This window comes from Andrographis paniculata, unplaced genomic scaffold (genome assembly GCF_009805555.1).
Source record: "Andrographis paniculata isolate CXL003 unplaced genomic scaffold, ASM980555v1 Contig70END, whole genome shotgun sequence".
Classification (NCBI taxonomy): Eukaryota; Viridiplantae; Streptophyta; class Magnoliopsida; order Lamiales; family Acanthaceae; genus Andrographis; species Andrographis paniculata.
The window spans coordinates 2,151,474-2,223,562 of record NW_026137607.1 but is presented as its reverse complement, the minus strand read 5'-3'; the positions used below and the strand labels follow the sequence as shown (position 1 = coordinate 2,223,562).

The 72,089-nt window shown below is 32.0% G+C and overlaps 2 protein-coding genes and 1 long non-coding RNA gene across 13 annotated transcripts; 1 reads left to right on the top strand and 2 right to left on the bottom strand.

Moving 5' to 3' along the window:
• The first annotated feature begins 19,119 nt into the window (after nt 1-19,119).
• Nucleotides 19,120-24,300, top strand: LOC127264379 (uncharacterized WD repeat-containing protein C2A9.03-like). The gene is made up of 10 exons (XM_051293860.1): nt 19,120-19,221; nt 19,418-19,631; nt 19,825-20,004; nt 20,293-20,379; nt 20,756-20,902; nt 20,981-21,061; nt 21,644-21,747; nt 21,831-21,933; nt 23,147-23,233; nt 23,638-24,300. The coding sequence occupies exons 2-10, from the start codon at nt 19,521-19,523 to the stop codon at nt 24,049-24,051; spliced, it is 1,314 nt and encodes a 437-aa protein (XP_051149817.1). The 5' UTR covers nt 19,120-19,221; nt 19,418-19,520; the 3' UTR covers nt 24,052-24,300.
• LOC127264380 (uncharacterized) lies at nt 20,632-26,260 on the bottom strand. Of its 5 annotated transcripts, none has more exons than XR_007841676.1 (5): nt 25,804-26,251; nt 24,678-24,823; nt 23,388-24,438; nt 21,624-21,848; nt 20,632-21,054 (listed from the first exon to the last, which is right to left on the bottom strand). It is a non-coding gene; the product is annotated as an uncharacterized LOC127264380 (long non-coding RNA). The 5 variants fall into 5 exon arrangements; XR_007841675.1 differs by lacking the exon at nt 24,678-24,823 and having other exon boundaries at nt 23,388-23,512; nt 23,598-24,438; XR_007841677.1 differs by lacking the exon at nt 24,678-24,823 and having other exon boundaries at nt 23,388-24,292; nt 24,357-24,438.
• Nucleotides 26,261-46,332: 20,072 nt separating this feature from the next.
• Nucleotides 46,333-70,290, bottom strand: LOC127264414 (histone-lysine N-methyltransferase ATX2-like). 7 transcript variants are annotated; one of them, XR_007841698.1, is made up of 27 exons: nt 69,409-70,290; nt 69,254-69,305; nt 68,935-69,009; nt 68,620-68,839; nt 68,108-68,228; nt 67,911-68,015; nt 66,755-66,981; nt 66,329-66,421; nt 66,123-66,217; nt 64,203-64,358; nt 62,437-62,574; nt 62,050-62,097; nt 61,071-61,185; nt 60,404-60,469; nt 60,249-60,310; nt 59,985-60,041; nt 57,846-57,914; nt 57,420-57,618; nt 56,192-56,473; nt 54,717-54,778; nt 54,555-54,632; nt 54,115-54,210; nt 53,587-53,690; nt 53,369-53,515; nt 51,111-51,225; nt 49,775-49,857; nt 46,333-46,473 (listed from the first exon to the last, which is right to left on the bottom strand). XR_007841698.1 is itself a non-coding variant. In XM_051293943.1 (25 exons), the coding sequence occupies exons 1-24, from the start codon at nt 70,062-70,064 to the stop codon at nt 53,374-53,376; spliced, it is 3,318 nt and encodes a 1,105-aa protein (XP_051149900.1). In that variant the 5' UTR covers nt 70,065-70,290; the 3' UTR covers nt 49,472-49,857; nt 53,369-53,373. The 7 variants fall into 7 exon arrangements, 1 of the variants encoding a protein (XP_051149900.1); XR_007841697.1 differs by lacking the exon at nt 46,333-46,473 and adding an exon at nt 49,420-49,450 and having other exon boundaries at nt 51,065-51,225; XR_007841696.1 differs by lacking the exon at nt 51,111-51,225 and having other exon boundaries at nt 46,335-46,473.
• Nucleotides 70,291-72,089: the final 1,799 nt, after the last annotated feature.

Here is a 72,089-nt window from a genome sequence, read left to right as displayed (position 1 = left end):
GTTAAAAGTATTACGAGTAATTATATAGTTCTCAAAATGATTGATTTTCATAAATAAGGTTACACATACATAAGTATGCATATCTGGGATATTTAAAATGCATATATGAGTATGTAAAAATGAAACAGATAATAAGGATAATGTATGTAGTTACGTGAATAAAGTAATCAAGTATTAACACTTGGTTTATAAGTACATATATATACAATTCAAATGTATTATCTCTAAAGTAGCAGGTTTTATTAAATTTAGTTGAGTTCTTACAGCGATGGAGAATTCTCTAAATGAGCTCTTACAATTTGGATTATTATGTTACAGGTCAAAATATTTTAAAAGAGAAGTGTTTTTCCTATTACATGAAAACCACAATAGAAGTTCTAGTAGTAGATTACAACTCTTATTTTCAAGTAAATACTACATTTGTCTTGTGTTACTTCGTGAGAGCGAATTTAGGTTGCATCAACTGTTTAAAATTTCATAGTAGCGCAATGTAGCCTATTAATGAAAAATATTTTAACAAACTTTTTTATGACTTTGTTTACCATCCACAGTAGATATTGGATATTTATTGTATATATGTAATGGTGTTTTGCCGTTGAATTCTTGTAAACGTGAACTATTTGCATTTTAATACTCTCTAAAATAAGTGAGAATACTATCATGTTGAATTCATTCTTGATTACCATTAACAAATGGGTATATTGTACCCAAAATGATCAATTTCTTAAGTAGGGGTTTCCCGGGTATAAATATATGTATACAGAGCTTTTGATATTATATTATAGGTACATAACTACCGATTCACAACATAACTATCATGTATGTAGGTACGTAAATATGTGTACTGGGTATAAACACTGACAATAGAGAGAAATATATATTTATAACTAAGATATTAGTTGTAAAGTACTAAGTATCCGTGAATGTAGTTGATTTCTTACAACAACGGTCAATCCTCTAAAAAAATGGGGCATAAAGAACTCGGTGAGAGCATTTCCTATATTATTTTAGACTCATATGGAGAGAATTATAAATTTTCATTCTCCTAGAAAACTATCAAGGTGACATTAGTTTTAGGAGTATATATATACATTCAAAAAGACATTATCCGTAAAGAAGCAAATATCTTATAATTTAGTGAAGTTCTTATATGAAAGACTGCAATAGGTACATAGTTAATAGGATTTTGTACACCAAGCCAAACGGGGGGTACTTCGGACTACGCTTGTACATATATCATACAATTTAACTTAAAGTCATTTCTGACTTGTTTAGCCATCTATAGTAAATATGTGTTGTTTATCTTTTCATACAATTCAAGGTGTCGCGAGAATACTATCATGATAAATTCATCATTGGTTACTGATATCAAGTATATTTTGAACAAAAAATGATCGATTTTCCAAGCACATGTTACCAGGGCGTAAATACTTGTTACTGAAGCATACACTACAAAAAACATAGTATATTTGTAACGGAATTCCGTAACTAAAGATCACGTAGCTAACGTAATTCCATCATTAATTCCGTCTCTAATATCATTAGTAACGGAAAAAGTAAATTTAGAGACGAAAAAATCTTGTTACAAAAATGATATTTTCTTGTAGTGATATGACACCAATATTATAGATACATAAGAAATGCTCTACGGTATGTAGGTATTTGATGTAGGTATGTAAGTATGTGCTTTAGGTACAAACAACGACATTTAATGTATGAATGATGGTTGATTAGGTATTATCTGTGTAGTAATAAGTATTCTTGAATATGGTTGGTTTCAGATAATCTTCTGACGGAGGGGCCAATTCATGAACTCGATTAGAGTACTTCCTCTCCCCGCCTCCGATGAAAAAGTTTGGGCATGGCATGTTTACATTTGACGGTTTTTATTTATATTTGTTTATGTTTTACTACTTAATTTCATTTTAAAAAGTAACATATATGATTTTTAATTTATTTAAAATATTATACTTAATTACTATTTTATCTTTAAATTAATAAATAAAATTACAAAATAAATATATATATAAGTAAATATTGGATGTTTATTGTATATTTATGGTGGTATTTTTCGATTGCATTTTTGTAAACATATAGGTATTTGAAATGATAATGTATGTAGGTATCTAAATGTATGTACCGTCTATAAACACTGGCAATAGAAGTATATATATTTATATCTAAGTATGTCATTAGTAAGCTTCATGTCATAAGTATATTGACAGCACGCATTAGCGTATATATTCTAATTTTGGGTATTTTATTAGTACTATGTATGTATATAAACTGTTACTAAAAGTATATCGTGGGCATTCGATCATACTAACTCAAATTTATAAAATTTTCACACATAATTCTAATTATTTATAGAATCATTTAAAATTCAGTCCGAACAACCGAGACAATTCCGAATAAAATAATATCTTTCATCAATTCCACATATGAAGGTTTCACACAAACAAAGATTACATAGATGGAGGACCTTTTAAAAATCGAGCAATAATTTTACCGATATAGATTTTCACGCCATTATATTCGCTACCAAAGCCCCCGTAAGAATGGACCATCGGGTTTGGATGTAACACTCGACAAACATAAAGACCGAAGGACCGCAGAATGGTCGTCATCCCCCTTCACCTCCTTGTTATTGCCCTCTTTGACACTGCCATACTCGTTTTGTCTGGGTTGCTCGATGTAGATGGAGTTGCAGCCAACAACAACATAACCATTAGAGATATATGCATATATATATATATGAAATGGCTTTGATGGGGACTTTTCCTGTAAACTTTTGGCCATTCTCTTCTGCTGATTTGAATGTAAAGATGATAGCTTCTGCTATGTTGTATAAGAAAAAAAAAAAAAAAAAATCTTAGCTTTGACACAAACAGAGACATATAATATAGGAACCATAGGTTACACTGCTTTCAAACGAACAAAATAAGATATAAAACACGAATTTTTAAAAAATAAAAATAAAAAATTGAGAAAAAAACAATACACTTAGGTTTTTACGCTTCGCCTGGGTGACGGGATGGATTAAAGATTCTTTTTAGCTTTGTTTCATTCACTTCATCGGTATTTGCGAGAAATTGCAGCAATTGAGAGCACGAAAAAGGAGTATAAGTTTTTCTCCGCGGGTCTGAGAAGTGTGTGACAGTTTCTTGTCTCACCCCCACAATAAAATGTGACTGTAATTATTATTTTTATTTTTTATTTTTTTTATTTTAAAATATCCAAACAAATGTACATATAAAATAAATAGAGGTATATTAGTAGAACAACTTAGGTAGAGAGGTAGAGCAGAATGTGCTATAAATACATAAAATAATATTGAATATATTTTAGGGGTACATCAAATTTCCACTGTGCAAATTGATAGGAAATATAAAATGGTAACCAATACTAAACTAATAGGTAAAAGAGGAAATGCATATCAATTTTCTTATAATAGTGACTAAATGAAACTAAATATGGATGATAAGGAATTTTATCCAACTCCCTATTATTTTCTCTCATTTAGTCCATTTATTTTCTCTCATTTTCATTGTTGTTATAGGTGATATCAGAGCTAATCTCATCACTTTCTAGTGTATTGATGATAATTTGAATATTTAGCATATTTGTTCAATGCAAAGTATTAAGTATGTTGTCTTATGTGCAATTTCTAAGAAAAAATCTCCTTAATCACTTACTTTTACTCTTATGCATTCATATATTTTACATATAATAAGTATGTTTCTAAGAGTTTAAAGAGAATTTAGGTTAAGTTGGTCGATTTTAGGTGAAAATCTTCGACATTGAGATAATTGTTACTGGGTGTCCAATATATTTTCTATGAGTTAAGAAGTTTATCAATAAAGATATAACTTTCTTCTCCGACCGTCATCCCAAACTTATTAAGGCTATTTCTGACATTTTTTCTTATAGTCACCATGCTTTTTGTATAAGATATTTGGTGGATAACTTCAAAACAATAGGTACGTTCATTCTCTAACAATTTTATGTTCAATATTTGGTTTGTTAATTTGATTTTTGTTTGCACCAAATCATTCATAAATATCCACAATATAACAAGAAGGCATTAGAAAAGACTTTAAAAAAATGATGTATGCTTCTACATGGTTAAAGTATGAGTATAATATTAAAAAAAATAGTCAAGGCAATGCAAGAAAATTCGTTGTCCAATCACAACCACAATGTTAGGCTAATGTGTAGTTCCAATGAAATCGTAGTAAAATTAACAACATCATTAAGTCTTGGAATAATTGGATCAAGTTATTACGCTCAATACCTCTGGTTGGAATGGTTGACCACATTTGTCAACAAACAATGAAGATGATGCATGAGAGAAGGGAGAAGTCATTACATATGTTGAGGTCGAGGTTGTGCCCAAAGCCAGAGAAACTATCTAAGCACTAATTGGCCTCTCAAACCTTACGTGTGTCGAGATCTTCTAACTCGCATTTAAGGTCATAACTGATTAGGATAATTGTACCGTACACCTCCTACGTAGAATGTATTCATGCAATGAATCATAGTTGTATCGTATACCATGAAAACATGCTTATGCTTGTATTGAAAAAAACAAAGCATTGGTGTATAACTATTGTGATGAAGCTTATTGTGTGGAATTGTATAAATATGCGTATAAAGTTGCAATAATATTCATTCTAATCATTGATTTGAGTAGTTATGAGGTTGAAGACAATGATCTAATAAATGCTCCAACAATGCGGTTGCAACCTAGAAGAAGAAAAATGAAAAGGATTCTATCACAAGTGGAGGTTCAAGTCAGGAAACACAAAAGTATGGTAGAACCGGACACAACCGTTGAACTTGCAAAAAAGCTCCTTTGTAGTTTCCTATTGAAAAGTTTCTTTTTGTTCACAAACAGATGTATCTTGTTATTATATATAATATAGTATGAGTTTTAACATACAATAAGTTGAATCTTTGTTGATAATTTGTCATAAAGTTGCATACATCACTACGATAGTTTACAAAGAATGAATAAAAAAAACGAAAACTAATAATTTCAGCGAAAACCAGGGACCCACGAGCTCAAAAAAATATGTTATGTTTTCCCCAAAATAGGTATTTTCTTGGCTAAAATCTATTGTTTTCAACGGAAAGACAACTTATTTACATGAGCTAGCAGAAACAGACTGTGTTTCCGCTGAAAATAGTTAGTTTTAAGATTACATATTTGTAACTTTTTTAGTTGATAATATCACACTTTTTAAAAGGTAACATCATAAGTTTAGTGAATTCAGTGACAAATTTCTCGGTTATTTTGGATAATCTTTCAATGCACTGTTGAACCAAATTGAAAAATTAGAAGAAAAAAATAACAAAAAAAAACAAAAAACAAAATATTTAGGTTTAACATTTAATCAATGAGAATAAAGTATTTACAAGATATACAATAATGAACACTACACCATCAATGCACACAACTTGACCTACTAACAAGAATTGGCCGCACTCATAATACATTTCGCAATGATTGTCCGATAATCATCAACAACTATTTCTTTTACTTTTCTCCTTGTATATTTGATATCTTGTATATAACACTTAGTTCATAAGCACAAGACATATCCGCATTCCATTGATCCCATTGTTTGTTGGCACGAAAACACAAGAACCCGGTAGTCCAATGTACGCAACAAGTATTTGTACAAAAATTTGACCTACATAAACAAATATAATACTTTATAAATTGATATATTTTTACTCAAAAACATAATATGCAATATATAAAGTCACTTACAAGTGTATTTCCAGTCACTTTGACCATCACACTGCATAATTAATTCTGATGCTTCAAGGTCATTTCAATGATGTCCAAGACCATCAAATGCAAATGAAATAACTTTTGTAATAGAATTAAAATATATCTATATCCATTTTTAACCTTTCCGTCTATTGAGGAAAGAGTTATACGGACCAAACGTTGCAAATCAAAATACAGTTGGTCCAATGTCATTTGGCTCGGCCTTATTTTTTATTCATTTTTTTAAAAATGTCCATCATCGTGCTCTATATCATCAAAATGCACTCTACTAATACAATAGTTTACTACTTTATATTCAATAATAATGGATGTATAGAATTAATTTTTAAAGGTAGTGCAAATTATGTGGGTACATATCCGACTAAGTATATAATTTCATGTTTCAACTGGTACTCTTTGTTGCATAGGAACTCTATATAGAATTCAATCACATCGCTTCTAATAGGCTATCCAACTAATAGTCCGAGAAAAAAGCCCCCTAAGACGTGCAGTTTCTTGCTATGTTATACGATTAACCTTCAAAGTAGGTAGAGATTAGCAATGTCTTAAAAACAAAAAGGATAACTTGTCACTTACCCAAAATCTATATTATTCGTGAAAGAATCTATTATTTCATAGTTACTTTCTCCTAAACACTCTCACCCGCACTAATCCAATCGATTGCGATATGCCTCGAGCTTTGATTGCTCAACTATCTTGTTCACGTCAACTTTATCCTCCATTGAACCGTCAATATAAGATGGTATACATAAAAAAAAATTATTTATTTATCATTTTACAAAAGAAATTTGGATATATGCACAAAGAAACCTACTTTTATACAAGTTGGCATTTCCTTTAAAGTCTTTCACTTTTAAGGCACAATAGTGCTATTCAAATGAACGAATTTATCATTCAGCTTCATTTTTGTATCCACTAGAGATCGGACATTGAGGATAATTGATAACGATTCTGATCATTTTCTTGTATTTTTCTTTGCATTAACTGTAAGAGCATAGAGCATGATGCTTCAAGGAGTAATAAGTGGCTCTCTCTCGGCAAAGATTAACAATTCTTTCTCACCTACTTTAGACGAGGATAGATTGATCACTTTACCCGTTACTCTTTCCTCATTTCAAACTCCTTAAGATATTGAGTCGGTCTTTGGACCTCAGGCTGCAACCTCTCGACGGCAAGAGATTTCTAAATAGTACAATTGTAATTTCATTGTTGAAGCAGTAGTGACATGCGAAAAAATGATAATAATAATCTACTTATATTCTCTACTACTCAAGCTACCCTTAGGGTGCGTTCTAGGTAAACCCCTGGCCGAACCTAATAACTTGCAAACTAGGTCCGACAAGACAAGTCATACTAGGCGAACTATAAGTGGCAGACAATACCTGCAATCATGAGAATTTAAACTCATGATCTCACGGTCACGAGTTCATTCCCACACTATCAAGTCATCACTTATGGGACTAATATATTTTTTTAATAATACTTATAGAGAATTATGTCATTAAAAGATACAAAATGAACAAATCCAATATATATATAGTGCATCGTTAATATATAATAAACAATTACATTAGTAATATCATACCAACAATTATAAATACTTCATATATACGAAATTAATAATTTAGCTTTGTTAAATTTTGACTCTCCAAGTGTACACACGTCTTATTTAATTAGTAAGATGCTCATACCTTTAAACATCACCACAAAAACACAATTATCTTTAAAATTTCAATAATTTCAATTTTGTTTCCTTATAAAATCTAATTAAAAGTTTACAACATTCAAATTTGAATTGATAATTTTCATATATATATATATTGATATACCTTAAATTTAGTTTATCACTTCGTTGAGCTTTTACAGGGGTCTCGCTGACCGGTCGGGGGGTCAAGGGCGGCGAAATCCCCCTTGGCTGGGGTCCGGGGGCGCGGAGTTGTCTCGGCCCCATGGTATGCAATATTGGGCTTTGAAGTTGGATGAACTCATATGATGTATTGTCTTAGTTTATTTGAATAGAATTTGAGATATGAAATCTGTAATCTGTAACGCAATTGTTTCATTGGTGAACTATGTAAATTTGTGTCTTCTTTACATTTATGTTTGTTATTCGATCATTAATCCTAATTCGTCAGAACAATATATATATTATCAAAATTAAGATGCCAAAACATATAAACGTTATATTTCAAAATCTATTTTCTAAAATAGAAATAATATAATCAAAATTGAAATGCCAAAACATATAAACGTTATATTTCAAAATCTATTTTCTAAAATAGAAATAATAATAAGTTTACAAATAATAGAGGTAAGTGCAAAATGTGTTGAGAATGATTCAAAGAGTCAAGTAGGTAACCACTAAAATAGGAAATGGTTGAGGAGTCAATAACAAAGTCAGAACCTGTTAGCTTTATCCCTATTTCTCTGCATCAATTTGTTTAATTATGTTAATCTACCTGTTGAAATGCCTATATAAGGCTGTTCTGAATTATCAATAAAACATATAAGTTTGTTTAATATATTTTGAGTGTGTTCTTGTGATCAGTTACCACCAACATTTCTGGTATCAGAGCAAAGTTTTGCAAACTTAGGCTCCTCAATTAGCCTACTGAAAATGACGTCAAGCAGTATGAAATGCTTCCCAGCCACAAATCCCCATCTTCAAAGGTGATGCATATGAGTTTTGGAGTATCAAAATGAAGACCTTGTTCAGGTCACAAGATTTGTGGGAATTTGTTGAAAATGGAATCTCTGCAACAAATAAAGATGATAAGGAAGCAGTCAAGAGAGATGCAAAAGCCTTATTTCTTATTCAGCAAGCCGTCAATGAAACAATTTTCTCACGGATTGTAACTGCAACTTCAGAAAAGAACGCATGAGATATCCTCAAAACTGAATATCCAGAATCTGCAAAGGTAATTACAGTAAAATTGCAATACCTCAGAAGATATTTTGAAATAGCAATTATGAAACCTAATGATGCGATACAAGACTATTTTGCTAGGATTTCGGCTATTGTCAGTCAAATGAGAGCATATGGTGAGAATGTGGAAAATTTTACTGTTGTGTCCAAGATCTTAAGGAGCTTACCCCCTAAGTTTGATCATGTAGTTACAACAATAGAGGAGTCTAAAGATCTATCCACTTACACAGTGGATAAACTCATGGGCTCTTTACAAACACATGAAGTCGGAATTAACAGAACTGCACAAAAAGAAGAAGAACAGGCCTTCCAAATGCAGGGGGAGCAAGCATGTGTTGCATCAAACCGGGGCAGAGGTAGTGCTACGGCTTGAGGAAGGGGACATGGACGGATGAGTATAATTCAATGCACTCATTGCAAACGTTATGGGCATAAAGCGAATGACTGTTGGAGTAAAGAACCATGCACCTACTACAACAAGTACGGACACAAAGAAAAAGATTTTTGGAGTAAAGATACGCAAGTGCAATACACATGAGAATAAGACTACTTATTTATGGCGAAGATAGGCCCTCAAACCTTCTATAATGAAGTCTAGTTTCTTGACAGCGCATGCTCAAACCACTTGACAGGTGATAAAGGAAAATTCAAAGAACTCGACGAGATACACATATCACATGTCAAACTTGGGGATGATAAACAAGTTCAAATTGAAGGAAAATGAACTGTTGCTATTAACATTGGTGGGCAAACAAAGCTAATTAAGAATGTTGACTACGCTCCAAGTTTAGCTCATAATTTGATAAGCGTAGGACAGTTGGTTGACTCTAGATATTCTGTGACATTTGAACAAAATGCCTGCATGGTCAAGAAAAAAACTGGTGAAGTGCTGTTGGAAGCCAAAATGAGTGGAAATAAGATGTTTCCTATAAACTTTCTATATACATGAGCGTATGGAATGATGAGCAACAATTTCAGTGAATCTGAACTATGGCACCAAAGGTATGGTCATCTCAATCTCAAGGGACTACAGTTACTTGCAAACAAGGGAATGGTAAAAGGCTTACCAACTGTCAAGGAACTAACACATGTATGTCATGGTTGTGCCTTAGGGAAGCAAGCAAGGAGATCTTTCCCTGTAGGACAATAAAAAAGAGCTGGAGAAAAACTAGCATTAGTCCATGTTGATATTTGTGGTCCAATGAAGACAAAATCACATGCTGGTAGCAAGTATTTTCTATTTCTTATTGATGACATATCAAGAATGTGTTGGGTATACTTTCTCACTTGCAAGTCTAAAGCCTTTGAATGCTTTAAGAAGTTCAAAGTATTAACATAGAACCAAAGCAGTCAAAAGATTAAGGTTTTGAGGACTGACAGAGGAGGAGAATTATGTTCAACGAAATTCAACAAATTCTGTGAAGCATATGGAATTAAAAGGGACCTTACAGCTTCTTATACTCCAGAGCAAAGCAGAGCGCAAAAATAAAACCATAGTGAAAATGGCTCATTCTATGATTATTGCGAAAAACCTGGTAAATGACTTCTGGGCTGAAGCTGTCGCTACTGCTGTTTACTTCATCAACATATCTCCAACGCAAGAAGTATGGAACAAGAAACATTTCAAAGCCTGGTATGAGTTTAAACCATCAGTTAATCATCTTCGCATATTTGGCTTTTTATGTTATGCTATAGTGACCACTATTCGTCACAAACTTGAGCCGAAAACAAAAAAATATATCTTTGTTGGTTACAGCTCAAATTCAAAGGCATACAGATTGTTTGAACCAGAAAAAAAAAAAAAAAAAAAAAAAAACAGATAGTAATTAGTCGAGATGTTCAATTTGATGAGAACTTGTCATTTGAAGAAGATGGTGCAACACAAACTTCCATGCAGAAAATGATTCCCTCTGAAGAGCAGGAAGAAGATCATGACCTAAGCAACAACCATCCAGCAGAAGGTAGCAGCAGCACCTTACCAACATCCCGAAAAGAAGGTCAAATGGTTGAAAAGGCTCCTCAACAGCAGCTGCGTAGAAGTGCTCGTGGTTTAATTCCTAAACGCAGGTTTCAGATTGAAGGTGGTGATGATGATGAAAGCGGTGATGAGGCATCCGATCAATGTGATAAGATTGATAATGTTGAGACCTGTACATTCGCATTGATTACCGAAGAACCAAAATGCATTGAATCTGCAATGCCAAGTGATGTATGGAAGTAAGCAATGAATGAAGAATTGCTAGCCATAAAGAAAAATGGTACATGGGAATTATCGGATCTACCAGAAGGAAAGAAAGCCATCAGTCTAAAATGGATATTCAAGATTAAATACCATTCAGATGGAAGTATCCAGCGGCATAAAGCAAGGTTAGTGGCGCGTGGTTATGTTTAGGAATACAGAGTCGACTATTGTGAGACATTTTCTCCAGTGGCCCGCATTGAAACTGTAAGACTAATTCTTGTTGTTGCGGCTATATGTATGTGGACAATTTTTCAATTTGATGTCAAATCCGCATTCCTGAATGGGGACTTGCAAGAGGAAGTTTACGTGCAACAACCAGAAGGGTTCGTGATACTTGAACATGAAGACAAAGTGTACAAGTTGAGAAAAGCTTTATACGGGTTGAAACAAGCTCCACGAGCTTGGTATAGTAAAATTGACGGATTCTTTCAGAAGAATGGATTTCAAAGAAGCCCAAATGAACCAACCCTATATATCAAGCATGAAGGTATGTCTGATGTGGTACTGGTTAGCCTATATGTTGATGACATTATCTATACTAGTTCATTTATGCAGCTTATTAATGACTTCAAGAATGATATGATGCATATGTTTGAGATGACAGACTTGGGGAGGCTCATTTTTTTTCTTGGTTTAGAAATTACTCAAACCAATATTTCTTTCGCAACAAAAATATGCCAATGATCTTCTGCAGAAATTTGGTATGAAGATGTGTAATGCTGTAGAGACTCCAATGAATATAAATGAGAAACTGACACCCAACGATGGAACTGGATTGGCGGAAGCAAGAACATTCAGGAGCTTAGTGGGAAAACTCATCTATTTAACTCACAGCCGACTAGATCTTGCTTTTCTTGTGGGTTTAATATCAAGATTCATGCATAAACCCACAAAACAACATCTTGGTGCGGCGAAAAGAGTTCTCCAATATGTCGTTGGAACAAGAAATCTAGGAGTATGGTGTGTGGCGAAGGAAGAAAAATTGGAGCTAACAGGTTACATAGATAGTGATTGAGCGGGAGCTCAGGATGATAGAAAAAGTACGACAGGCAATTGTTTCACTCTTGGTTCAGGTCCAATTTCATGGACGTCAAAGAAACAACCCACGGTGACACTATCATCTACCGAAGCAGAGTACGTAGCGATCACAGCAGCGGGGTGTCAAGCAGTGTGGCTGAGAAAATTACTCAGCGATTTATATCATGAACAAAAAAAAAAACTACAATCATGTTTTGTGAAAGTGTATCTTCCCTACCCATAGCTAAGAATCCGGTCATGCATCGAAGGACAAAACACATAGAGATTAAGCATCACTACATTCGAGAGCTAATTGCAAATGAAAAAATAGTGGTAGCTTCCTGCAAATATGATGATCAGTTAGCTGATCTATTCACAAAAGCACTTCCAAAAGCAAAGCTTTAAGATCTTAAAGCGCTTTTGTACATTACCTCATTTGAATTGTTGAGAATGATTCAAAGAGTCAACTAGGTAACCACTAAAATAGGAAATAGTTGAGAAATCAATAACAAAGACAGAAGCTGTTAACATTATCCCTATTTCTCTACATCAATTTGTTTAATTATTTTAATCAAATGCCTATATAAAGGCTCTTCTAAATTATCAGTAAAATATAGACGTTTATTTAATATATTCTAATGTTTTTTTTTTCCAAAAAGATTTTAATATAATCTTTATAAAAGAGATGTAAAAGTGTGGGGTAAGTAGCCAAGTGCATGTGGACGCAATTCCATAACTAATACAAAGAATTGATATATATATATATATATATAATGAATCAGAACAAGAAATTAAGATGAATAACAACAGAAGTGGTTATACACGTTTATTTTATTATTCCTTTCTCGTCTAAATTTTTTTTTTTTATTGTCATCTAAATTTATTTGTACTTTTCTTTTTTTATTGTCATCTAAATTTATTTTCATTTCATTTTTTTTAGTAAAAATATCATTTTTTTTACTTTTCTTTATCCTTAAAAAAATATATCTATTTTTACGAACTTTTTTAAAATGCGTCAAATAAAAATATATTTTTATGACGGAGGGAATATATGATTTGGTTCGTACAATTCAAATAATTACTTCAATAAATTAACTACATCTATATAAAATGTCAAATATGAGATGACAAAAAAATCTTACCATATATATTTATATATATATATATATGTGGATTATTTTATGTCCTTTTGATATAGCTTTTATTTATTTATTATGTTTTTTTTTTTAGGTTGAATTGATGATTAAGATGAAAGTTTATGCTATAAAAGGTGGTCAATTTAATACTCATTCTTGATTAACACAATTTTTTTCTTTTCTTTTGATGAGGTAGGAACCCGACACATATTTATGGATAAGGGTTGTTGATGATGAGCTTTTTATTTTTTTTTTCCTGCTTTAATCTTTTCTTTAAATAGTATTGTCGATATATTATGAAATAAAATAATACACTGTCTCATTTAATATGATATTTTTTATTTGGGCACGAGAATTTAAGTATGATAGATTAGTTATTTAATTATTGTGTGTAATACAAATATATTATATATTGATTAAAAGAAGTTTAAAGTATATTTAAATATTTTTAACATTATATCTCAATAAAAATATATATAATATGATTATCATTTTGTAGAAAATAAAATAATATATAATAGAAATAAATAAAAAAATATATATATTATTTATTTATATTTACCATAAATTAGTTTTATAATAAAAAAAAGTTGAGAGTTACAAAGGTAGATAAAAATATCTTCTTTGTCCCCATTCAAAGTATCATCTTTACAATTTTCGTATGTTCCCTTTTAAAATATCTCTTTCCTATTTTAGAAAAAATAAGCATACACTTATATCAAAATATTCTTAACTTTTACTTATATTTTAGATATATCATTACACATACAATTATTTTATATATAAAGTTAAATGACAAAAATGTCAAAAACCACACACTTTCACTAACTAATAAAATATTATTATTTCTTAATACACTGCAAAATTCCAAAATATCCGAATGAATTGGGAGAGAGGGAGTATTTTTTAATTGAGGAAATATAAAAATAAAACAGTTTTAAACATACAAGAGGTTATATATTTAATTAAATTGATTCATATTTGTTAATTATATTTTTTTAAAAAAAATGAATTATATGTGGGGAACGGAAAAAATATGTTTCTTTTTTTTTTTTTCATAAAAGATCATATGATAATTTGTATTAAAAAACATAAATTGAAAAAAAATATCAAAAGACCGTAACCTCAAGTCTCCTTTCTTGGTGATTCATTTTTTTTTTAAATAAGTATGTACTTTTAATTTCTTTTCTATAAAATTCTTTCTTAAAGTTAAAATACATTATTTAAAAAAAAAAAAATACTAGGTCCAACTCAATATTTAAACAAATAATAATAATAATAATAAAACACGCAAACATCTTTACTGGTATATTTTCATAATTTTCAATATTTTACAACATAAATTTTATCTAAAACTATGAACACTAAATAAAGACACTTATAATTTTTTTCTCTTCCTCCGTCTTCTCCATCGGTGCTGGCGGCGGCAGAAGAGGCGGCTTCTTCTTTTTCGTCTTCCTCTTCTTTGGCCGCGGCAGCAGCAATCGTGGCAGTGGCGGCAATTGCTGGAAAAGATTTTAAATTTATTTTATTTTTTATAAAAAATTAATAATCTTTTCGGAAATTTTGAATCCAAAAAAATTGGTATCAAAAATTCCAAGACAACCATCAATATTCACAGGAGCTTTCAGCTTCCGATTTAGTTTTCGATTTTTAAATAGTCTCGAAATTTTCAAAACTATTTGAAATATCTTCGAAATATTTTTGACTCTTCAAAAGGGTGACGAGTTTTACATATCAGCACCAACCCAAGAAAAAATCCGAGGCTTTAGAAAAATAGTCTCAGCCGAAGTTATTTTCTTTTTTTGATAGTGTTATAAATTATTCATCTACATAATAATAGTAAAGATAACTAATATATATTTCTTTCATCTCACATATATTGTTTCAAATGATTTTTTAAATAAAACAAGAAAAATAATACTTCTTTCATCGTAAAAATAAATAAATAAAAATTGAGAAAATAATAAATAGACTCATTTATATTTGGCACAAATTTTAATATAATTTATACTTTTGTCCTTTATAATAAAAAATTTAAAAAATAAAAATAAAATAAAAAAGGGTGTGATTTTTTGCTAAAATGTTTATTATTTATGACAGATAAAATAGGTTTAAAGTGTATAGCGTGAGTTAATTATTTTGATAACTAGAGATAAAAATAAGAATAAATTGATAATTGAGGAATATCAAATAAACTATAAATGAAAAGATACTGTCTAAATTAGATAATCGTAAATGGTAAGTAAGATAATACAGGTGAGATCGAAGGATATTGTGGACAAAAAATTGTATTATTTTTAATAAACATAAAATTTGTACAAATTATATTTAATTTAGATTTAAAGCGGGTCCTATTCTCTAAATGGATCCTTTGATTTTCCTTCCGGGTCGATTTGTTTTCCAACTTGGTTTTCGATGGCTTCTCTAATTCGAAGAGATTTGGTCTTCGGTTTAACTTTGCCGGACTTTGGTCTCCGTGCGGGCAATTTGATCGTCGGCTTTGGATTTGATGTCCTCTTTGGACGATTCGAGGCTTTGATCTTTGATTTGGCTTTGCCGCCTTTTGAAAAGCTTTGGTCTCCGTATTGGCGATTTGATCATCAGCTTTGGATTTTATGTTTTCTTTGGATGATCCGCAGCTTTAATTTTTGGTTTGCCTTTTCCGCCTTTTGGAAAGCTTCGGTCTCCGTGTGGACGATTTGATCGTTGGCTTTGGATTCGATGTCTTCTTTGGACGATCTTCAGCTTTGATCTTTGGTTTGCCTTTTCCGCCTTTTGGAGAGCTTCGGTCTCCGTGTGAGCGATTTGATCATTGGCTTTAGATTTGATGTCTTCTTTGGACGATCTGCTGTTTTGATTTTTGGTTTGTCTTTTCCGCCTTTTGGAGAGCTTCAGTCTCCGTGTGGGCGATTTGATCGTCGGCTTTGAATTTGATGTCTTCTTTGGACGATCCGCAACTTTGATCTTTGGTTTGCTTTTTTCGTCTTTTGAAAAGCTTCGGTCTCCGTGTGGGCGATTCGATCATCGGCTTTGGATTTGATGTCTTCTTTGGACGATCCGCGGCTTTGATCTTTGGTTTGTCTTTTCCGCCTTTTGGAGAGCTTCGGTCCCCGTGTGGGCGATTCGATCGTCGGCTTTGGATGCGATGTCTTCTTTGGACGATCCGCAACTTTGACCTTTGAGCAGGTGGATTTGGTGCTCCATAACACTTTTAGCGGCGTGTCCCTTTGACTTTTGGATCGAAGAGGACCTGGTTGATGCTTTGGTGAAGAACGCGATGAACACCTTGAAGCTTTTGGATAAACTTTGGATGCTCTTCTTTGGCTTTGATGGATTCTTCAACGGCTTTTGAAACTTTGATTCTTGAAGAGGTGGATTTGGTGCTCTATAACACTTTTGGCGGCGTGTCCCTTTGACTTTTTTATCGAAGAGGGCCTGGTTGATGCTTTATTGAAGAACGCGATGAACACCTTGAAGTTTTGGGATAAACTTTGGATGTTCTTCCTTGGCTTTGATGGATTCTTCAACGGCTTTTGGAGCTTTGGTCCTTGAAGAGGTGGATTTGGTACTCCATAACACATTTGGCGGCGTTTCCCTTTGACTTTTGGATCGAAGAAGGCCTGGTTGATGTTTTGTTAAAAAATGCGATGAACATCTTGAAGCTTTGAGATGAACTTTAGAGATCTTCCTTTGGCTTTGACGAATTCCTCGACGGCTTTGGGAGCTTTGATCCTTCCTCTGGCTTTGGCATACGACGAAGAACGTTAACTTCATCGATTTGTCAACCAATATTTGATCATTTGTCCAAATCAGTGACTTTTGACGAAGAACGCTTCGAAGGACACGAAAAACATGAAGAACAATACAGAGAGAGTCTAGAAACTGCTTGAATCTTCGATGTAACTTCGGTGTCTCAAATGAACTGGTCATGGCTCCTATTTATAGGGGAGTTGTGACATCGGCTTCCTTTATGAATGATGCCACATGGCGCGTTCTGATTGGCCAACAGAAAAATTTTATAATCTTTCCTTTTCCATTAGATGTCATTTTTCATTCTTGACGGATTTGATTGTGCATCTTCCTTTCTCGCTAAGATCTTTATATCATTGTCTTTTTTTGAAAGATATTAATTTATATACTTACTTTATTGACAAGATTAATTTATTTTGTTGCCAAATTTATTATAGCTCTATTTATGCACGTAACATTTATACGATATCTTCCATTTTAAGTAAATTTTTGCATTAATAGTTGATATTTAATGTACAAAAATTAACATAAGTGCATAATTAAATAACATATATTTATTTTATTGAAATTTTATTTTCTTCCAAAATACATGATATTTAATTTAATTTAGACATATTTTTAGTGTCTACATATATAAATATATATATGTGTGATATTATATACAAATTTAATAATGTAAATAGTAAAAAATGTGTAAAATGCTTTATATATTTAAATTAAACGTAAATATTATGATAGGGGAAGAAAAATTGTAGGGAAGGGTTACTTGTAGAATGGAGAAGAAGCTTTAATGAATCCATCTGGTTCACTAATTTGTTAGAAGTCATTTTCTTTTAGCCACCATTTGACCTTTCCTTTTCATGCTTCTAGAAACTTTACTGGTAGGTTACTTGTCCTTAAAAAAAATTTAAATTAAAAATAATATTGATATTTTCAAAAATTATTATTATTATTATTATTATCATTATTATTATTATTGTTCCCTTTTGTTAGTTTATGAAAGAATTCGCATTGTGTATTCTATGTTTGATTTAGGTTTTGCAGTTTTGATTGATATTGATGTGTTATGTAATAAATAAATGTATTGATTTCATAGTTTCTAAAATGATTTATATCTAATGAAATTAATAATTGAGAATTATATTGAAGTAGGAATTATTTTTATTTCAGGAAAAATATTGTAAGAAATATTGACAGGTTTCTTCAACATGTTCATTACCATAAATTAAAAACACCGTTTGGCCAAACTTAATACCCTGCAAATTAAGCTCGTATCTCTTACGAGATTGACATTTTTTCTATTTTACCGGTGTAACATTGTGTCAGATTCCCGCGAAATAAATGTTGTATACCATAAAATTGTCTACATAATAGTGCATCCGTCCAGCTCTAAGGTCTTATTTACCTTTAGCGTGTTGATTTTTTAATATTGATTATTATATCAAAATGTAGTACAAATTAAGAAAAAATCGAAAAAATAATTTCATTAGTGTTTTATAATACAAATATAATAATTTTTTACTTTTAAACACAATGACATAAAAAAGTAAATGTGACCCTTAAAAACGGACGGATCGAATAGTATGATAATAACTTTTACATTAAGCAAAATTGGGAAACAAAAACCCAAAAACATGACCACCATGCATTAATTATATTGGAAAAAAAAAGAAATAAGTTGGTGTGGTTAAAGAATTCAAGATGATATGATCATTCATAAAAATTGACACCTTTCAAAAATATAAACGAACTTAAGTAGGATCCACTCAAAATCCTCTCTTTTTTTTTCTTTTTTTTAAAGAAACAAATATTTCTATTTACTTTTAAAACTCATATCTTTTATAAAATCAATTTATGTTAATTATAAATAAATAAACGTAGTTTTTATTTAATTGTATTATCTACAAAATGATATACATATTAAATATATTTTTTATTGCGATATAATTTTTAAAATATTTAAATATATATTCAAATTTTTTTAATCATATATAAATTAAATTTATTTTAAAACTACCAATATTATTAATTATATAAGAAATAATAAAATAATATCATAATTCACTATTATTAATTAATTAAACATCATCGTCTTAAATACAGTATTACTAATAAAATGTGTCAATTGAGGCGAGATGGAGAGAATATGTATTAAAATATTTTAGCTTATTATTATTATTATTTTATTATTATTACTATTTATCATTATTATTATTATTATTATTATTATTATTATTGGGTTGAGATTGATTTCTTGTTGTCTCTCTCTCAATATATATGTATATGATCAGTTCATTGATCCTTCCTCAATTCCTTCAACTAATTAGCCAAGGGAATTATCTCAAAGGTATGTATGTATGGATCCTTGCAGCTATAAGTATATATATATATATATATATATGTATGTATGCTTAATTTCTTAACTTCACCTTCTTCTATGTCTATGTCTATGTCTATGTCTATGTCTATGTCTCCTTCGATGTTCTTCTTCTTCGTCCTGTTGTTGTTAAAATAATTCATCATTCCTTTCATGGCTGCTGCAGGCTTGCCTGCTTTTTAATCTGAAGAATTTTCGATCTGTTTCTATATATATATATATATATACATATACATACACCATTAAGCTAAGTAAGAAAAGCTTCATCGATGTCAATCATGGCGGGTGATGATGAAGATGAAGAAGGCCTATATGATTTCATGGATGGAGAAGATTTCCATGGCAGCACCGATGATTCAAACCTCGACGACTATGATTTGGTGAGTAACAATTTCCAGTTCCAAGTCATCTATATTTAATCGAACAAACTAGTCGTAGTTATTAGAACAATCTTAAATATTATAATCTCATCCCACAAAGCAAACGAAATTAAGTTCATAGTATTGAGTGTACTTGTAATTAAACTTTCAACGCGTTGCAAATGTGTTGGTGATTGTCATTTGATTTTGTTAGCTTATGAAAGTGACGGATACATCGGCTTCGCAAGCAAGGGAAGGGAAAGACATACAAGGCATTCCTTGGGATAAATTAAATATCACGAGAGAAGCCTATCGACGCATGAGGCTTCAACAGTATAAAAATTACGAGGATCTTATGCCTTTGTCCGGCGAAGTCCAACCCGTCGATAATGAGGTAAGTAAGAAATTTAAATCCATTCTCTCCCTCCATATGAATATCCTCTGCAAGAAAATATCATTTTTTGTAATAGTTTTTTTTTTTCCATAATCACTTTTTCTGTTACTAATGACATTAGAGACGGAATTAGAGATAGAATTACGTTAGTTACGTGAACTTTAGGGACAAAATTCTGTTACAAATATATTATTTTTTTGTAGTGATATCAATAAATAAAATAGTGATCAGCAATAGAATCGTACAACCGCGTATATATGTATTTGTACATTCGATTGATCGGTGTAGGGATCCACTCTAGCAAACAACGATGAAGAGTACTTTGATTTCTTCCGAAACTCAAGATCGGTGAAGCCGACAATCCTTCACTTTAAGGTGAGTCCAGTTGTCGAATCATTGAATATTCCTCTATTTACAAACAAACTAAGATTGTGTTCCTTTGTGAATTTTACCAGATGAATTTTACTATTCAGATTCTTCTTTTCCTAAAAAAAAAAGTACCACATCAAACAATTATTTTTTTTTTATATTATACTACAAATTTTTTTTACTATTCAGATTTTCTTTCCATCCAAAAATATCACATCAAACAATTACTTTTTCTTTTTTATATTACACTACAAAAAATATCACATTAACCCGATTTATATTATATCAACCAACTGTTTAAATTCAACTTTTACTATTTAAAAATCCAACACAAAAGCGAAAACCCACAAACAAACACACCCTCATAGTTTCGGCGATGCAGCTAAGAAACCTAGTGTGGGCTACATCGAAGCACGACGTGTATCTTATTTCAAACAACTCGGTTATGCACTGGTCGTCGTCGTTCCAGAGCTTGACCCGAGTCATTAACTTTTCCGAGCACGTTGATGTTGATGTCGCGCCATCGGAGGTAGGTTATATCTACCTACCGTGCATTCTATCGTATGCTCGCCTTAATGTGAAATCCATAATAATGTCGTAAACGTAGAGTCATCCAGGAGTGAGCACAATAGCTGTAAAAGATCGATTCTTGCTGGCCGGAGGCTTCCATGGACAACTTATCTGCAAGGTAACAGTCAGTACATTATTCTTGGTCTTGTCGTAATTACCGGCAAGTAGAGCTATTAAACGAGCCGAACGACCTCGAATACTGATTGTTCGAGCTCAACTCGAACTTGGTAACGGTACAAACTCAACTCGGCTCGTTAAATTTGAACTAAAATAGTGGCTCGAGCTCAACTTGTTAGGCTCAAACAAGCTCGAGCTTGGCTCATAAGGCTCAAACTCGAGCTCGACTTGAATTTTATACATATTCTATATATTTTTTAATATATAAATTAAATATATTTAATTTTATTTATAATTTTTAATAATAAAATATTCAAATTTAAATAATAAATGTAAATTTTGATATAAAAAAATTATATATATTATCTTAATATATAAATAATATAAATATATTATCACTAACTAACTCAATTGAGCTACTCGCGACTCGTTTATAAAAAAAATAACTTTCAAGCTCGGCTCTTTTATCTCTATAAACAAGCCGAGTCGAGCTTGGCTCGCGAACTACTCGGTTCGTTTAACAGCTCTACCGGCAGGGCGAGCCCGATTGATGTGAGTTTTACCTTGAATTGCATTGCTGCAGCGTCTCGACGAAGCGGGGATAAGCTTTTGCACGAGGGCCACACAGCGAGATGAGAATGCCATTACGAATGCCATTGAAATATTCGACAACAGCTCCTCTTCCAGGTTGGTACGTCACTTGGTTAATCTGAATCCTTGCCTCATTGTTCCATTCCTTATGGTTTATTCGGTGACGAATCTGACTGCAGCGGGCTGTGTTTCGTGACCTGCAATAACGACTGCAGTGTAAGAGAGTACGACCTGGAGAGGTTTCAGCTCCTTAACCACTTCGACTTCCCTTGGCCCGTCAATGTTTGTTCTTTCTTTCTCGACTTATATATATATATATGGATAAAATTGCTTATAATTCCTATGTGGTTTCGAAATTTTGCATAAAATTTATCTTTATTTTAAAAATTGCATGGCACTCTCCTATACTTTAAAAAACGTTGCATGAAACTCCACCTTCATGAAACCTCCGTTGTATGATGGGATGATGATTTCCTATCCATATTTTTTGCATGGCAAGGGATTTCGTGCAATATTTTTTAAAGTATAAGGGGACATCATGCATTTTTTTTTAGGTGAAGTGGAGATTTACACTGATGTTTCGAAACCACAGAGAGGTTTTATGCAACGTTTTTAAAATTATAAAGGGGCTCAATGCAATTTTTAAAGTAAATGGAAAATTTATGCTGAATTTTGAAACTACAAAGGAGTTATGAGCAATTTTGTCTATATATATATATGTTATATCTATCTTCTTCACCTAGCCATACAAGACTATACTATGTCAAAATTTCAACAACTGGGCCTAGTCAGGTTGGTCCTAATAGAGTGAACTGTAGCGTTCACATAAACTCGACACAGAATAACTCTTCTGTCTAAAAATATGACTAAGAATCGCACACCTATTATGTGCACTTTGAAGATTAATATATGCGATTGATTTTTAAATACAATATTAGAGAAGCAAAAGAAGCCATCAATATCAACTATTTAATTTTTTTTTTAATTAATAAATTGTTTACATGAAAAAAATTTCATTACTTCTATTCAATACAAAATCGTCTAAATAATAGGCGTGCGATCCTTAGAAAATCATACTAGAAATTCACATAATTTCTTCAACAAGATTGGATAGAATATTGTTAAAGAAATTTTACAAATTTTATTTCTATTCAGTAATAAGAACTCCACGCAATAGGCTCATGATTCTTAATTGTTACTTTTGCTAATAGACGACGATTTCATGCGATACATAAAATAGATGTTTCACACATTTTGAACAAAACACAATATTTTGAACTCCTCGTATATATATATATAGTACATTAAACACATGACGATTTTACACAATAAATAAAATGTAAGTAATTCAGGCAGAATATTTCGCTATCGGCTCACTAGCACAGCATCTTAGCAGATAAAAGTCAGTGTGCAATGAACATAAACATATAGCATGCTCCCTATATTGTGAATCGATTACTTTTTCTATTTGCTTATTGTTTTACTCTCAATGCAGCATGCAATGATGAGCCCTAACCGCAAACTTTTGACTGTTGTGGGAGATGATCCTAATGGGTTGCTCATTGATGCTCGGAATGGGAAGGTACGCTCAAATCTTCCTTGCTATTTATGCGTAATTGAACAAAAATATTTCTAATCACATGTCACATTAATTAGGCATAAGATAAAACTATCAAGTGGTCATGACTTATAAATGGCCTAAGAAATGTAAACATAATCGCACAAAATAAGCATACCTTTGTTGGAGCAGCTACAGTTGTTACGTAAAGCTTGCACGAATTACTTTTGGAAGTCATGTTGAAATATTATTGATTTGCCTCTCGCAACGCTTCCTTCTAAGGTGAATTACACATCTCTCAAACTTTATTCCATGAGATACATATGTGTGAAGACAGTAGCCATATAACATATTTGGTCTCTTCTTACAATGCCATCCATACATGTACCTCATTGAATTAAGCTATTCTGATTTATCCGTGTCTTCAGACAATCGCTTCAGTTTCCGGTCATCTCGACTACTCGTTCACATCTGCGTGGCACCCAGAGGGCATGATGTTTGCCACCGGAAATCAGGACAAAACCTGCAGAGTTTGGGACTTGAGAAACCTGTCAGCATCAATAACAATCTTGAAGGGACACATAGGTGCAATCAGAAAGATATGTTTCTCAGCAGATGGGGAGTTCCTGGTGGCGGCTGAACCTGCGGACTTTGTGCACATATACACTGTTAAAGGAAACTACAAGCAAAAGCAAGAGATAGATTTCTTTGGGGAGATCACCGGGGTATCCCTGAGTCCCAATGACGAGTCCATGTATGTTGGAATATGGGACCGGACGTACGCCAGCTTGCTGCAGTACAACAGAAAGCATGCATACAAATATCTTGATTCTGTAATGTGATACCATACCATGTTACCTAATTTGGTTAGTCGACAAGAAGTGAAAAGAATCCTCTTGTCTGCTCGATATCTTCTTAGACACAAGATAAATTCCATAGGTAGAAAGAAAGCCTTGAATGGTGGGAAATATGTTTCTGTTTTGACCCCCACAAAAAATCAAATAAAAGCTATGGGTGCTTGTGCATGTATGTGTTCAACGATATCAAATCTTTCGATATATTGTGCATGTCATTGTTTTGCATCTGCATGGGGGAAGAAAAGCGAATCAAGATAATAATGAATAAATAAATAAACAAAAAGAAATACCTCAAAGTTTGAAGAGCAGCATGACATATTTTCTTTTCTTAAGTGAATTTTCTACCTTCCAAATCTCTAGACATACCTATGACTGCAGAATAATGGACAAGTATTCAGAGATAATGCATATTTGGGAATCGAAGACATCTAACCAACAAGAATCAAAACTGAATGTCTTAAATTACTAATGGATAACAATGAAATTGACTTTTGGATCCCAAAACACATTGAAACACCCAAGAGAGATCTTGAAGAGTAGCAACTTTCAGGGAGCACGATGAACCACCAAACGAGAAACTGGAATACCATATAACAATGTTCAGTTTCTACCTATTTTTTCAACAAACAGAAAGTTAAGAGAGCAGAGCCTTCAGTGCAACAATTGGAAACAGCAGAAAAAGCCTGCGGAAGAGCCTAATAGTAAAGGTAGCTCAACCTTGTACCAGAATATGGTTTCTCCTTCAAAAACAGCGAACCTAAATAGTGCACATAATCAATAAAGGCTGGTGCACATTTTTGTAAACAAGTATCCAAAACTCAAGTGAAAACATTTTGTTTAAACAAGTATCCAACCATGTACGAAATCACAAACATCACACCCAGACCACAATTATTAGGAATACGAGCCGTATTAAAGAACTAACAAGCCTTTCAATACGACCAAGATGTGGAAATCAAAGCAAAGTACAAAATATGCGGCCCGTATCTGTCCACACAGTCTGCCTTGTTCTATGTAGTCATCAGAAGCCAGTTTAAATTTAGGAGCATAAACTATGGGATCATACAAATCTAGAATGAACCATCCATAATGCTCCAGACTATAAAGGCTTCTATGCACACAATAAATAAGAAGATTTCATGGACATCACGCAACATCTTACTCTTCCTTTTTGTTTTTTCACTTCTTTTTCGATAACACACATGCCGTAACAGGAATTGAAGCTGTGACCTCCAATGAGATAGGTTATGAAAATTTAAACCACTAGAATACACAGAGGAGAACAATTGTGTGTTTGTTTGGAGGATTCTCCAAGATTTTTACCTATCTTTCATTTTTTATATTATACTAAAATTCAATTTTAAATTCAAAACATCACATCAACACCTATTTATATCACGATCATTCCAATTCAAAAATTTTACTATTCAAATCCCAACTCATAATCCAAACCCCCAAACAAACACACTAATCTTATATTTGTTGCAATCTTCAGGCTAGTAACTAATACAAGGTACATTTTGCAGTAAAAAGTAGTCAAATTAGAAAGAAGCAATCCTGATTTATTATTGAAATTAATAGATTACCCCTTATTCAATTTCAAAGTCAGTTATACACACAACATACTATAACCTATGCCCTAAAATTAACGAATTGCATATCAACTCAATCACCAATCATTAGTAACAATTGATTTCGACAATCATCCAAAAATATAAACGGAAATTTATGATTTACCATTCGTTTTTGATCGGTTTCTGAGTATATTCTTCCACAATAGCCCAACCATTGAAGTCGTCAGAGGCAACTTAATTTATACCAAGAAATCGAAGATAACTCACGAATTGAAGCGGATACCGAAGTTAGGGTTCCTTCCTGATTCTAATGGGCAACCGAACCCAAGAACTGGATATGAAACCCCACGGTGCAGTGAGAAAAGAAGGGGGTTTTCGAGAGTGAAAAGATGTTGAAGAAGAGCACATGTTCTCGGGCTTTTTCTTCCTATATAATATAAATTTCCCTTCTTCATCTCTAACACAACTTGTAGAGAATCGCCGGGTCGAAATTGGGAAATTGCATTGACGTTGGGGGAAGAAAATGGAGAATCAAAATCTGAGCAGAGCAGACCTTCGTTTCGTGGGGAGATTGACAGCGACCCTAAACCCTAGCGTTGCGTTTTTTTCTTTTTTCTTTTATATCGTATTAAATAATTATATATTTTTATATTATGCTGCAAAATTATTTTATATTTAAATCACAATTTCAACATATAACATTAAAAATTATTCAAATAAAATGAAACGATTTATGTCAACAACAGAAATTCAAGCTTATGGAACTATTGATTTTGTAGCAGTTTAAAATAACCTAAAAAAAAATTATGAAAATTTAGAATTTGATATTTTATCTTCGAGTTTATTATTTTATTAATATTATTTTATATACAAATAATTTAGAATCACCATGTTAGGATTAATCTAAACCAATCATATCAATAAACATTCTCTCGACAACTTCATTCTACTCGGTAAGTATTCTTTTTCTTTTTTATATATATTTTTTATCTTCTTGAATATGCTATATTTATTCATGTAAATTTTATGTTATTAAAATAAAATTTTGATTGGAAATATTTTGTTAGTTTTGTAAAATGTTAGAAAATGTTCTATGTATATCAATATTATATGTGATATATTTATATTTGTATTTTATTATTTTATGTTTATTTATTTTGATATTGATAATTTTAATATAAAATTTATAATTTTTTTATTTTTAAATAATTTTATGTGTTTGTTCATGAACGTAGCATTAATATTTTATTATTATTATTTTGAATAGATGTCAAGTGTCAATAGCAATATTGATATTTTATTATTTGGGATAAGAATCGCAATTCTGGTATAATAGAATATGATTGTGATCTCAAATATATGATTTTTAATTGATGTAATAGTACACTTGAAGATTTAGAAAGTATTATATTTATGTGACTGGAAAAGATCGACATCAGTATTATATTACTTTGAAAATGCGATATAGTTAGACGCATGGTCAAGGTATTCAGAAATTGACGTTAATTACCATCAATGCGGTTAATCTCGTGCATTTCTTGAATTCAACCAATGATTACAAGTGTTTGTAATTATTTTTTGAATTCCAAGGAAATTTTGTAAATGCAATTGTTGATGCTCCTAATGTGGATTACAACATAATATATGATCCAACAGGTGTTGATTTACTAATATTAGATGTTGATTGTGAGGGAATCGACCAAGATGAATGTAGTGAGCCAGAATCACTGTCAGAATAAGATGATAAAATAGTAGGGGAAAAATGATAATAGAGAACATGGTGGTATTGCAGAATGGCCAAATTTAAGGTCATCGAGATGTCACGAAATACGTACGATACCACTTTCAGAGGGTGAGATTGAATATCTCTCAACTGAATTTTTTTTGAATTTGCCTCGTGAAGAGTTTCTATACGATACATACGATACTCCTAGTTGCATATGGAATGTGTACGCAAAAAATAATGTTATTCTAATTTTTGGGATGACATTCAGTGATAAAAAGTAAATGCAAATGGCTATAAAAGGATTACTCGGTGTGAGTGGCTGGGAGAGGATATACAGTGACAAAGAGCACCCGTACAGTTTTTAGGGTAAAGTGAAAGCATTATGAAAAAAATTGTTGTGGGTGGTATGACCAAAAATTTGTATTTCATAATTATGTTACAAATCTACAGGGAATTTATATTCGAAAATCAGTAAGTGGAAGTTTATAAAGCGATCAGGTATAGTAATTTTTGTGGTTGTAGACCCTGAGTAGTTATCACAATTATTTATACTCTTGTCACAGGTGAAGATCTTGAAAAAGCGACAAAAGATGCAGGAAGAGATCCGCTTGCAGCGGATCCAAAACTTCTAATCTATTGAAAACGGTAATAAAGCGGTAAAAGTGAATGAGCGGAAGCGAGCGAAGCGAGGGCATTGAGTGAAGTGCCAACGGTAACCAGATGATCAGGATATGAGCAGAAGTAGGGACCAGATGAACGGGCCATGGGTGAATAGCGGTTACCGAGTGAACGGGACATGAGCGAGTGGCACATTATATGTATATATATATAAATGAGCGACAGAGAGTGAAGGAGAAGTGTTGTATCTGACTTGTGCGTTACTAAATTGATAGATTTCCCTGGATGTAATGAGCGAGCGATGTAAGTGTGTTATCAAAAATATATGTATATTATGGAGACGGATAGAAGGGGATAATGTAATTATATAAAGTGAAATATAAAGAACTCATAACACTGAAATTTTGACCTTAAGGGATTTACAACAAGACTTCAATGACACCCAGAATCAGAATATTATAAGAAAGAAACTCTACTGTCATTAGGAATCTCTGTGACCTAATCGACCACCGTCTATGCCCTATTAATTATCCCAACTTCTGCCTCATTAGTGGCTTTACCCTTCTGTTACCTTTTTTTTAATCAAAATTGAATTAAGAACAGTAGTTAAGCAGGTCGACAAGGCTCCCGCGTACTTAACTACATTGAACTACATTGAAACCGCTTCTGGCGCATAACAAGCCTCAGATAATCAATTCTTCTAATGCTTTAAACCATTGAAATGAAGTTCTCTAATTTCAAACTTTATATAAGTACGTAAAAAGTCTGGAAGATATGAGGATGAAGAACTAAATGACATTTCATTATTTACTACGAAAGTAGGGAAAGACTAGAACTACAAAGCTGTAAAGGAAAGCAGTAATCTAATCTACGAAAACGGTAAAGACTTGGCCAAGGGAGAAGGGAAATTCCTACTCCTTTGGCCATTCATGTGGAGAACTCCCTTACAGGGTTGGAGCTCTCGAAGACAAGAAGACGACTGGAATGCAGTAATTGCTAGAAGTACTCTAAAATCAAAGTATCGATCTCTCTTTTTTTTAACATAAAGATATTTGGCCCTATTTATAGCAGGTGAAACGGGACGGTTGCAATCAGTTGTTGGGCGGTTCCAACCGCTGGGCAGTTAGGCGGTTACTGGTAGTTATTCTGTTGAAGCAGTTGCTGGCCATAACTCCCAAGGCACTCGCTTTGATTGCATTGAATTTCAAGGGTCTAGATCTTCCTCGCTTGCCGGAGAGCTGGAGGGCATCAGCGCAGCTAGGCTCTCTTGTGCTGGCTGGAGATGAAATGGCTGTACCGCTGCAATTGGAACACTTAGTTGAAATCTGGGGATGATCTGCAGCTGTGGGTGTCTGGGCTGTCGCTTGCAAGCGGGAGAGACTATCGCTTGCGAGCGGTGGAAGCTACCGCTCGCCTCTCATGCCTTAGTCCTTTCCATGAGATAACTTGGGCGCTTGCGAGCGGAGGTGGTTGTCGCTTGTGGCGCCTGCCTTAGCTTTTCTGGCACCAGACTACCGCTTAAAAAGGGTAAAAATTGTTAATAATCTCAACAACGAACTCTGGATCATGCCAAGTAATATAGATCAATAATGTATGCCATTAATGGGTTATTATGATGGTTTTTATACAGAAATTCGAGTAATACACAGTTTTGTCAAGCTAAGAATATGCTCATATTTGGAGTCATCGGATATGACTGCATCATATAAGCCACACTTGAAACGTTGACAACTTATTACGGTGATGCATGATCACACATATATTCCGAATGATGCGTCGTTTGGAGCATAGCAACTTGGATATTAACATGATAGCGGATTCGTTGAAGGGATTTGTTAGTAGAAATCCGGCATACAAGCTAGCGAATGTGAAAAGAGCAGTGAAAATAGAATATGGTTTTGATATATCTTATTCAAAAGCATGGCATGGTTTAAAACGTGCAATTGAGCATGTTCACGGGACATGGGAGAGTTTGGTACAGAAACTTCCAGCTTATATAAAGACACTTCAAAAAAAGTACATACCGAATACAATTATTGAGTGGGCTCATGTAGACACAGCACATCAAGAGAAATACACATTAGGATATGTGTTTTGGGTATTCGAATCTTGTATTGAGACATACTGTCATTGTCGAAATGTTATTAGGGTGGATGAGACTAATTTATATGCAAAATACAAGTATTTTATGTTGATTGTTGCTACTATAGATGCCAACCATCATGTGTTGCCATTAGCCTTTGTCATTGTTGATGCAGAGAGTACTGAATCTTGGATGTGGTTTCTCCAGCTAGTAAGCAGGTAATTTAATTTATTAACTTGTAAATTATATATTTTGAAATTTCTAGTAATGATATTCATTTTATTATTGTGTATGCAAGTATTTGTGCAGGATAGATATCATACATGTCTAATTTCAGATAGACATGTTGAAATCACGAATGCAGTTGATCGTATTCCTGCATTTCACCCACCTCGTGGTCGGCATCGATTTTGCCTATATGTTCTAACTTCAACCAAAAAATTAAAGATGTAAGAATGAAAGATATTTGTTGGAGGGCAGAAGCATCCAATGATTCGTTAGAGTTTAACGAAGCATTAGCAACCCTGCTTTTGAAGCCGACAGCTTATGATTGGCTTATGAAAATTGAGAAGAGTAAATGGACACTTTTCTGTGATGAAGGGTGGCGACATGGTATATTAACAACCAATTTGTCTGAATGCATCAATAGCGTATTGAAAGAGGCTAGGCAACTACCTATTACTGTTTTTTTACAATTGACGTACGATCGAGTTGTTGTTTTTTTCGTTAAACGACTTCAATATGCTCGAGATAAGCAAGACTCTGGTTATGAATGGTTCCCATGGGCACGCACAAAGTATCTTGTCTTAGAACAAAAAAGCTGAAAAAATTGGCAGTGATGGTAAATGAAGATGAATATGAGGCAAAGGTATTGACACTTGATAGTGTTGGCCAAATATCAAAAGAGTATGTTGTTTCGATTAAAAAAGAGTTTTGCCCTTGTGGTCGATGGGCATTAGATGCGGTACCATATTCACATGTGTAAAAGGTGTTTCATATGTTCCATTTGAATTAAAAACGATACATGCGTGACTATTACTCAATTGATTCATGGATAAACACATATATTGTTCAATTTCATGCATATCCTGATGAGTCATTTTGAGAATCAGCTTCATTTCAATTGGTACAAAATCCTACATAATGTAGGATTAAAAGAAGAGGTCGTATCGCACTACACACATTCGAAATGAAATGGATAATGGCCATACGTGCGAGGCAACTAACAAAATCAGAAACGACCGAGGAAGCATCATCGAGTCGTAACTATTGAGTTACATGCAATGGAATTAAGTTTTTTGGTTGCATATATTTATTATTGGGATATATTAAAAATATAATATTGGCTTGTAATTATAATTTTTGAAATTTATATATGTATAGGTTGAAGATGAAGAAAAATACAATGAAGTGAATAACCAACTTTATAAAGAGAGATCGGTATGGCTTGCGGAAAATATTAAGGTAAAATTTCGGATTTTTTTTTGTTTGTTTGAATAGTAATTTCGATATAATATTTTACAAAAAAAATATTTATAGATAATCGCCAAAAATAAATAGTAGAAGAAATTGTTCGAATTATAAAATGATATCACACTACAAAAAAAAATAGTATATTTGTAACGAAATTCTGTCGCTAAAATTCATGTAGCTAATGTAATTTCATCCTTAATTCTGTCTCTAATTTTATTAGTAACGAAAAAAATGGATTTAGGGAGGAAAAAACTTCGTTACAAAAATGATATTTTATTGTAGTGTCATTTTATTATGCAGGTTTGATGAACATGTGCAAGATATGTTGCTACTGTTGATTGAACTTTGAACAGATATCCAAAAAAAAATAAATTATAATTTGATGTCATTTCATTTTCGTATGCTTACGTTTGTAAGATAACTTCTTCTTTTTTTATCAAAAAACTAACATGATATATTAAACTATCTTAATATGCAAGAAGGTGCAAGAGCTAATAACTAGCATGATATATTGATCTATTTTATTACACAGGTGCAAAGCTACTAACTTGTGTTGCAATTTAAATATTATTATTATTATTATTATTATTATTATTATTACTCTATAGATTTATTCTGGATGATTAAGTAAATGCTTTTACAATACTGATTTTTTATTTAGTAACAGATGAGCAATGAGTGATTTAGTCATCTATTTAAAAGGTCATTCATACAAGATCTCACTTCTCTCGTTTCAAATACATATATAATTTTAAATATATAATCCAACAACATTATTCATAATAAAATCAGTACAAAAGTACTTATACAAACAATGATTTCTGATAATAACAATACAATATGTACAAATATAATATTTAACTACATTAAACAACATTCCAACTAGAAATATAATATCCAACTACATTAAACAAATATCCAAGCCTATCTACATTCACCTACAAATTAAGACACATAGACAGACAGAAACATTTACATTCATGTCAATGTCCTTTGTGGCTTCCGGTACCACAATTTGGCAAGTGACTTTCACAAGTGCTTCTATGAAGTATTCGTTGAATTTGAGGACATGAATTTTCAACAATAGTACATTCAATAGGTGAGTTATCAAGTACAAGTCCTTGAGATTGCACACGGTGACATTCCAAAGTTGGTGATGGTTGTGAACGATCAAAATTAGCCATATTACCTTTATGAGGTGTACTACTGTTTTCGTGCACGCCACTACCTTCACCAGTCTCATATGCGTGAATAGCATCGCTATGAATATAAGGATCCGGACTTAGGTAGACTTGATCATTATTTTTTAAAATAGTTTCATATGACTCGAATGTCCAATTTGTTCGATCTTGTGAACCCTCAATAATGTTTTGGACTAGACTGATATTTCCAATCTCTGTGCAATGCCTCAACTGATTAAATTACACACACAAAAAAAAATTATAATTTCTTCAAAATGCAATAATTATATTGCATTAAACAAAGAACAAATTAACCGCAAAATGATTGTAAGATGGTAGTCCAGGTGGATAGCCAATTCGTAAACGCAATTCAGGATTATAAACAAATCTTCTGGAATGAGTTATATACCACTAAAGATATTCTCGAGTATACGGCGTATCATGCAAGTTTGATTCACCGATCACCAATTTAGGCTCATACCACTGTTGAATACATATATTTGATAAATTCGCAACCAATTTCTAGCATATGAGCCTTGTGAAGAACTATGTGTGTTCCTATTCTTCACTGTTGATGGATTATCCGGAATATGCTGAAGTAAACCTAACTGCCGAAGTACCCTATCTAAGTGAAGATGCTCAATGCAGCACTCGCAAAATAAAAGTCCTTTGTACCAAAACAAAGTTGAAGAACAAGAATGTGGTAAGGAATTATACAAGTTAGGTTCATAAGTCCGTCAATTAAACTGTATGGAAAATAAATACAACATTACATAAATAAATTGTTTAAAATGATTATACCACAAAAAAATTTTGCACTATTAATAAAAGTACTTGTCCATCTCCTTCATGATCAAGAATATCCCGAATAGAAGATACACAATTATGCACGTTTGGTGTAAAATCATGTTTACCACGACTCCATCTAAAAAAAAAATGGATATTATACATTATATTAAGAACTATAAATAATAAAATTTCAATATAACAATTATACTAATAAAATATAAATAATTTACATACTTAGCTCCATAAGGAGCAGCCGGTAGTACTAGACCATTAGGAAGTATTTGAGGGTCAAGGTCAATAGATTTAACAGACTTAATTCGAGGAGCTAACATTTATTGTCTAGACCATGCCCAAACCTGAAATAAAAAAAGTATATTGTGAATAAAATACTTAACATGTTATAATAATATATTTAAACATATAGTCATAACATATTTTTTTGTAACATATTATACCTGCAATAATGTGAGTGGACCACTAAGCTTTCTTTTATCTTGTCCAATAATAGCCGAACAAAGATTATGATATAAGCATGCAATACAAGCGTTGTCCCAACTATACTTCTCAGAGATGTCAACTTTTCGTATATATGATAAGTACGTTAGTTTAACCTTACTACCATCTGAAGAGAAAAGTATGCTACCTATAATCATAAGTAGCATAAACCCACGAGTCCAACACTCTACTACCTTTTCAGGACTATCATTATTAGTTTGAAGAATATTCAAATGATTTTTTAAAATAGAATGTTAAATTCAAGATCCATGTTTAAAGTATTCCGGTGTAAGAGGCAACTGTAACAACTCTATACATAGGGCAGAAGCTTCTTCTCTAGTTTTCCGAGACATTGCAACACTAACAATGCATTTGCCATCAATGGGTAACAAATATATCACAACAACATCCTCTGATGTAATTGTAGTCTCACCGAATTCAAAATGAAAAGTGTGTGTTTCAGGACGCCAACGCTCGACTAATGTTGTAAGAAGACCAGGATCGTGCTTAACATATCCAACCCCATAAAATCCAATTCGATTCAATATTTCAAGAGCCCTATGATGACATAATGAGGATATACTAGTCCAATATCTTTCGGGACAAACAAGACTATCAACTCACTATTTCAAATACGTTCAGAACGATGTGTAGATCGAAGATTAAGCAACCGGCCGTTAGTAGGGTCGGACAATCCATCTCGATATGAAAACATAATATAAAAAAAACATAATTAAAATAAAAATAAAAATAATAACAATACACAAATTTATTATCCTTATAAAAACATAATATTTATGCAGCAAATCAAGAGCCTTTGATGTAGAAAGATTTAACTGTAGATTTCCGAACAAGTTCAACTACATATAATATATGGTAGTTCTCAATACCAACTACATATTTTAGCATGATGATATTAAACAAAAAAATTCAGATATTAAAAAAAAAAAAAGAATTATCTGCTGGCATTATCTTCCGGCCACCAATTTACAGAGGGGTGAGTGCATACATGACAGGAAAAATATTACCAACAATCTAAGAACATGAGACAACCTAGAGAATAATGAAAAATAATAAAATGAAGAATATTGAAAGCATCTTGAAGAACCTATCCCACAAATTAATAAGCTAAGGACTCGGAGATTTGAAATTCACTAATTCGTGGGTTATATGAGTTCAAAAGAAGCTCATTTTCACATTATTAAAGTTGGACAATAAGAGGGTGTTTTGGAATGAGCTTTTTTAAAAGCTTTTAATTATTTGACCAGTCAAAAAGCTAATTTACGTGTTTAATAAATTAGTTTTTTGAAAGAGTTTTTTGACCCAAAAAGCTAATATACCCAGCATTTTGAAAACGTTTTTTCACTTTAATTTTTTTTTCTTATTTACCCTTAAAAATTTATTATTTATCTCATAAATATAAATATATTTTTATTACAGTATTTATTAATTATCTATTAATATATTTAATTTATTAAATTATAATTTTATTTTTGTAAATTTAAAATAATAATAATTATTAACTATTACATATAAATTATTTTATTTGTAAAATATATAAATCTATTAAAATTAAATTAAATAGGAAAGACAAATATTCTTAATTTATTTATATATTTTTTATTATATGAATTTTACATTAAAAATTAATAAATAATAATTAACATAATAAATATATATATATACGAAAGATTTATTATTTAATATTTTACATATTTTTAATAAAAATATTTATTTCAAATTTAAAATAAAAAAATAATTATTTTATAATATTTTTATAATTTTTAATAATTAATAACAAAAATTCTCATAAATATTAAATTAAAATGAACAAAATTAAATTTTTTAAAATATAACATATCAATGTCATTAATTGTCATTTTACGTATAAACAGCTAATGTTCAAACAGTTGTTTGACCAAACATTTTAATACAAACAACTAATTGAATCAGCTAGTCAAATAAGCTAACTTAGGGCGTGTTTGGCAATTAGCTGATAGTTGTTAGCTGTTAGCTGTTAGCTGATTCAATTAGCTGATAGATGTTAGCTGATTTAATTAGCTGGTTTGACTAGCTGATTTGATTAATTGTTTGTATTAAAATGTTTGGTAATACAACTGTTTGATATTTGTTGTTTATACGTAAAATGACAATTGAGGACATTTATATTTTATTTTTGTTTCTAATATATTCAATTATGTTTTTTTTGAGTTTAGAATGTTTAAAATTTTTTGTAATTAGTTATTGAAAATTGTAAAAGTGTTATAAAAGTATTTATTTTTATTACAGTTAGATTTAAAACAATAATATATTTTTATTAAAATATATAAATAGTTTTTTCTATTGAAAATGATGTAAAATATAAATAATAAATTTTTTGTGTATATATTTATTATGTTAGTTATCGATTAGTTCATTATATTTATAATTTTTAATAAATTTAATTTATTTAATTTATTTTTAGTATAAAATTTATATAATGTAATTTTAATATAAAAGTAAATTATTAATATTTCTATTTTCTATTTTATGTTCATTTCAATAAATTTATATATTTTACAATTAAAATAATTTTTATATAAAAATTAATTATTTTAAATTTATAAAAGTAAAACTATATTATAATAAAATATTCTAATATAATTAATAAATAATCAAAATATATTTATTTATGCAAAATGTATAATAAATTTTTAAGGGCATATAAGGAATAATTTATTTATTATTATTATTTTTTTTTACAGAAAAGCTATTTCAAAACGCTGGATAAGTTAGTTTTTTCAGAAATTAGCTTTTTGGGTCCAAAAAGCTAATTTACCAAACATCTAAATTATTTTTTTTGACTGGTCAAACAACTAAAAGCTATTCAATAAGCTAAAAGCCTTTCAAAAAGCTATTTGACAAACACTCCTTAATCAGGTAACAATTAACAACTAATTGAATAAGTTAGCAAATAAAAACTATCAACTAATTGTCAAACACACCCTAAATATTTTTGTCACAGCTATCTTTGAAGCTGCAAAATTACTAAAAGCAATTATTGAATATTACCAGCAAGTCGGCACTCCAATAATATTATAAAACTAATCCTACAATGCAGAATTTTAAATCTTCTGTAAAAATTGAAATAATATAGCAGAATCTATAATTGACTAATCAATAAAAATGCATATAAAATATAAACAAAGATTTGTATCATTTTAACCCTGCATTCACCACCCACCACCGTATTAAAAAATCAAATGACACCAACAACGCAGAAACTAGAACCATAACACAAAATTAATCAAAATCAAATAAATTACCTCAAATACTTCAAGAATGGAAGGAAGAAGAAAGGGGAAGAAGAAAGGGATCGGCACACCAGGTATATGGCGGTAGAGTTGCAGAAATTTTAGGAGCAGCGGCGGAGGTGTTTGGGCTAGGCTTGGACGCGCGGCTGTCGATGGCTGACCACGGCGATGGTGAGGCAACGATAGAGTAAAAAAGAAAGAAGTGTGAGATCGCTTTGTCAGTAAAATGAAATAAAGAAATAAGGAATTATTGTAAGATTTTTTATTTAAATTTTTATTAAAATAAATAAGGAGTTCTCATGACACTTTAATTTTACAATAAAAGGAGAACTTCTTTACGGGTGTGTTTGTTTGGGGGTTTGGATTTTGAGTTGGGATTTGAATAGTAAAAATTTTGAATTTAAATAGTTGTATGATGTGATATAAATAGGGTTTGATGTGATGTTTTGAATGTAAAATTGATTTTTAGTATAATATAAAAAATAAAAAATAGGTGTTTGATTTGATGTTTTTTTGGGGGGAAAAAATTAGATGAATAGTGGAAATCCACCAAAATCCTTCGAACAAACACACCCTACGAAAATTAAGTAGTTTTTAAAACTATTTTGAAGTCTATTTTTTGAAAAATATTTTGACTTAGGACAATTATTTAAAAAAGCCAAACCCTAGGGTAGGAGTATGTGATGCTATCTTATGGATTTATTATTTGACATATCATTATCTAAGGATATTATAAATGTTTATCTTAGCATTCTCAAATTTGAAAACTTTAAGTATATGTATTTATAAATACTTATATAAATATAACATAATTTATATAATGAGTTTTTAATTTGGATGCATTTCAAAGTCAGTATTCTATATCTAAATTTCTCTCTTGAAGTTATTTTTTGTTTTGAGTTTTTTTGCCCATTTTTTTTATTGTGCATTTCATACAAAATTTAATCCTAAAAAATTTTATTTAACTACCTGTCTATCTAAATAAATATCACTACATTTGTATTTTTCATTCATACCCAATGGCTTTTTTTAGCCAGTTTGACTAGGGATGGAGAAATTTACCAAACATATCGAAATACCGACCTATCGTACCGTATCGTGTCGAAAATACCGAAAATTTCGATACGGTAAGAATCTAACCCCTAAAACCTAAATAATCAAAAACTCACGACCAAACAAAGTATATTATGAAGAAAAAAAAAATTACAACCATAATATAAAAATAATGAATATATATAATATTATCCGTATTATTTTTTTTTTGGATAATTTATTTGGCAAAGTGAACACACCCATATTGATTACATCTTTTTATTTAAATTATATGAATTCATTTTGTTGAAGTTTGGCTATGTTTAATTTTTATCATTTTTAATGCACTTAATTCATTTTAATTTTTATCTTTTTTTTTAATATATGCAATTTTCAAAAAAAATAATTCATTTTCAATATAAAAATTACTATATGTTTACAAAACATGTAAAACACGATAAAATAGCATAACGTTGTAATATTATTATAGGATTAACCAATAGAAATATCAATTATCAATACTGCTAATCAATATAATATATATCATATAACTATAATATATATATATATGTATGTATGAATGCGTATGCGTGTGTGTACAGTGATGATGGTTAATATATTATATATATTCTTATATAAATAATACATATACTAGATAAATAAGACAGTAGAGAGATTGATTAATGCATGAGGATTTTTTTTTTTTTCTTTTATTTCATTTGCCTTACATGTATTTATAGGATCAAGGAAATACATATTGTGGCTTATAAGATGCCACGTCGTATCGACCCATACTATAGTAACACTCACTCTTTGATTTTTTTTTTTTTTTAAAAATATATTTCGTTAAAATTTTATTATGAAAAAACTGTGTGGAAAAAAAAAATTAGTAAAAAAAAAATAGTACACCATTCTTGTTCTGCTTTACTCTCCTGATTTGGACTTTATTTGAAATCTTTAAGTTAGTGCATTCCAATTTCTTTTATCAATTAGTTGAATGTTGTTGTCGGTAATTCTTTTATTAATATATCCTCCAAATTATTATATGATCGAATTTTTTGCACATCGATTTCACTATTCTATTGAAGATCATGAGTAAAAAAGAATTTTGGTGAAATATGTTTTGTTCTATCTCCTTTAATATAACCCTTTTTCAATTGAGCTATACAAATTGTATTATTTTCATACAATGTAGTCGGGGGAATTTTATCATCAGATATTAACCCACAATTTTTAGAATATGTTGAGTCATGGATCTTAACCAAACATATTCTCGACTCGCTTCATGTATTGTCAATATTTTGACATGATTTGAAGATGTGGCAGTTATAGTTTGTTTCATTGATCTTCAAGAGATCACAGTTTCGCCACAAGTAAATATGTAGCTAGTTTGTGACTTGGCTTTATGAGGATCACATAAATATCCTACATCAGCAAAACCAATCAATTTATGTCAAGAATCTTTCGAGTAAAATAACCCGAGATCAATTGTTCCTTAGAAATAGCAAAAAATGTACTTGATACCATTCAAATATCGTCAAGGTACATCAATATATGGCACTTTAGGACCAAGTGTTTCTTCATTTTCCTCTTTTGGTCTAGATGGATCTTTTATTGGATTGAGTGCTCTGCGAACATTGGGGTACTTAGCGGATGTGATTTATCCATCAGAAATTATTTCAGTACTCTCTTGGTATAATTTGATTGGTGGATAAAGATTCCACCTTCCAAGTGGTCAATTTTCGAACCAAAGAAAAATTTGGTTTTTCAAAAATATTTGATCCCAAACACTTTTTTCAGATATTAAATAGCTTTATGGATTTTATTAGAAGTTCCAATTAAATTGAGATCATCGACATATACAACAATGATTAAGAATCCAGACCCAATTTTCTTTATGAAAACACATGGACAGATAGGGTCATTTATGTAACTTTCTTTTGCTAGGCTTTCGCTGAGGCAATTGTACTATATTCGGCCTGATTGCTTGAGCCCATACAAAGAATTTTGCAAGTTGATGGAATATGATTTTTTTTTTTTTTTTTTTTTTTTTGATTTGAATGATTCAAGTATATTAAACACTTATGGGATTTTCATGTAAACATCATTGTCTAAGGAGTCATAAAGGCAGGCAGTAACCACATTCATTAATCGCATATCAAAATTTTCGCGTACTGTCTAGCTCACCAGATACCTTAATGTTATTCCATCCATGATCGGCGAATATGTTTCTTCAAAATCAATGCCCGATCTCTGGGAAAAACCTTGGGCTACAAGTCTTACTTTGTATCTTATGATATCATTATTTTTATTTCTTTTTTTTCACAAACACCCACTTATAGCCAACAGTTTTTACATTTATAGGTGTTTGGACTATGAGACCGAATACTTTTCGTTTATTCAATGACTCTAATTCAAACTTAATTGCATCTTTCCATTTTGCCCAATAATCTCTTTTCCGATATTCATCAACTTATTTTGATTCACAATTCCTTGTCATCTTTCATTATAGTGAGTGCTACAGAATATGCACATGCATTATCAACATTTGTTATTTCTATTCCAATATATTTCACTGGTGGTATAGTTAACAGAAATTTCAATAACTTCATCCTTACTTTCATCATATTTTTTAGTATCAACCTCGTCAGGGGTTGTACTAACCTTTTCAGATATCTGATCATTTTTTAACTCTTCACCAGTATTTACAATTTTCTTTTTCCGTGGATTCTTATCCTTAGAACCCAACGGTCTGCCACGTTTTACCCGAGCAGTATACCCATTAGCACTCAACACCTTCTCTCATGGATACTTATTTTAGTTAGTGCATTTGCTGTTGCAATATATGATTTCGTGCTCTGGCAGCATCATTAAAAGTATCAGACAATTGATTTGCAATTTTCTGCAAATGCACAATTCTTTGAACTTCAAATTCACTATATTTTGTAGGGGGATCAAATTCAAGTGCTATTTTCCACGAAATTTTTTTTTAGGTTGATTATTGTCTCCCCGTAATGTCGGGAAATGAGATTCATCAAAATGACAGTCTGCAAACCTTGCAGTAAATAAATCATCCATTGTTGGTTCAAGATATTTCGCAATTGAGGGTGATTCATACCCGACATATATACCCAACCTTCTTTTAGGTCTCATTTTTGTGTGTTTGGGTGGCGCAATTGGCACATAAACAGCACACCCAAAAATTTGCAGGTGAGATATATTTTGTATTTTTCTAGATACCAATTGAATAGGGGAATAACAGTGATAACGTGTCGGCCTTATTTTCACGAGGGCTACTGCATGCAATATAGCATGTCCCCAAACTGATACGGGAAGTTTAGACCACATTAACAATAGTCTAGCAATTAGTTGCAATATTTTGATAAGGGATTCAGCCAGACCATTTTGTGTATGTATATGAGGAACATGATGTTCCACAGTAATCCCAATTGACATGCAGTAATCATCAAATGTGTGTGATGAATACTCTCCATCATTATCTAAACGTATTATCTTTATCATGTGATCTGGAAATTGTGCTCGCAATTTAATTATTTGTGCAAGTAGTCTAGCGAAAGCTAGATTGCAAGTAGATAACAAACATACGTGTGACAATCGCATCGACGCATCAATTAATACCATAAAATACTTAAAGGGTCTACACGGTGGATCCATAGGTCTACAAATATCACCTTGAATTCTTTTCAGAAAAGTTGGGGATTCAATTCCAACCTTTGTTGGAAATGGTCTGATTATTAACTTCCCTTGGGAACAGGCAACACAACCAAATTCATTCGAACTCAAAATATTTTTCTTTTTCAATGAATGACCATTTGAATTTTCAACAACTTGCCTCAGCATTACATTGCCATGATGCCCAAGTCAATCGTGCCAAGTTTTAAATTCGCTAGTAGCTATTTGGTATACTAGGTAATATGTTTTAACGGCATTGAGCTTTGAATAATACAAGCCGGAAGAAAATAATGATAATTTTTCTTTCACAATTGTTTAGCTATTCACAATCTGAGTTATCAAGAGATATTCATTTTCTGCCTCACTCAACGTTTCAATGTGAAATCAATTTTTTCGAATATCACTGAAGCTCAGTAAATTCTTTCGAGCTTTGCTCGAGAACAGGACATTTTCGATTGTCATTTTTGTCCCTTTAGGGAGAAATACAGTAGCTTTCTCTGAGCCTTCAATAATTTTCGATGCACCACTGATAGTAAGAATAGTGGTCTTTTCCATATTCATATTCAGATGGGAGAAATAACTTTTTTTTTTCAGAATGATGTGAGTCGTAGCACTATCGATAAGGCAGATATTGTCATCGAGTCCAAAATATGTCGCATCCATATCTTTGCAAGAAAGTAAAAATAATAAAAGACATTTATTAGTAACATAATTAAAATAGACTTATATTATAGGGGGTAATACAAAAATAAAGGGGGACATAAAACATCAAAATAACAAAAAGAGATACAAGAACATTTCATCATTTAACATCATCAGCTATGTCAAGTAGATCATCGACATCCAAGTGGATGATATTTTCATTCAGCACCTCATCAAATGTGTCATCGTGGGCAGTGTGAACTTTTTCAGCGGAAACTCTTCCCTGCTTTTCTTTTGAGGCCCGATACAATTCAGCCAAGTGACTGGCTATGCGACAAACATGGGCCTAATGACCTTTGATTCCACACCGGGTGCATTCCTCGTCATTGTTTATGTTTCTCATGGTGTTGAATCTCTGTTAAAGTCTGTACGGTCTTTTGTCATTATAACATCGATTTGGCACATATCGAGGCCTATTCTGATAATTATTGTGACTGTATCCAGTCCCGTCCATGATTTTGATTTCGATCGCGATCAATTCGTTGATTTCTGACATGCCATGACCACACACCGGATTTTTCGGTTGTATTGCAATTTCCTCTGAAAATTGATTTGCACATGTCGGCCGAGATTCGTAATTTTTCAACAGTAATATATTATTTTTTTTCACCAGTAAAACACAAGTGATCAAAAGCCTTTTTCGTGATACTGTTGTTGGAAAACCATGTTAGAGGCATGAAAAATGGAAAACTTTTTCTCTATCATATCAAATTCAGATATACTTTTGTTACAGTGGCGTAACTGTGATGTTATTTTAAACATGACAAAATTATATTCTTGAACTTTTTAAAGTCTTGAAGCGGTAGGCTTTGTCATTCGCTATGTACCCTTGGCAACATAGTCAGACTCATATGATCGTATCTTTATTTCAATCTCTCCCACAATTCAAGTGGCGATTCCAATGTCACATATTCTATTTTCAGTGTCTCATCGATGTGAGGGCACAAAAGATCATGGCCTTTGCACGATCTTGGCTCGCAGAATTTTTATCCCGGGCAATAGTAATTTTCAAATCTATTGATGCTAGATGCATTTTAACATCGCGAACCCAAACCATATAGTTTTGGCTAGAAACGAGGAGAGAGAGAAATTTATGCTTGTCAATGTTAGTTCTAATAAACAGATAATGTATAAAATATTACCTTGTGAAAATTAAAATACACAATTATGTTGATAACATATTGTAATATTATTGTAAAATTAACTAATAAAAATATTAATTATTTCTATCGCTAACCGCTATTTTATATATTATATAAACATAATATATATATAAATGTATGTATGAACGTGTATGCATGTGTGTATGATGATGATGGCTAATATATTATATATATATATATATAATGTTATATAAATAATACATACGAGATAAATAAGATAGTAGAGAGTAGAGAGATTGATTAATGCAGTAGGGTTTGTATTTATAGGATTAAGAAAATACATATTGTGACGTATAAGGTTCCACGTGCATCCACCCATACAATATATAGTGTCTACAAAGACACTACGGGTGTGTTTGTTTAGGAGACTTTTCCAAACTTTCACTATTCATTAATTTTTTTTTTTTAAAAATATCAAATTAAATCATTATTTTTTTATTTTTTATATTATATTGAAATCAATTTTATATTCAAAACATCACATGAACACCTATTTATATCACATCATACAACTATTCAAATTCAAAATTTTCATTATTCAAATCCCAACTCAAAATCCAAACCCCAAAACAAACACACCCTACGTGTATTGTAACACAAAATAATTTTTTGCTACTATTTTCATGATCTATGCTTGTTAATAAATATTACAAATAAAATAAAATAAAAAAAGATTGAATTTCTTACTTCCGATTGTCATAACACACTAACCAGCTAAAACATGTTCATAATCTAACAACCTACGGAAATTACAAAATTTTTTTTACAATTTCTAAATTCAAGAACACTATTGACCTAGTATATATTATTTATTCTCATCAAAATATTAAATCAAAATACTATTTAAATAAAGGTAGCGGCTACCATGATAAAATTCAGCACTGTGTTGAACAACACATCATGTGCTATTAGACAACACATTATATTACTAGATAACAACACATTGTATATATTAATATAATACAAATACAGCACATGAACAAAAAATACATGTTATAGTCTCAACAACACAAAATATTACTACAGACAGCACACAATCAGACAACACATTGTATATGTAATATAATACAAATACAACATATTAACTAACACATATGCTATAGTTTCATACAATACACACAACAGTGATTTTAGCACATGACATAATTGTATTCAACAAACTTCTTATTATTAAAAAGCAGCACATCCCTTTATTATATACAACATATATTGTGTGCAATACTAATTTGTGTTGTTTGTATATATAACGCGTGCTGATGTGAAAAATCAGCATAGTATTGACCGTAACCATCCCCTTAAGTAAAAATTCAAATCAATATTTTATTTCAAATCAATTTCAAATCAATATTTCATTTCAAATCAATTTCAAACTATAACAAAACAAACCCGTAATAACTAAGTACACATAATATAACCTAAAAACATGTCATTGTTATTTTTATCTTTTGAAATAACCCTACAAAATAATATGTATAATCAATTTATATTGTACATAAATTTGTTTAGGCATAACACGGTTCTCAACAATATCATTTTAATTATAGTAATCTTTCCGTTCCTTCACACTTGACACATTTGGGTTGGGCATGGTATTTAAGGTAGTTGTATTTAAAAATTTAATGATATTGAATTATAATATTAATTTTTTATTTTTTTATTTAAGTGGTGTTGATAGTAATTTTATAATTAAAAAAATAAAATTATTTTTATTTAAATATATTAAATTAAAATGGTTAAAATTAATATTTTAATTGTAAATTGAAGAAAAAATTATTTATTTTATTTAAAATTTTAAAAATTATGTCTATTGAAAATTAGTGATCAATTTACAAAATGCATCAAATGAACCATTATAAACCTTTTAGAAACAATTCTATCAATACAAGAAAATCAAAACACAAACTGAACAAAAATAAATAAATAAATAATTTATTTTTTCGAATTTATATGAATAATAACGAAAAGCCATAAAGCAATATGAAATTTAGAGAAATTAAACACAAACAAACAACTCCCTAAAGTATGCAAATGAAATTGAAAGGAAAAAACATTCTTGTGAATTTGGGAAGAATTAATTTCAAATTCAATGGCTAACAGTGATAAATAGCAGCTCCGGTAGCGGTTCGGCGGAAACACAAGTTATTTTCTCCGAGACAAAAACCAAAAATTAAGGTTCTAAATACATTAATAATACTTCTAATATTCGCCACCAACAAAAAATAATATTGTTAATATCCAAACAACATTAATTAATACTTTTAACATAAAAACAAAAATCAACAATTTCAAAAAAGAACAAAACAATTTCCCTCTTAATATTTCCTCCAAAAAGACAATCATTATTTCTAATATCAAAACAACAATTACAATTGCCAAAAATTCATTTTCCTCCTAATATTTCCTCGAGAAAGCAATCATTACCTTCCAATATAAACACAACTAACAACAACAATATCCAACATCATTAAAAGTATATTTAGTACCTAAACAAATGCCAAAAAAATTCATTTTCCTCGTAATATTTCCCCCCAAATGGTTGAGGTGCTATAAATACACTTGAGAAGAGCACAAGCCATCTTCATTCACTGTATTTTAGGATAAAAGAATCAGTCAACATTATGGTATTATAATGGAATCAAAACAACAAGAAACATAAAGCTGCTCTGAAAAAAGTATACTAATTCTTCAACGTTAATGAATTTTTAATTCATTGAAGTATGTAAAGTAGTGAATAGTACTATGTTTTTATCTTCTTTTCAATTATACCTTCTCCGACATCAAATAACACAATTCTTTCTTTTACCTAAAGCCTACAATGACAAGGAGTATAATTTAGTGACAAAGAAATGAATGCTATAGTGCAATTTTTACTTATGAATCTCAAAAATTGCAAACTTGCTTTTGGTAAAACGTTGGAAGCACAAAAAATGTTTTGATATTCTAAAAGTACAGTTAGTCGGTATTGGAAAGAAGCCAAAAAATAATTAGAAAATGGTAGAGTTGTGCAATTAAGCAGTTAAAAAAAAAAAAAAAAGATTGTTTTGAAGCGTAAGAAAGTGCTTCCAAACTATGAAATTATTGCACATGTTCCTTTGAAAAAATAGGATCTATTCGGGGTCTTGCTGCATCAATTAAATGCTCAAAAACCATTGTTTAGAGGTCGTATTCTACGGGAGTCTTAAGAGCCTACACAAGTGCTCTTAGACCGGATTTGACAGGTGCAAACAAGCTACTCAGGCTGGAGTTTGCACTTGATCAACCTGATGTTGCATTAATACAACAAGTTATTGAATTCAAATGCATGGATGATGTACACATTAATGAAAAATGATTTTATATCACTCGAGGATCACATAGATTTTATATGACCCAGAAGAGGAACATCCACATAGAATATGCCAAAACAAAACATTTTTTACTAAAATCATATTCTTGTGTGCAGTTTTTACTATACAAGTTTGACGGTTCACTGATTTTTTATGGAAAAATAGGATTTTTTCCATTCACATACTAAGAAACTGCTAAAAGAAGTAATAAAAATCGTACAAGAGGCACACCAATCACTAAGCCCATTGAAGCAATCACAAAGGATGTGATTAAGTTTTGCTTAACCAACAATGTAAGTATATGAAAGTTTATTTCATCGAAATATTAGAATAAATTAAGTTTGTTTGAACTAATATTTATTCAAACTAGTGCAATCAAAAGTTATTTTATTTCAATGTTTGTATTCACTATGTTTAGAAGATTAGATGCTAATGTACATACTTTCTAATTTTTGATAGATAATGCGAGACCATACATTAAAAATGATGATGCAGATTTTAGATGGGCTGCCACAAGTGATAGTTTTGACATTATATTGGTTCAACAACCCCCCAATTCTCCCTGACTTGAATGTTAATGATCTAGGACGGTTTCGTGCCATACAAAGCATTCAAATTGAAAATGATTGCAACAATGTGAATGAATTAGTGAATGCATTAATCTTATCGTTTAAATAATTGATTGTTGAAAAACTAAACAATGTTTTCTTGAACTTACAAGATTGCATGATGGAGATAATAAAGACTAGAGAACACAATAGGTACAAAATTCCACACATGACGAAAGGTGCACTAATTGCACAAGGTGCTGTACCTAGACAATGAATGTGACTAAAAATATTGAGGTACAAGATGCAATCATATCTTTTTTTTCAAAGATAACACTTGAATGAGCAAAAAAAAGACCTTCGTGAAAAGTACAAATATGCACAATTACAATTACGCTAGTAGTAATGCAAGCTTTAAAAATGCACAAATATTAGCCATGTATATGTATTTTTTTGTAATGTTTATATTGTACTCCATGGTGAATGAATATACAGTTTTTGTAATGCAAAATCCAATACTACAAAGATTTAGTTTTATAAAAGCTCATCATTGTTGTATTAAAACAGTCGGTGACATTTCATTATCACCGAAAGATTATTTTCATCATATACAACACAAATGCAACAAAAAAAGACAATACAAAACTCACAGTTTGAAGATGAAAGGAAGAGCAATTGAACGGAAGTTTGAATTGCAATGGTGAATTTGGACAAAATGAAGAAACATATCCATCAAGGCTACAGGTTGTTTTTCAATGGGTGTTTCAGCTACATAGGAGAATGGATTGTCACCAAGGGCCACCGCCGCCGATTCGTCAGGGGAAAAAATATCGAGAACAACCTCAACCAAATCAATTGAAGAAAAATATGTACCCGTGAATGAGAAATCGAGGTCTGTGTCTACCTCGTTTGAAACCCACGACGGCAGCGCGGGGACAGATCTCTCTTCATCGGAAATCAGCTCGCACATAGGAGGAAAAAAAGAGTTCGGCCAGGGCTAAATTTGCGTTTACTCTATTTCTATTTAGTTTTAGTGCTTTTAAAATATTTATTTTATATGTTTTCATTATTTTTAGTGTTTTAAAATATTAATTTTATATATTTGTAAAATATAGTTAATTATATTGATTTGTAATTATTAATTATATTTTTGATAGATAAAATTTAATAAAAATAGAAAAGTGTCAAATATTACAAAATAAACTAAAATGAAAAAAAGTGTCAAGTGTGACTGGACGAAGAAGTATATAATTTAAATATATATGCACGACATAATTATAAACAAACCTATCAATAAAGTATAGTTCATTTCAGTACTACCTAATAATATTTAGTCAATCTCTTATAAACAAACTACATATATTATACTAGTCCTACATATATAAACATATATCTAAATACACCTAAATATACTGCCTCATCATGTGTATTGACATTGCACATATTAATAATCACAATTTTCATTTCTTATATATTATTCTATCCAAGTGTACTCTGAAGAACAATAACAATAATAGCAATTTTTATCAATAAAATCTTGACTTGAATAGAATAGAAAGAAACTCAACAGTCAATAGAAACATATATATATATATTCATAGAAGAACTCTCTCACAAACAAGAAACTAAAAAATAGGAATGTGACAACAAAACCAACACAACTTACACATAATATGGGGATGAGAAACCTGAAGAAAAGCACCAAAAGCCAATGGCAAGTCAAATAGAAGTGAAGCAATGGGAGAGTATATACACATTTCTACACATAATGTAATAGAAGGGGTAAAGAAATTATCCATTAACATTGGCATCATCCTTAGACAGAATCCTGCCTATTATATGAAGGTCTATTGTGAAAAACAAATTATATATATCTATATATTTCCAATATAGGTTGGTTAATAAATAATATGAGAATCCTTATTGATGCTATCAATCAGGAAGTAATGGACAAATGATGGAAGGAAGCATAGCAGAGAATGTTATAGAAATTATCTGTATCTGCTGCTCACCTATCGAACAAATATGTGTCTTTCCTTAAAAAAATGAAATCTTTAAAGTCCATGATGCTGTGCCACTCGGAAACGAAGCTTTTCTGCATAAAATATATAAAGACCGGTCTGGCCAGATCAGTACAATACAAATATAAAGATGACAATATTGTAAATCAAAGAGTGTGTTCATCCATTTGATCAACAGAAAAAAAACAAAATGTGTGTTCATCCAATTATATTTTATAAGCACTTCCCGTTTAATACTACAAAAAACACAATATATATATACATACTCATACAATATATATACACATACTCATACAATATATAATATATATATATATATACTCTATCCACTCACAAAAATCAACAATTCAACACAATATTATTTTTTTATATTAGCAACACGCACAGACCCAAAATAAAAAATTAACCAAAGAGGACATTAGAACCTAAGAGAGCCTTCTCGATGTGTTCAAACACAAGGAAATATATTTAAGGTTAGAATAGAATCGCTAACATATGTAACTCTTTCGATAAAACATATGATGTTTCAAGCGGCAGTCAATGGGAACGGTTTTTTTACTACATGCATTGTCAAGCAACAAGAAACACTGTCAGCACTTAAAAGTGATCTAACCAAACTCAAGATCAGCCTTAGCTTGTGGCGCTAGGTTTAGTAGTATCATCTCAATGATAGTTGAATTCATAAGCTTCAATAACAATTTGCTCGTTGTACTGAGTATGACTACAAACTACATTAGACTTGAAACTGTAGAAGATTTAACAATAACAGGTTATGGTAGAACTTTCACAAAAAAGCCTAATCAGGCAGAATTATTGTCACACCACCATAACACCCGTACAAAGACAGATACAATCAATCATGTAATAAAAGTGATTCACAAGTCATTTGAGGAAAATACTCCCAACAAGCAGCAAAGAAAAAAAAAAATGTTTGTTAAATGTCATTCAAAAAATGCTCTAGCAAGGATCTCTACCCCGTCTGGGAAATTGAATTCCGAGTTCAACAAGCTTCGGCACTTCCTTGAAAGATCACCCACATTACTTTCCAGTGTATTCCTAGAAGCACAAATGCAGTGGCAGAACACTTCCCTAAACATGGCGCTAGAGGAAACATTGCTTTATCAATTTACAGCTTCTTCCCTTCCTTTATTTCCTATTCTATGGTGTTGTTTCTATGCTTTCTTAATTATCAATAAAATATCTGTACTCCTTAAAAAAAAAAAAAAAGAAAAAAAAAACAAGCAATAAGGCTCAGATGGGACACTCAGTTTGAGCACATACAGAAAGGCAGCACATAGCATAGGAGGGATAGCAGTGGATGAAGTACTTTGTCACAGGTTACATGCACAGGTACTCAGCTTGGGCAAACAAATGTGATACAGATTAGTGGCACACAGTACACAGCTCAACAATTGAGGGAGGGCCTCAAAATGGGTAGAAACCTACATTGAAAAGGAAAAAGAAAGATAGGGCTTAAAAACTGTGAGGACAAATATCCAAATTGCCTAAGGCATAAACATTTTAATGTTTTTACATGTCCGTAATAACCACTGGTGAAGTCACTCTTCTTCGTTATGCAATTTAGACTGCGCTATTTCCTCATGTCAAAAAACCTATGCCTTTGAACATCCTAAAGGTGCAACATGGTATATATAAATTACACAAGTATAGAGTCCACAAACTTCATGAAGGTAGTGTAGGCAGTGGAATAAAAATGATGCTCAAGGCGTATGGTTTTCAAAAAAGAAATAGATAATTTAAGGGTGTGTTTGTTTGGGCGATTGGATTTTAAATACACTATTCATCCCATTTTTTCCCCCAAAAAATATCTAATCAAAAACCTATTTTTCATTTTTTATATTATACTAAAAATCAATTTTACATTCAAAACATCACATCAACACCTATTTATATCACATCATACAACTATTCAAATTCAAAATTTTTACTATTCAAAAACTCAAAATCCAAACCCCCAACAAACATACCCTAAATGAAGAACACAACTGAACAGGCCAGTTGGAATTGAGTGGCAGTGTGTATATCAGTACGACAGGTAAAAGAGAAGTGGATAAAGTTCAGAAGTAGAAAAATAGAAGTTTGTTTGGGTTTGGGTGTGGGTTTAGGTTTGAGTTTTGCATTTGAATTTTAGTTTAAATAGTATTTTGATGTAATATTTTGTAAGAGAAAATAGTATATTTTTATTGAGAACCATACGAGCTGAATGGTAGAAAAGTTTGTTTGAAGTACAAATCAAACATACCCTAAGGGGGCGTTTGGTACAGATAATGGAATTGCATAGAAATGAGAGTAGAGAATAGAATTGGAGAGAAAGGGAATTGAGAAGAGAATGAGAATTAATTCTCTTCTTTGGTAGAATAGAGAATTCAGTTGAGAAATATAAAAAAAAAATGAATAGATCGGACAAGAATAAATGATTAATCTAACAAAAGAGAGTTTTAGCAAGTGAGAATCATGAAAAAATATTTATGATGACTTTTTTTAAATCAAAAAATTATAAATTATATACGAAGTTTTGTAAGATCATATTTTAGTATAAATTTTTGTAAAAAATTAAATACTTGAATGATAAATTAAAAATAATTTTTGTAAAACTGAAATAATATAATATAAATAATTATAAAAATTAAATAGTACAAAAAAGAATAAAAAAATAAAAATATATATACCGGAACATCATTTCTCTCAATTTATCTGAATATAGGGGAGAAATGAAAATAGATAAATGAAAATAGAGAAATGGAAATGATTTATTTCTCAACTTCCATTTCTCTTACTCAAACTCTGCGGCCAATTTTTATTAATTTCTCTGTACCAAACACACCCTAAAGGTTTGAAAAGACTGAGGAATTAATAAAAATTGCCTTAGCATAAGGAATTTAAATGTTCCATAATTAATTTTCTCACATGGACCAGTCCATGCTTCCAGTGCTTTCACTTCTCAAAACTCCTCGTTAATTAATAGATCAAAGTATCAAACGCTTTTATGTGTTAACCATCAACCATAAAGACATTCCTAACAGGGGAATATATTATATTCAAAAGATTATTAACACCTTTATTGCTCTACCACACCTTCCCACTATAGAAATCTATCTCAGACGTTATGTTCCCTCACTTGCAGTTCTAAATCATTTCATGTCCTTCATTCTAGATCTTGATCTTCTCCAGGTCTTTTCAACTTTCCATATCTCACATGTAATCTTATCCTCCAATAAACACCATTATAGTTTCAGTCTATTTTTAAACAGAATTTACACATAATAGTCAATGTATCTACGCTAAAAGCTATAGAAGAAAAAACTTTGGAAGTGATGAATTCAACATAAAACATAGATCCAAGTTAATAGAACATGGTACATGCACAAGAAAAGGAAAAAAAAAAATGCTTATTAGAAAGCAAAATTCATGATTTTGAATTAAGGGGTCATTATATGCATAATATATGGGTTTTTATGGTAAATGACCTAGAGAATCAGTGGTTAATATTTAGTCTCTATAATTTAAGTTGGTGTTAACAGTATTATAATTACAAAAGACTATAGAGAACCATCACTGGTTTACCTCCTTTATTCCCCCTGCCAGTCTTTCAATTCGCTGCGGGGTACAAATAGCTTTGCTACCCGTTCTTCAGTTTCAATATCATTCACCACACCTCGACATCTAGAAGATCCACAATAACAGAGAAGCTGTTCATCCTTTGAAAAGAACCTGCAATGCCCAAGTAAAGTCAGTGTTCTGGTGGAGAGAAATTAAGTGGAATTGTATAATGAGGGGTAAACCTGTAATCATATGTCAGTTCTTCCCACTGTTTAATATCTCGTTTAGCAAAGATGATGATGTGCTCATCGCCATTGACACTGATCACCCTTGAATAGCAATTTGGCTGAAATGGGAAACTAGTTAAACTTCTGACTGTAAAATTTTGACCTCAAAATCCGAAGTAGAGAATTTTGTGACAAATATAATAAAGATTAAGAAGCAAAATGCGATCACTTGGTGCAACAACAAATGACATTATACAAGTCCAATAAATAGAACAAGAATCACATAAACGAGGTTACAGCTCAAGCAACACGCAGGTATATCTTATATTGAAAATTGAAACCTAGAAGCTAAATCATAAGACATCTGAAGTATCAACAGAAACCCAGATAAAATAGCAAGAATTCACATTAACCATCATTAACGAAGGATTCTTGTCAGGAGCATCACCACAAAATTGTTGAATTAGTTTTCATATTGAATGAGAGAAAGGCAATGAGGAAATAGAATCAAAACTTTGTGAAACTGTAATGTTTGACACATACTTCACATGAGTGATTAATCAAATGAGCAATGCTTCCGGCTCTGGTGGCATCGATAACACGTTCATCATCAATTCGAAACATATAAGTTCCAGCACCCTGAACCAAAAAAGTGCAAGTCATATGACATTTGAAAACTCATAGTATCAGCATTCTCATCTAATAGCTAAGGATTAGAGTGGACCGCATCAATAATTTCAATGAATTTTAGTGGACTAAAGCAAGAAAGATTAAGGAATCTCTCCCAAAGCAACATGGTTATTTATGCTTCAGGGGCTACCATCCTGCCACTGATGCCTACCAGTGATCATAGGGTAATGAAATAGGTGATATCTAATTTATAATTTGGTAAAGTCGTTTTCATAAACTTGGACATTCATCTGTGTTTCTCAAACCATCCTATGCTAAATAACGCGTTCATCCAAACAAACACCAGCACTTACCACTAACGAATTGTATATCAAATGTTCCCTTCTGTCAGCAACTGGCGGTCGAATGAGTTCACCAGTATATTCAATGACCTATAAAGAAACAAAATTTGCATTGAACATCTAACATCTGATGACTCAACTTAATTTTGAAGTTATAATTCTCAAAGTATTTACCATGTCTCCAGCTCTATGTGGAAGTTTAGTGAAGACACCAAAACCATGTATACCAGACTTCCCTGTAAACCACATTAGCCTCAAATATCAGTGATGAAATAGCTACTTTCTGCAGCATTTGAGAAACAAAGAAGACTATATATATATATATATATATTTCCCATTAACTATGACAAATCAGAATCAAGTACACACTATTTGGTCATGTATAGAATCCTTCCTTACTAGACCTCAGGGTCGCTGTATTTCTCAGCTATCACTACTGGGTTATTAATGAATGAAATCGAAACAATTTGTGCATTATGCAGTAAAGTGAAGATAATAGTTCAAAGGAGCACACAACAAAATTAATTCAATGCATCAAAGGGGGCATCAATAGGTCAAGCTACAAACAAGTTGCGCAACGGAAGACACACACCAACAAAGATCAGAAAATATAGATGCACAATATTATTATTTTAACAAAATTAAGCTCTTATGCTTTTAGACTAATATTATGTGTGATGGTGAGAAATAATTGCCACGCTGAATACTATAAATGACATGTAGGGAAATCTCTTGAAGGCAGTATTGTTAAATTCCTAAGGCCATTCCTAATGGCAAGTTTTCCAGATTCTGGGGAGAACAAATATAAACCCTTAATATCTCTGTCCTAACAATTATTCCGTTGCAAACTATCTGAAATATATAAACTAGAGATTTGCAAGGCTTGATATGATAAACAAGTTAAGAACAGAGAATACTGTAAGTATTAGTTGCCTGCAGAAACTAATCGAACCAAGCTACTCAATCAAATGATAAGCAGCAATAATCATTTTGATGCATTAACTTAGGATCCAATTGATATTAAAACACGATGAACATAAATGGTAAGGATAAAAAAAAAAGATTAAATATACTGAGGACGAAACCAACTGCTATCACTCCTCTACCAGAGGATGGAATACCAACCTCATCAACGGAATAATCTAACCAGCCAAAAGACAATAATCAATCAAATACAGACAAGTTGCCAGAACTTTGGTAATGCACCACAACAAAGAGCACTTGCATTGCCCAAGGTTTTTCAATTCATGCAACACAGGGCTCATAGAAATGCAGTAATTGGTCATTTTAAAAGAACAAGATCTTACAAATCAGACAAGCTGATAAGCTCATGAAGTTGTTGTTGACATAGTGGGACATCGCCAAGTAAAGCGTATTTTAGAACTGGAAAAGAAATTTTCAAAATGATATTTGCATGGATACAAGAAGAAGTGTTGATATCCATGAAGCTTATTCATAACCCAATATAATGCAGCTAGTTACATAGATAAATGGAGCTCCAGTCAACACAATGCCTCTTCAGCAGTCAAGTAGTTTTATCTTGTTTTATAATTATAGCATCAGATCATCTGGAGTTTAAGAACGGAATGATGATATAGTAAGAAATAATGATGATTATGATGATAATAGTAATAGTCCAGAAAGTTTACCAAATGCTAGTCTTTTTCTGAAGGTATCCCTCATATAATTATACTTATCAGCCACCGAAAGAATCTGGTCAGATGGATTAAGTTGTGCGATTTGCAGCTTTTGAAGTTCAACAAAATATTTAGAACCAGTGAGTTCATGGGAAGATATCTTGTTCCACAAGGGCATATGACGACTGCACCCACCCAGCAAATATGGCTGGTTATCCACATACAATCGCTTTGATGAAGCAGCAGGGACTTCAGGTTCATTTCTCCCACGCCTCGTTAGAAAATTGTAAGGCTCTAATGACAAACAAAAAACAAAAATAATCAAATTATCAATGAGCAAATATTACGTCCTTCAAAAGATGGTTCCAGTAAAGAACATAAAAGCAATTGCTTTGATTACCCAACTACAATCAAACTAGAACAGAATCAGAAAGAGGGGGTAATAAGCAGAATAGTTCACAAAAAGGAAAAGATAAAAAAAAAAGCCATCCATTTAGTCAAAACAGGACATTGTTCAGTTCATTCTCTTAATGGTAAAGCATGAGAAATTACCAATTTCAATGTAACATTGAATAAGAAAAGAAGGTGCTATTATCAGATGCAGATGGGAAAACTGATGTAAACAACTATCTACAGATTCATAGAGCAAATGAACTAATTTAGAACATGCGAAAAACTAAGATTTGATAACGAATAGAACCTTCCATTCGTCACGTCAGAGCATACCTTAGCATTTCAAAGTCAATATCTATGAGCGTACTATATTAAGATAGTTTTTAGTTCTTAAGAAAGAGAATATTAATTATTAGAAATTAAATTACCCCTGTGTACCATTAAATTCTAACTAATTTACATACACAGTAGCCAACACTTCGGACTTCCTCAAAAACTAATAATCATTTATTCTACACTTTTACCAAACTAATAGAAAGTTGGAATATTTAAACACATACACAGAGAAACAATCAAATCAAATATGCACAATAAAAATGCAATATTCATTACTATTTAATGAAAATACACATAACTTCACACATTCAAAAACAACTAAAAGAAATGTACTTGTCTTGCCAGTATCTGGGCAAGGACAGGAGTGTAAGGGCAGTCAAAAGGAAAATTTGTGTGAAGAGAAAATGAGAAAAGATGTTCTTCGAACATTATTGATTATTCAAAACTACTACTTGTATACACAGCCATGAGAAATTGTTAAGGAATGCTCAAAAGGCCGGATAATACTTACCAGTCCGAGCACAACCAGAAGGATTTGTAGGTGGGACATAATCTCCATTATAACAGCTTTTCTGCTCTATTCTTTCATCAAAATTCAACCGCTGATTAGATGAAGGCCTATGTCTCCTGCAGAATGATAGTAGTTGGATGCACTGATCCTCCTCGTCCTCATCAAGAGGAACCAAATGTTGTCTCTCCATGTCATCAGGCTACAATAATGTGAATGTACATCAATGATGATGATAATAATAATAATAATAATAATAATAATAATAATAATAATAATAATCACAACAAAAATAATATCAATAATAATAAAATAAAATAAAGTTGGTGCAACCAAAGCGTATGCTCAATACATATGCATAAAACAAGTGTTAAAAAGGATGAAAAGTGCATTCAAGGAAGCACATAACATTTCAGAGAAATTGCATACCTCAAGACAAAATCCAGCAGCTCGTGCACAGAGAGGATGATATGCCACACGACAGTTATGGTTTGAGCACTGCAAAAGTATTATTTATTATCTTATTAAAACTGTCCCCCAATATAATCATATATATAGAGAAGCAATAAGATGTCAATATGGACCCATGCTCTAAGTCAATGATAAAATAAGCCTATTGATCTGAGAAAAATAAAATTATCATGAGTGAAAAAAAAAAAAAAAAAAAAAAAAAAAAAAAAAAAAAATTAGTCCTACCAAGGTATAAAAGAAGTGAAGTCAGTGAATTGGCTAGTGCAAAGAAACTGCAATTTCAAGTTAAGTTCCCAAATCATGCCATAAGGAGTGGAATAGACATATCACAAGGCAAGTGACATGAATGCATCAAATTAGGCATGAACCAATCATTACACATTACTAAGCATATGTTTTAAATAGAGAAAATTTCCAATGCACCAAATTTTATATGTGCTTCCGAAGAAAAAAAAAATACTAAGTCAATCTTCTAAGACAAAGTTCTTTCTCATCCACAACCAGGGAAACACATGGAACACATAGCTCACCGATGTTATACATGAACTTATTACAATTAAACAGGTTCCCAAAGAGAGCTAGAATAGAAGGATCAATACAACAGCCCTTTGGTTCTATTCCTTTGCATGTGCGAAATCGAGTTCTATTCAAGACTGGCTCTTGCAACAATGGCATATGGAATTAGCAATATCAAGCTTCGCCAAGCCCTTTTTGATTGGGAATGCAATTTATGGGAGGATTACTTGAATGTGCTCAATTCCATCACTATCTTGGACAATAGTCAAGACAAATTGATATGGAAGCCTAATCCCAATGTATCATTCAGCTTCCAGTCCTATCAGTGGCTCTGAGATTCTCATCACCCCTCAAACATGGTCTCCCAATCCAATTATTTGGATTAAAATTGCCCCATGTTGTGTTATACATTCTTTTTGAAGATATTAAGAAGAGACCGTCCCGTTAAGGATGTTCTATCATCCAGAGGCTGCTTTCCATCCAATGTCCATTGTGCCTTTTGTAGCTATCATAGCAGTCACTTATTCCTTCACTGCCATTCAGTGTCCACTATTTGGACCTTAGACTGTGGAACATCTCTTGCATATTGGCCCTCTTTTTGCCTCAATCTTATCATTCAATGGCATTACTCAGCTAACAAGGTCAGTAATGCTGAAATATGTGAATAGAGTTCTTAAGGCCACTACTGAAAGATCCGTGAAGCTTTTAATGCAGTTATCTTCAACAACAGGGAGTTACCCCCGAGTTGTATCCTATTCAAAATTCAATTATCTATCGGCGACTTGTACTGAGTGCTCCTTCTCAGACTTTGTTACCCCTCTCAAGTCCTTGATGGAACGTTCTCCAAAACATCTCATTAGTGAAAGAAAAGAAGCCTTATCATGTGCCAACAATCTTTTGAAAGGGTCTCTTTGTGGATGATGGAAAATCAACGCAGTTGGTTTGGTGTTTGGCTAATAGGAGCCATCCAATATTGGCACAGTCATTCACAATTATTATTGACGCATCATACTCATCCTTTCAATTATAGTGACTCAACGAACTAAAATGTTGCAAAAGTCCTGGCCATCTCACTGTCCTTGAGAAGGTTGCCTTACAATAATTAGGCCCATTGCCCCCGGATTACTATCGAGAGCATATCAAAAAATGCACTCAGATTGGATTAACAGAACAGCGCCTCTTGGAAATTAAAGTCAAAACATCAACAAGCTGCATGTCCACATTTATCTTAGTTAGGCTGTAACTTTTGCCATATCTGGATCCTCAGACTTCACAGCTCTTATACCTATTCTCAGCTCCTATGGTTCAGCCAGTCCTATGTGTTTAGGGTGCTTATATTTTAGTGTCTATCAATCTATCAGGAACTCCTGCATTCCCAAATTGTAATTTATTCTATCTTATATGATATAGAAAAATGCTACTTTCCCAAAAAAGAAATATATATACAACAGATTATTAAAAAGTTCAGTAGGCCTATGATAGCCCAGGAACCATACTTATGGAACCTTTGACAAGTTGGATCACTTTATGAACCTCAAGAAGAAAACATTGCACAACAACACGAGCAAAGGATAAATCTACCTGGATACATGCTCCATGAGAAACACCACAGATGCTGCATAAGAGCTTCCACCGATCCTGGATATTATCAAAGAAGCAATGTAGTACTTAAGACTTAGCACCATACTAACATAAAGAAATAATGTCAGCAGATAATCCAAAAATTATTATACACATACAAATAGAGTTTCTCAAGCAGATCACAGGGCAGGCAAATGCCCTTTAGAGGTAAACAACATAAGTTCAAGATAAGGTATCAAAGTTTGTAGAAAACATAGAAGATACCTTATTGATTCTACTTAGCCCATCAATGGGTTCCATTTTTTTTATATCAGATAAGCAGGTTTCTGCAGTAAATGGAATATTCCAATAGTTAATCCAAGAGGCAAATGAGTGTATGTTTTATGTATTAGACTATTAGTGAATTGCGCAGATGGAACCTGGTATCCATATGGCACAAGCCAGATGAGCCCACCGCCCATCTGTAGTAGGCTTCATAGCACCTCCTAAAACAGATCCAGTCGCATCATAGCAATAAGGTTATATTAAGTTACAATCCTATACTAGACCCGATTCAACAGTAATTGATGGTAAAAAATAATGAGATATACTCCCTCCATCCCGAGTAAGATGACCCGTTTGGCTAGAGACACGGCATTTTTAAGTAGTGTAGATTAGTAAATTATTAATAATAAATTATGATATTATCTTGTTATTTTTATATGAGTGAAATTGTTGGTATTTTAAAAATATAAATTTATATATATATGATTAAAAGAAATTAGAATGTGTTTAAATATTGTTAGTATTATATCTCAATAAAATATATACAATATGAATATCATTTTGTAGATAATAAAATTTTATATAATACAAATAAAAATATATTTATTTATAATTAAACTTAAAATAGTTTTATAAAAAAACTGAAAAGTTTTAAATGTAGATAAAAATATTTGTTTATTGAAGAGAAAAATAGAAATAAAGAGATTTTGAGTTGATCATTTGTACAAGAGATTAGAAATTTAACTAAAATAATTTATATTGGACGGACAAAAGAGAAAAATGTGTCATCTGTGGCAGAACGGAGGGTGTATTAAAAACTACCTTGCACAGGACACAGGCAGCATCTTGGAGATTCTGGAGCTCCTGGACGACACAAGTTACAAAGCCAAAGAACACCACCAGTAGGCTCTAGTTCTCCATAGCATCTAGCATGCACCTGAACAAATATTGTAGAATGTAAAACATGCCATCAGAGAGAGGAGAAGAAAACATATGTATAAATATCAATAATTATTAAAAAATAGAAAAAGACACGGTAATGAATTAAAATATTTATTTTGATTGAGAAATTAAAACAGAAATTTGTACAAAAGCATTACATAGATATGAAACATCAAGGGGAGTGATGATGCTAAAAAAACCAAGAATATTATGTAGCCGCAAAATCATCATTTCATAATAAGGGGAATACTCAACAAGGAATAGGCATTTAGAATACCAACTCTGGAACACTTAGAGATATAAAATTCAAAGCACCTAAGTTATTTGATAAGATGCAGTCCATTGACAGTTCAAGCTTCTATATTGCAGTGTAGGTAGGAAAAAAAAAGGTAGAAGAATGAAAATTGCAAATAAAAAAATTAGATTAATAGAAACACAAAATAACTTGACTACGCAAATAAATGCTTAGTGATGCAAATTATCAATGGAAATAGAGCTATGCTCGATAATCATACGAACATTGTGAAAATCTATCATATGCATGACCACCTGACAAAATCAACTCAGATTTTAATAGGCACAAAGTCTGCCCACAGGATGAAGACTGCATGTTTAGGTATGAACTGAAGTGAAGGATAACTGAAATATTGTAGTTATGTCATATAAATCAGATGACGAAATTTTTACATGCACGACGTCAGCAATCACAACAGTAAAACAGATATAGCCAGGTGTGCCATTTATTGCACTGATTTCTTGTAAAAATATAGAGAACAAATATTGATGCAAGCACTGACAAAAACAAACAAGTCATTCACCAAAAAAATGAATCAAAAAAATGGATTAGGGTTGGACCTACCATCATCCTGCATTTGTCGCACTGAAGAAATAAATTGTTCTCGTATTCCTGCAGTAAGAAGTTTTAGATAATTAGATTTGGTATATTCATAATATTTATTATCTATATAATCAAGAAGATTGTGAAATAAATTACTAATGGTATAAATATTTTGGAGTAAAGACATAAGAAAACTACACTTTCCAGGGGATATTGCTATCATGTTTGATTAAGTTGACCATGAAAATAAAATAGCGTAGAATATGTATGTTGGTTAACAATATAATAAATAATGATATATATCCCTTCAAGCTTAAGCTTTTAGATGAAATGATCGTTTAACAGCAACTAATTGTTTACATTTAAAGAACAATGGTAATTTTACAAAGAGAAAAAAATAAAAAACACCTCATCCATATGGCAAACATTGCACTTATCAAGGTCCCTCCATTCAACAGTGACAGGCCTGTATCCAACAGGAAGGCCTTTGATTTTCCTAGATGCTAGATGGGAGGATCTCAAAGACTTTTGAGAACTAGACATTTCCTGCAAGTACAGAGAGATTAGTTGAATGCAAAGGAAGGTGTAAACAAGTAGAATTCTCATAGCCACTTTGACAAGGAACTGTGTGAAATGAACCATATACAGAACTAATGAAAGCATAAGGAAAATCATAAATCACCTCAAAGCAACAACAGATAATAAATAAATGGGTAAACTAAAAATTCCCCAAAAATATACAATACTTCAGATGAAACTTTTCTTTCCTCTGATATACAGAGATAAAGAGAGATCAAAATCCAACGTTACTAGTAAAATCCAATGACTAGATCTATAGATGTGGTTTATGTAATTTCATATCTGCAATGAAATCTTGGGTTCTGGTATATTTATAGTGTTCCTGTGTCTTCTAAAACTGTATAATGCAGCTTGAACTTTTTATGTTAGGAGTTTCATCGTCTTTCTAATTGACCAGACAACATTTCTGTTGATTTTCATTTTCAACCCACTTTTAATGTGCCATTGTTGGCCCTTCAGATTTCCTTCTATAAATACTTTCAGCTAGACCTATTCTTGTAAATCTTTCTGTTTAACAAAATATCATGGAGTTCTCTTGATGTACAAACTGTATATACTACGCGTCAGCCCTATTCATGTCATCTGCCACTTGTGTTCTCGTCTTTCCAGTCTATTCCCTCTCTGTTTCTAAACTAAATAATTTAACTTTTTCTCCCAACCTTTCAAATGCTTCAACACTCTTTCTCCCTTCTTCCATTTTTGCGCCTTCAATTCCGTCTACCACTCACACCTCCACAAATTTTAATGTCTTATATACGATGAGTTTGCTTGTTTTGTCAATTTATATGCATTCAAGTGAATAGTGTTGTAGTGCTATTAGCAAATTCTGTAAGCAAACAATATGAATGATTATAAAAGACAAACTGATGCTTGAAAGTAACAGAAAAATATATAGTAGGAAACCCAACAAAGACTCTCACTAATAGAAAACCTTAAACAAGAATAGCAGGAGTTATACTTCTCCACTTCCTTTCTCTTAAAGTAGCAGTCATATCAGATTTTATTATTATTAACAAGTGTACCAGAAATTAAGATGCTTTCTCTTTATACATGTCTTTACATATATAAAACATTACATCAATTTAACTAATTTGTACAGGCGTGTGTAGTCCCCAAAAGATTTGGATATAACAGTGCTGATTAAAATCCCAAGTATATACCATAATATACCAAAAATAGAACACATTCCCCAACCTCTATATCCAAAACACTCTGACACAAAAAGTGGCAAAACACGTATCATTAAGAGGTGTTAAATCAGTTGCATGGATTTTTTGAGCATATACAATGGATATATAAAAAAATTATTGGGGACAAGGACAAACAATGGATTTTCATTAGAAAGCTAACACATTCTGTGTCAACCAAAAAAGGCTAAACCAAAAATTTATATGCAATCTGTGCACTGTAAAGTAGTGACATTATTGAACCATGGATATTTGGACTGAATTCACATGCCCTCCATTGCACGCATGGCATGGAAATAGAAAAATACATATATATAAAATAAATGATCATAACCAATTACATAAATTAAATTAATGGTATTGATATAACAGAGGACATGTCAATTTAATGGCGAGTTGAATGCATACCTTTAAGAGTTTGGAAACTTTCGGGTGGGCAAAACCAAACATGTAAGAACCAGAAGCAAAACTCTGATCCCCTTTAGAATTCTGATTTTTCATTTGTACCATCCTAACCCTTTTATATATTTTATTCCAGCAAGCAGATGGAGTTGGCCCATTAAACTGTAAACAAAAGCATTGAACCGAAAGAAATAATTTAATTAAGAAAGTTCTATGAGCCAGCCACCAAATAAATAAAACAGGTACTTTGCACAAATTGGTGATAATAAAATGATACAGGAACCAGGGTTCAAGTGTATGAAAAAAAACATGTAAACAATATCAAGTATCAAACCAAACTGCCAAGCTAGAAATGGATATATGCAAAATCTAATTTAGAAGTGTAAGTTATCTTTGAACTTAATAAAGCCTTTGTTGCCAAATCAAACCGAACTACCAAGCCAGAAATGGATATATGCACAATCTATTTTAGAAGTGTAAATTATCTTTTAACTTAATAAAGCCTTTGTTGCCAACATAAAAATTTCCCTCAGTAGATAATGTGGTTCCAGCAGCCCTAAAATGAGTGCTTTCAAAGCCTGCTGACAAGCAAGATGATGCCAGCTTGAACAAGAAGTAGAGTTTAAACAAAGAGGACCTTGTGGCTGTACTAATGATTCAAAAGTTCCTTCATAGTACAAACCACATGGCTGTCAAAACTGAAACAAAGGCAATTTTTCTAGACATTCATATCTCAACAAACCGGAATACCTATATTCTCGAATAAGTTGCTGATTCTATAAATTATTTAGGGTCCTACAAATGTAGGAAATATGAACGTCTGTGTAGTTTCTTGATTGAATAATAAAGATCTAATGTTGTTAAGAGTACAAATTGAAATGTTTTAACTTTCCATAACACTTAAACCATTTCATTCACTAACAAGTAGGAGACCTTATATCCATGAGCTGATAGCGTTGGATTAACTCAGAATATTAAGACTTCGCCCTTATTGGCTCTCAGCCAGATCTATCATAAATGAAACTTCATTCCACTTCAAACTCTTACATTGTAGCCATACATTTCTTCCAATGAATAGAAACACTTTTTATGAATAGCTTCCTGCATCCATAAATTACAAGCTTGAATATTCTTGCTTAAAAGATTCAAATAACCTCAAAACTATTTGTTTCTGGGTGACTAAGAGAAATTCTTGAGCTCCATCTCCTTGCGCACAATGCCTCCCATAGAGAGGTGATGAAAATCGGTTAACACTATAAATTTAAGACTAATGTCCTATTTTGAATCCCTCAAATTCAGTTATGAAAGCTGCTGTCAGATTCATTAGTTAAATTAAAGCATTTTACAGAACTTTTTATGTACATATAGGTACTACATTGATTTCCACAAGGTTTCAACATGAGAAACTACATGATTTCTAGAACCCTAACTCTAGTATTTCTATCTACAAGGATGACCTATAAATCAAGGTGTTACCATAGCCAGCAAATTTACCCCAAATCAGAGGCCAGTTTCTATGAGGAATATATAAATAAAACAGTAAACATAAGCCTCTCAATTTATGTAATGGAAATGTCAACAGAGCAATCATTTAGGCTTCCTGATGATGAACTTATATTTTCTAATTTCGGGGAAGCTGCAATGCTGAGCCAATTTTACATAGATCCAGACAATTTTTCAGTTTTCTCAGCTATATAAGCTCATATAAAGCATCATACACCTATGTATGAGCAAGGTCCAGGGAAAGTCATGTATCAAGAGAACATGATCACACCAAAACTTACAAAGAAAAGAAAGAAAGAAAGAAAGAAAAAAAAAAAAAAAAAAAAAAAAAAAGAGAGAACTGAAAAGACCTAAATGTCATGTATCTGAAAGATATACAATCGAAATTTCTTATGAATGCAGAAATTATGGATTTTCAAGTACCTCTTCTCCAGTGTCTGCTGTTACTCTGAATAGAGGCCTGATCCTTGAGTCCAGATACAGTACTTCCATCTTATATAAGGTCTGTACATTTGGATCTTGAAGCAAAAGGGAAAAACCAAAAGGCATCAATGATGAAGGATCAGTAATAAATCCGCCACTACTTAAACGAACAAATTCACAGGAAACACCTCTAGAGCAACAATCACCTGTTATGGAAAGAAACATCCTCCTAGCAGTATAACCCTTGGGCCAAATAAACCTCTCATTTTGAAACTTTAAGGAGCCTTTGACTATCTTTCCTGCAACACAGTTTACATGCACAGAATATAATTAAGTTGATTCAAGCAATCATTTGACAGAAGTCCATCTTTATCAAAATCCTACAGAAGGAAAAATAATGGTAGTGATTCATCAACATCAGCAGTTACAGGTGAATTATTGATTGAAGCTCATAAGTGCTATATCCAGAATCTGACTACAACACAATACCCTAAGTATGGAAATATCATGAAGTAGCACAACAAAAAGACTTGAAACAAGTAATTAATCCTGACATGACAGGAACAACCCATGTAGCAAAGAAATTGGGAAATCTCTTGTCAACGTAGAAACATTATCATATCAACACTTACCAAGGTTTACTATTTGCAACTCTCCAGATTCTAATGGGGAGTTTTTGAGATCTTCAATTTTCTTTTGTATATCATCATGGCTTGTGCATTCTTCGTCACCAGAATCAATACCATCTTCGTGTCCTCCACTACCACTTCCACAATTATTAATATCAGCATCAGCATCAGCATCAGCATCATCACGCTGCTGCAGCATTACTTTTGGGAGAGTATGTTCACTAAGATACCTGAATCAAGGCAAATTGAGTGAGTTTTCTAGGAAACCTCCAAATTTGCCAATGAAAGAGAAAGAAGCTACAAAGGGTATTCTGTTTTCAACTTTCCGTAGGAATAGAAAGCAACCAATCCATGAACTGAACAGATAATTTGCTTTTAAAAATGAAATCTCCCTACAAATGGATTATCAAGTCAATCTATAGATAATATGGCCATCTTATATGTCCCCGTGCATGTTGTTCTAGTTTAGGCCCATTGCCCCAAATTACCATTGACTGCAACTCAAAAAGTGCACCGGGTCAGATTGATCGTGTGCACTCCCTTGAAAGTTGAACTCAAACATCAATACGCTCTGATCCTTCATTTCTAGATGCCCAGCATCACTTTCCAGTACATCTCATTTGGCTAATGAAATGGCTAACTTCTTTGCAAAATGTGTAGATAGAGGATTCACAATTTCACACTTTACCAGATTTCTCAATTGGGTTACAACTATCAGTGAATCTTGTTTTTCAAATCTATCATCTGCTAGTCCCTATATTTAGCTCCAATTCCATCTCCTCTACATGACTCTATCTGTAGGAACTCCTATGCTCCCTGGGTTGTAAACCTATTCCAAGTTTTATTATATACAGCTGGTTCTTTCCAAAGGACAAAAACAGCCAATCTGAAAAACAAAAAAAAAATGGTGAAACATGCACATATGCCCTCTTCCCAGGCATGTAAACTTTCATATTTAAGAATCCAAATTATACAATAGTGACAGGAAGCTGAAAATGCAAATGTACTGTTGAAGATTCAACTCTTTTTTGTATTTTGTTCATTTCCAAAAAAGGTTTTGAGTAAAATTTGAAAAGAGAAACTGCCAGCATACAGAAGCAGAGGTCAGATAACCAAAGAACATCAGCGACAAGAAGAAAAAAAAAGAAAAGAAACTCACATTTTTGCTTCCTCCAATCCAGTAACAAAGGTTGGTTTATTGCACTTTGAATGACAGGATGAAAGAAGGCCCTTAAGGAAAGGGCTAACCTGATTCCTTCTTACCCTGAATCCCATGAAAAAACAGGCTATCAACATTACCAAACTTCCAACTGGAGGATAGTACTTTAAAACTGCCAAATTACTCTATAATATTACCTAGCAAAATCATGGGTACCAAAGAATTGTACTAGGATTGATTTTCCTCCAGAAATGTTGAGACCTTTCCGTTGACTTACATGTGATTCATCCAAAACAATTGCAGGCCATATAGAATGTCCTATAGAAATCAAGAAATAATTGTCAATCAAACTAACCATAAAAGCTAGAAGGCTGTAATTGCATAACAGAAACAATTAAAATCTCAAACCTAAAGTGGGCTATGACAACAACCATCTTTAGACACAATAAATAAAAACGTAATTAAAATAAAATCAGGAAAAATTATGGAAGTATCAACGGCTCTTTAACTTACAACTATAGTGTTTTGAGTAGAAAAAAGAGAAGAACCATAGAAGTAAGACATTAAAACCATTGCTAAAACCCCAAAATATTGGGGTAAAAAGAATAGGCATCTTGCATATTACTTAAATGTCAAATGCTTACAGATAAATAACTTCACCATATTGGTGAAACAAATCAATATTGAATCTAAATATCTAGTGACGCACCAGTAAGCTTTGCCCAAATAACATCTCCAGGCTCAATCTCCTGGCAATCATCCAAACTAGCAGCCAAAACCATCAACTCACTCACATCAATCCCTTCAGCTTCTGAGCTCTTCTCACTGACCTTGAGTTTCAAATTTTGTATTTCCTCAGAAGACACATGAAACTTGACTCGTTCGTTTGATATAATCAGGTTTTCCTCTTCACCGTCTTCATACTTCACCTGCATGGCACTTCACACATTAACAAAGTGACACAATGATGTAGCTTCTTGTGTGGCAGAAATTTATCATCATTCATAATGTAAAAGAACATTACATGGTGCCGATTGGTCTCAGAATTGTAAGCTACTATATGACCAGAATACCAACTTGCATCAAGCGGCCAGTAAACCTGTTCACATTAACTATGAGATTCCGTCGCGCAAGTAGCAAGTAACACAAACAATTTAATAGCACATGAAACTTCACACAAGATTATATCTACAAATGGTATGATGAATATGTGGGGAAACTGTTTTAACAGTAATATTTTAACACAATTCACATTGATAAATGCAAATGGATACTTTCTCACGATGGCCTCAACTACAATTCTCGTGGGCATCCCAATTGCATAGGTATTGAAGAGTTCGTACCTTGCATTGTAGTCCAGTGAATTTATTTGGGTCAGTACCTTTGATACTCAGCCTACATAATCATACAAATACAATAAAGTGAGACACTAACCGCCCATCAATAATGTCAGCACTTGAAAATACTCTCATTTAGGAGACCAAAAACCAACACATACCAGACCCATTTCTTTGGCTTTGCAGCTCCCGATGTTTTAGAACTATTTGCTAAACAATCCTTCTTCCGCGTCCTGCTCTCACAACCCTTAACTATACCATCGAACTTCGGAGTCTTGTTTACATCATCGGTATCAATCTTTTTCACACAATCATTCAATTCAGGCCGATCATTCAATTCACAGGATGCCTTACAATCAGCGATGGCTTTCATCACCCTCGCGCCAGTGCCCATTCTCCTTCGTTTAATTCCGGTCTCCGTTCCTCCATCATCAATCTCCACTTTCTCTGACTTCACATCTATTCCTTGAGAAAGCAACGACTCGAGAAGCGAAGAGGGTTTCTCCTCTCTCCGCTTGCGGCGCCTGGAGTAGACGTGAGTTATCTCAGACTTCACTCCGATCAAGTGGTGCTTCAATTGATCATTGCCGCTGGCCCTTGGGAGCCTCCGCGCAGCAGCCTTGACCTTCTTCGATCCGGTGGCGGTGACGCAAGGAGATGTGGCGGAGTAGACGTCGCAGAGCGGGATGTACTTGAGCCGAGGGCTCTCCCTCCGGAACTCGTCGTCGTCCCGCTCCTCTAGTGCGGGGTTGAGCCGCGCAACCTTGGTTTCTTCCGATGAGATGGGCAAATCGCCGGTGGCGGGGAATGCATCCATGGCGGACGATTTGGGAGCGAAAGAGAAAAAAGGAGAAGAATTGCACTTCTCACTCCACCCTCCCTCTCTCTCTCTCTACAATTGGGAATAAATTTTTTATTTAGGGTTTTTCAATGGCGGATGGAAATCGATTTCCCGCCGTTGCTCACCTGAAATATACGAAAAAAAATAAAAATGAAAATACTCTCTTCACTTTCTCATCACATTCGCCCACACGCACGGCACGTGCCACAGAAGGATTCTACATCTTTGCTAACTCTCACGACGCCCGTCCGCAACTATCCGTCTGATTTATCTTTGAAATTTTAATAATTATAAAAACAATACTTCACATATATATTGTAAATTTTATATATATATATAAAAGTAGATACGTGTGTATACATATATAGATATAATATTTTTATATTTTAGAGAGAAGTGATACTAATAAAAGATGGAAGTGGAAGATTTGTTATGTTTTATTTCGATACATGCCAAGCCTATTTATAGGCTTTAATGATGATGATTAGTCATCAAAATACACTTGTTCTCATTATATGAAATTTACACATCAAAGATGTCATCGTGCATGAAAATTCATCTGACATCTATTCATTCGTACGATGAGTCATAACACTCCCCTTAGGTATAATTAACTACAATGAATATGGTTTATTAAAACTTTGTTAGGAAAAAATCTAATGAGATATCACTTAGAATCTTGCATCCCAATATTTTTCATCAATTTTTCGAACATTGCAGTAGATAAACACTTGGTTAATAAATATGTTACGTTTCTATTGGATCGAATCTGCTGCACATCTGTTTCACCATTTTTCTGAAGATTATGTATAAAGAAAAATTTTGGTGAGATGTGTTTGGTTCTATCTCCTCTGATATATCTTCTTTTTAGTTGAGTTATACAAGCTGCATTATCTTCGTATAAAATAATAAGAGGATTATCATTTTCAGATATCAAATCACAATTTTGTAAAATGCGATAAATCATCGATCTCAACCAAACACACTCTCGATTAGTTTCATCAATCGCTATTATTTCCGCATGATTTGAAGATGTGGAGGTTAAAGTTCGTTTAGTGGATCTCCTTGATACCACTGTTCCTCCACAAGTAAATATATAACCATTCTAAGACTTGTTTTTATGCGGGTCAGAAAGATATACAACATCTGCATATTCAATCATATCATGTCGAAAATTCTTTGAATATAAGAGGCCAAGATCAATAGTTACTTAGAAATAATGAAAAATATGTTTGATTCATTTTCAATGTCATTGTGTTGGCATTGCACTAAATATGGCTAATAAATTTATAGCAAATGTTATATATGGTCTTGAACTATTGGTCAGATACATTAATGTGCCGATAGCATTTAAATGAGGTACTTCGGGACCATTTAAGTACTTAATGAATGTGTTTTATTCATTCTAAATTATTTTAATATCTTCTGGGTATATGTAGATTGATGAATTAAAATTTCATTTCCCAATGGTTCAATCTGTAGACCAAGGTAGAATTTTGTTTTCCCAAAATCCTTAGTTTTAAATTTCTTTTTCAAGTATTCAATGGCTTCTTTGAGCTCATCGAGAGTTTCAATTAAGTTCATATCGTCCATATAAACAGTTATGATTATAAATATTGTATCATTCTTCTTTATAAAAATACATGGGCAAACATAATTATTAGTATATCCTTTTTTTCATCAATGATTCACTGAGATAGTTGTATCATATGCGATCAGATTGCTTGAGGCCGTATAAAGAATTTTGTAATTTAATAAAATAGCATTCCTTTAGCTTTGACTTGTATGCATCAGACACACTAAATCCTTCATGGATTTTCATGTAAATATTACTATCCAATTAGCCATATAAATAGACATTTACGACGTCCATTAGACACATATCCAAATTTTCATGAACTGTCAAACTAACAAAATATTGAAATGTTATTCCATTCATTACTGGAGAATACGTTTCATTAAAATCAATTCCAGGTCTTTGTGAAAAACCTTAGGCAACAA

Excerpts from the sequence above, each read along its gene's own strand:
- LOC127264379 (XM_051293860.1), top strand. The coding sequence starts at position 19,521 with ATGTCAATCATGGCGGGTGATGATGAAGATGAAGAAGGCCTATATGAT. Across the intron at positions 19,632-19,824 it reads ACCTCGACGACTATGATTTG|CTTATGAAAGTGACGGATAC; the intron begins GTGAGTAACAAT and ends TGATTTTGTTAG. Across the intron at positions 20,903-20,980 it reads TTGATGTCGCGCCATCGGAG|AGTCATCCAGGAGTGAGCAC; the intron begins GTAGGTTATATC and ends TCGTAAACGTAG.
- LOC127264414 (XM_051293943.1), bottom strand. The coding sequence starts at position 70,064 with ATGGATGCATTCCCCGCCACCGGCGATTTGCCCATCTCATCGGAAGAA. Across the intron at positions 69,010-69,253 it reads TCACTGGACTACAATGCAAG|GTTTACTGGCCGCTTGATGC; the intron begins GTACGAACTCTT and ends TAATGTGAACAG. Across the intron at positions 53,516-53,586 it reads GAACTGACATATGATTACAG|GTTCTTTTCAAAGGATGAAC; the intron begins GTTTACCCCTCA and ends TGGGCATTGCAG.